At 43.8% G+C, this 65,070-nt stretch overlaps 9 non-coding genes across 9 annotated transcripts; all 9 read left to right on the forward strand.

Moving 5' to 3' along the window:
- Positions 1-7,385: 7,385 nt before the first annotated feature.
- TRNAI-AAU (transfer RNA isoleucine (anticodon AAU)) lies at positions 7,386-7,459 on the forward strand. Its single transcript has one exon. It is a non-coding gene; the product is annotated as a tRNA-Ile (tRNA).
- Positions 7,460-8,277: 818 nt separating this feature from the next.
- Positions 8,278-8,351, forward strand: TRNAT-AGU (transfer RNA threonine (anticodon AGU)). The gene has a single exon. It is a non-coding gene; the product is annotated as a tRNA-Thr (tRNA).
- A 1,221-nt stretch (positions 8,352-9,572) lies between these two features.
- TRNAT-AGU (transfer RNA threonine (anticodon AGU)) lies at positions 9,573-9,646 on the forward strand. Its single transcript has one exon. It is a non-coding gene; the product is annotated as a tRNA-Thr (tRNA).
- Positions 9,647-23,127: 13,481 nt separating this feature from the next.
- On the forward strand, positions 23,128-23,201 carry TRNAI-AAU (transfer RNA isoleucine (anticodon AAU)). The gene has a single exon. It is a non-coding gene; the product is annotated as a tRNA-Ile (tRNA).
- Positions 23,202-23,831: 630 nt separating this feature from the next.
- Positions 23,832-23,905, forward strand: TRNAT-AGU (transfer RNA threonine (anticodon AGU)). The gene has a single exon. It is a non-coding gene; the product is annotated as a tRNA-Thr (tRNA).
- A 15,170-nt stretch (positions 23,906-39,075) lies between these two features.
- TRNAI-AAU (transfer RNA isoleucine (anticodon AAU)) lies at positions 39,076-39,149 on the forward strand. Its single transcript has one exon. It is a non-coding gene; the product is annotated as a tRNA-Ile (tRNA).
- Positions 39,150-39,780: 631 nt separating this feature from the next.
- TRNAT-AGU (transfer RNA threonine (anticodon AGU)) lies at positions 39,781-39,854 on the forward strand. Its single transcript has one exon. It is a non-coding gene; the product is annotated as a tRNA-Thr (tRNA).
- A 13,842-nt stretch (positions 39,855-53,696) lies between these two features.
- Positions 53,697-53,770, forward strand: TRNAI-AAU (transfer RNA isoleucine (anticodon AAU)). Its single transcript has one exon. It is a non-coding gene; the product is annotated as a tRNA-Ile (tRNA).
- Positions 53,771-54,578: 808 nt separating this feature from the next.
- Positions 54,579-54,652, forward strand: TRNAT-AGU (transfer RNA threonine (anticodon AGU)). The gene has a single exon. It is a non-coding gene; the product is annotated as a tRNA-Thr (tRNA).
- Positions 54,653-65,070: the final 10,418 nt, after the last annotated feature.

Below are 65,070 nucleotides of genomic sequence, written 5' to 3' on the forward strand. Positions count from 1 at the left end.
AGCTGCAGCTTCGTGGGCCAGCTACAGTGTCGGTAAGATCCACAAACAGTACCTTTGGAATTGCAGGGCGTCGTGATCCTCGACATGAAATTCGGAGGGTGGCGTCGCTGGTGTTGTGTTGTTGGTTCCAGAGGTCGGGCGTGTCTTCAGGCCCTTGAAGTGGCATACGTTGTGGATGGAACTTTGGGCTGATGAAGTCAGGAGCGCTGGTGTGGATGGCTTCAGTGCTGTGGTGCAAAGCGGGACGATGTGAGGTGCGGTGCCCACAAGTCACGATGGTGGCAGCGACTCAGTGACGGCATCCAGCGGCGTCGGTGAGAACAGGGCTGCAGTGTGAAGTGGGGCGGGTCGACATACTTTTTCAACAGGTCATGGTGCAGGCATCACCTGCACCATGTTGCTGTAGCGCCGTCGTTGGTAGGCCCAAGTCGGCGGTGCAGCGCGGGATGGGCTCAGTGCGGCATCCACAGGTCATGGTGCTGAGAGGGATGCCTGGTGCTGGCGTTGGTGGACCGGGGCTGCGGTGTGGGTTGGGATGGTGCTTCATGTACCTCACAAGCAGTGTCTACAGGCCACGGTGCAGGCAGCAGTGCAGGTGTCAGCAGTAGCAGAGTAGTCGGGGATGCCCAGGCTGTGGTGTGAGGAAGGCGATGCCAGAGTGCAGGGCCTACAGGTCATGGTGAAAGCAGCGTCTCGGTGGCGGCGTCTGATGGTGGCATTGGTGAGGCCAGGGTTGCAGTGCGAAGTTGGGCACTGCTGCTCTTTGCAGCATCGGCAGGTCACGGTGCAGGCCAGCAGTGTAGTTGACAGCGGCGCAGTGTTTTTTCTTCTTGAACAGCACAAAACACTCAGTTTCCAGTGCTGTAGGCAGATGAAACTGAAGTCTTTAGTGTCCCTAAGACTTCCAATAGGAGGCAAGCTCTACTCCAAACCCTTGGAGAACTCCCTCAAGCAGGATACACAGCAAGGTTCACCCTTTGCTCTCTTTTAAGGCAGAAGCAGCCACTGCAGGCCAATCCAGCAAAGTAACACAGCAAAAAGGCAGTACTCTTCATCCAGCGTTTCTGCTCTTCTCCTTGACAGAGGTTCCTCTTCATCCAGAAAGAGTATAAAAGACTGGGGATTTGGGTCAACTACTCATACCCCGTTCTGCCTTTGAAGTAGACCTCAGGTCTTGGTAGACCACTCTGGTGAACCCATGTTCGACCCTTCCCTAATGGTTCATCCAATCTCTAAGTAATGGTATCCTGCTGACCATGTGGCAGATTATGTCTCTTTTTACTTACGTCACTCTCTAGACAAGGTTACCAGGAATAAACTCAAATCTGAATGTCCCCGTCCCTCTTTACTCGACAATGTCACTGCTACCCCTGTGATTGATCCAAATATGCTCATGTTTTTTACCAAATTTTGGAAAGACCCTAAGGAAGGTGTGGATAGAGCCTGGTCGGGTTGCCAAGGTTGCCAAGATAAGCTTTTGGATTTGGTGGGACCTCTCACCAGGATTTTTGATTTGGCTGAGGAGGCCAAAATAGAAAATTCTCCAATAGACCCTGTGGTTTTCTCTAACTGGGCGCAACGCGCTATTTGTATGCTTGGGAATGCGAAAACCCAATTGTCTATTGAAAGAAGGAAGAGTCTCCTTCTAAAGATCGATCCTAAACTGGCATCTTTGGCCATTAAGGATGAGGGCCCTTCGGCTAAAGGTCTGTTATTTGGAGACTCCTTCATAAAGGAACTGGGTAAGTACGTCTCCACCTTCGCCACCCTGGACATAGCTCGTCTTTCTATTAAAAAGATATTTTCGTCACAGGTTTTTGCCAGGGCCGGCAAAGGCAGGAGTCGCTTTGCCGGCTGCTCCCTCAGAAGTAAATATACCAATCGAGACTCCTACAACCAGCAGAATCAGCTTGACACCTACACAGGATACAAGCCACGCTTCTACCCCCACAGTTCAAGAGGTTATCGAAACAGGGGTTATGTCAGCAAGGAGAGCAGATTTCCGGTAAGTGTTTCCAATTCTGGTCTTCCTCAGGGAGGAGGCAGACTAGCTTTGTTTCTAGATTCATGGTTGTTTCTCACGTCAGATCCCAGGATTATTCAATCCATTCAAGGTTACCTCTCAGAGTTTTATCAACCCCCAAGTCAGTACCTTTTTCCTCTTCCCCTTGTTTTTTCTCAAGAAGAAAACCAACTTCTCCACAACGAAGTCCAGTCTCTCCACCCCAAACAGGCCATAGAACCATTTAAGTTCGACTCTTCGGGTTTTCTCATTACCATTTTCCTGGTCCAAAAGAAAAATCTGAAGTTTCGACTAGTTCTGAACCTCAAAAAATTCAACAATTTTGTTGTCTATCGAAATTTCAAGATGGAGACTATCCTTCAACTCAGGGATATTTTACTTCAAAATGACTGTTTGGTCAGATTAGACCTTCAGGATGCTTACCTCATGGTACCTATTCATCCCTCACACAGAAAATGTCTTCAATTTCAGCAAAACTCTTTCTACCAATTCAAAGTTCTTCCTTTCGGTCTCTCTTCGGCCCCTTGGTGTTTCACCAAGATTCTCAAGACTGTAGCGGCCTTTCTCAGCTCTCACTGTGTTCGTCTGATTCTTTACCTAGACAATTTTAACCTGATGGCACAAGACAAAGACCTTCTCCTTGTTCGTGTACATTTTTGTCAAGATCTTCTACTCAAATTGGGATTCCTCATCAACTTTCAGAAATCAGCTGTCGTTCCAACTCAAAAATTGGAATTTCTCTGCTTTCCCATAGACACTACTCTTTCAATTCTTCAACTTCCCCAGCACAAAGTCTCCTTCATCAAGAAAGAAATTTGTCAATCTCTGTCCCTTCCACACATCTCACTCAGAACTCTAGCTCATCTAGTGGGAATTCTCGCTTCCTCTACTCAAGCTATTTTCCCAGGTCCTCTGCACTACCGCGGCCTCCAACATCTGAAGATACGCCATCTTCACAGGGGCCTTGCCTATTCCGATCCACTTGTTCTAGACTCTGAGTCCAAAGAGGAGCTTCTATGGTGGCTGACTCACCTAGATGCCTGGAACAGAAGAACTATCTTCTCTGCCGTCCAGATCTTGTAATAGAATCCAATGCAATTCGGACCGGTTGGGGCGCAAGATGTGGTCAGATTTCGACTGGAGGCACATGGTCTCTGAAGGAGTCCTTGCACATAAACAGTTTAGAGATGCTTGCGGGTTCCTTTGTCATCCGCTCCTTTACAAAGGACCATGTAAGTTGCACCATTCTTCTCAGGATGGACAACCTAACAGCCGTCAGATATATCAACCATCTAGGATGCACCAGGTCCAAGATTTTGTCTACCCTGGCAAAGCATCTCTGGGAATATTGTCTTCCTCGACAAATCTCAGTCAGAGCAGTTTACCTACTGGGCAATCTGAATACAGTTGCAGACTGGTATTCCAGACATCTTCACGATTCCAGCAATTGGCAGCTGCACCCTTCAGTGTTCAATCATCTTATTTCCATCTTTGGCGACATGTTCATAGATCTTTTTGCTTCTCCCCTCAATTCCCACTTTCCTTCCTTTTTCAGTTGGAGGCCGGATCTGCAGGCTCTTTCCATGGATGATTTCCTTCAGATTTGGCCGTCATCTCTTCTTTACCTCCCTTCCTTCTCATTCCTTGAGTCCTTGCACAAGCACGCAGACAACAATCCACACTAGTTCTCATAACCCCATTTTGGCAAGCTCATCCTTGGTATCCAACTTTATTGGAACTAACAACCGACCGTCCGGTCTGGCTTCCTCATTTCCCCAACCTCCTCTTAGATCCCCAAGGTCGACAACACCACTTGATCCTCAACAACCCCTTGTTCCTCATTGCTTTGAGGATTTCGGGTCGACCTGGAGAACCCCAGGAATTTCAGAGGATGCTCTCAAACTCATCCAACAGTCCAGGGCCCCTGGTACCTCCAAGGCTTACAAATCCGCTAGGGCCATTTGGTGCAGCTGGTGTATGGACAGGAATTCAGATCACTACATACATGTAGGAAAACTTTGTATATATAGGCCAAAATCACACACTGACACTTTATTTGTGGGAACGAGTGAATGTAGGCATGTGTTTTTGTTTCAGAGTAAGTGAACTTTTATGCTGAATGGTCAGGACCCTGCGATTCCCAGGATTTATTATATTTCTGGACCCAATGCTTATTACCGTCTTCCCAGAGGATGGTATGGGACATGTTATTTGGGGATAGTTTTCCCAAAGATTTTAGATAGATGACTTAAAGAAGTTTCCGAAATTGACTGAATTACACCATAGGCGGCAGAGGAGGGAAACCTCTTCTACAGTGGTGGGAGATAACTTTGGTGCAGTGATTCCTTCCGTGGGAGTCATCCTAAATTCCATCAAGATACGAAAGTTGTCTACTATTGTGGATAACATGCTGACAAACTTTACAGGGGCAATACTCCTTATAGATACTGATTTAGCCGCGGATAGAGCTATGAAGCTTCAAAATAGGCTTGTTAAAGACGTTCTTTTAGCGAAAGACAGCAGAGTTTGTGAGATGATTAATTCTAGTCATTGTTGCTCATATATTCTGAATAATTATAGGGCGATAAGAGACTTACTCACTAACCTGACAAACTCAAGGAAGGACTTAAAAGAACTGAAATAACCAGGTGTTTGAGAAAAGGTTGGAAAAGGATTTGCTTCAGAGGGAAATTGGCTTAGTCAAATTTGGAATGGGGTACTATTAAAAATCATACAGAGAATATTAATTGTGATTGCTTGTATATTAGGAATATGGGGTTCATGTAAATTGTGTCAAAAGATAAAATTGAGAAAATCGCAAAATAATCAAAGGAGGGAAGAAAGAAATAGGGAAAGAATCCATAGAGAAGATTTGAGAAGAAGACAAAATACTGATGAGACAGAATTATTAAAGCAATGATGGTGAAGAAAGGTGTGACAACATATTTAGTCATCAGAGGAGGGACTGTTGAAGCAGATATGCTAATTAGAAATGATTAAGGAATGTGTATGCGTTTTGACTAACAGGAAATTGATAGAAAATTTAAATGTAGAGAAATGAATGTGCACGATTGAAAATGTGTCCACAGAGAGTGACAGCCAACTTATACGAACTTGTACTAAAATGATAAAAAATGTGAAAAAGAGTAATAATAACGTAGTAATATGTAATATTGAGATGTATAACCTATGTTTTGCATTATATTATAGAGTTAACTTAACCGAAGTTGAGGCCTAGTTACCAGGCCTCATGCAGAAGCTGAATTACTAGCACTACAAAGAAGCTGGTGCGTTGAACTGACCATGAACCGCGTATGTTAATAAAATCTGCTTAACTAGAATTTTCTGCAATGTACCGATAGGAGATGATGAAACTAGACATATAACAATACTGGTGTAAGACAGACTCAATGTACTTTCCCAGGACTTGAACAATAGAGGCACTGACTGGAGAAGAAGATGCAACATTTTCAATACCTGATGAACCCGATGATGAGGACACCGTACAGTGAACCAATCAACAAACTGAGAACGGCGTAATATTAGAGTTCATAGATTTGTGAAATTAAGGTTATTGGTTACGGTAATAACTGGTGATTGACTGACCAATTAGGAATTAGGAGGATGGACTGGAAAACCTTTAAAAAAGTCATGGCAAGAGGTAAACATTTCGGAGATACGAGGGGAGAACTGATGCAGATATTAGATGGCAGAAGATGCGATTTGAGATTCTGTCATTGGGCTCGTGCTCTTGAGAGCCTGATGCGTTGCTGATAGATTGATGACCTGAAGACGAAGACTGACTTTGTTGCTGATCTATTCTGTGGATAGGTAGCTTTGACAATGTGACTGTTAATTTTTTTTTTGCCTTTCTTTCCAAGTACCAATTGCGCTGTTTGAATACGTTTTTCTTTTAGCTATATGTTTTCTAAATTAGTGTTCTAAATTATTTTTGCATGAAGTCCCACATGAAAATGCTAATCTACGTTAGGTAAGGTTCCTTTAGGTGACGTGAACAGTGACTAATGATTGATTAAACTGATTACTGAACTCTGCCATTAACGCTGATATATTAATCTGTGTTAGCTTATGCTGAAGCATTACAGCATATGTTTTTCTCAAGTTCTGATTAGATTATGTTATTCGTGATCACTAATTAACTAATTCAGAGCTGATCAAATAAAGTTAGAATTAATCAATGGACTAGTATTGTAACTAATAGGGAAATAAAATTGATAAAATGTATAATTGAGTTATGGTTATTCATGAAATGTTGACATTATCGATTGATGATTAGTGTTTTGCTTATTGATTATTGATACGTACATTGATAATTGATGATCATCAATTACTACATATCTAGGATACTCCATGCGATCCAAAAAGTTCATCAGCCTGTACGCATCCCCTTGTAAGTTTACTTATTAAGGACCAGGCGCGCTAGCATAACCGGCAAAAGTGCAATTAACCATATAACAGGGTGATGTCATGCAAAGCGCTAGACTTCTGCCAAGCGAGATCGTGCTGTGAAAAAAGAGAAAAAGTAGTCCGCAAACCTGATGGAAAACAGCGAGCCTCGTATGTTTTCAGTACTTGGTCGCTGCACTCGAGGAGGGCTAACCACTGGAAAAGACATGACGTATGCATGCCTTCCACTAATGAAAGCAAGTAGACTTTAAAAAGCAAGCCCACGAACCAATGAAAGACTCTGATGTGACATGGACGGGGCTCCGATCCCTTTTCTAACTACTACAGCGTCTCACAAGCGATACGCATGCGCACGCGCATTTTAGCGAAGGCTCGACCCCAAAAAGGTGCTAAAAGTATTCAAAGTCAATGAAAATGTATTGGGCGGGAAAAGAGTTGTTGAAGGAGTGCCGAGAAAAGGGTACGGGAAGTGAAGGGCTAGGGACGGAGAGTACAATTTATGATAGTGTGTGCTATAGATTGAGCTCGAGAAGCATGAGGACAACCTGTAGAACAGGAAACAACAAAGTAGCATAAGATTGCATATGCACAGTACTTGGACGGGGTCTATGGAGCGATTCTACTTTTCAGTCCATTTTCCCTGGAGTTGGGGCTCTTGTGGTTCTTGATAGCCTGTCGCCTTCAGTACAATTATTGATATAATGTCGGTGTTATGTAGTTGTAGCTTCCTTCTGTTTGAAGTTGTGGATTTACTTAGCATTGCCAGAGCACGTAAATGTCTTGAGGGAAAGGATGATGGCATAAGCATTACTCATCGTAAATGTCTTGAGGGAAAGGATGATGGCATAAGCATTACTCATAAACAGAGTATCAGTATATCGGTGCTCTATCAGTATACAGCTATTTACCAATGCATGAGTCTCTGATGGGGTGTGGCCGGTTAGCTCAGTTGGTTAGAGCGTGGTGCTAATAACGCCAAGGTCGCGGGTTCGATCCCCGTACGGGCCAGTAATCTATTACTACCACTTTTCCTTTGCAGCTTAACGAACTAGAAAACCACGTAAACATCCTGCAGGACCTTTTAAGTAGCAGTTTACAGAATAGATTTTTCTTTATTCTACCAAATAAAAGTGTGAGCGATTACAGGATGCTGTAATAGTTATAGTTGACACTTGCTGAAGCGCCATCCTCAGTGTTATCTAGGTACACTCGACCCGCACTTCTTCACGCTTTCTTTATTTCGGGGACTGCATGGACAAAACAATCTCGCTTTCTTTCCGAGAGTGGCGGGTCCCTCGGCTATACCGGGAAAGTTAGCTTAACATCATCTTTGGAGATGGAAAGAATGTAGCGAGTAGAACGTCTAAACCACTTTCCTATCTCTGGGAGCTCTCTGGGGCTTTGCTTTACCCAGTGCGTGTCAGGGACCTCTGTGAAGCACTGGACAGGGCTGCTAGGGGTCACGTGAGGAGTAGGGAGGACACGTGGGCTACGCACAAATTCATTTACGTGTCTTGTACATATTGGTGATCTTTGTATCATTGCTCTTTCGGTTGCATGTTGAGCTTGCACGAATGTTAAACACTTCGTCCACCAGTGTATGGCGTTTATACTTTAAAACATTACGAAATCAATAGAAATATGTATGTGTGCCGATATAATCTTTTCATGACCTATTTTTTACAGGTCCATTCCTTAGTCTGCTTTTCTCTCGTCTTTTTGTTGGGATCAGATGAAAAGAAACGGAGGCTTTAAACAATTGAACACGCTGTAGCATCTGGCATTTTTAACACTGACTAAGACACAGTGACGTTAGCGATGAGGTTGGCGCTGTGGCTTAGTTGGTTAAAGCGCCTGTCTAGTAAACAGGAGATGCTGAGTTCGAATCTCAGCAGTGCCTTAGTTTTCAAGCATTTTTCAAACAGATTAAAGAAAATAAACTGACAAAAAACATATAGATAGTCTGAAAACCCACGCTCTTATAATTATGCATTATACCATGAGTCCCCTTCCAAGCTAATTAACTCTTTTTTTTTTTTTTTTTTTTTAATGATAAATTCTACCTGCCTATGGCAACAATTGAGTTTCAGTTGGCAGCAATGTAGTCTGGGTCCTATGTACTGATAGATGTAGGCTGTTCATTGGCTCTGAATCATGGATTGTTATTTATTGCATGTTATTTGTGAGACTATCTATATCCAAACGTCTGTTTCGGAGGCCCCGTCATGCTTGAACTAATGGGCCCTTTTACTGATAAATAAGCTAATAACGCCAAGGTCGAGGGTTCGATCCCCGTACGGGCCAGTAATCTATTACTACCACTTTTCCTTTGCAGCTTCACGAACTAGAAAACCACGTAAACAGCCTGCAGGACCTTTTAAGTAGCAGTTTACAGAGTAGATTTTTCTTTATTCTACTAAATAAAAGTGTGAGCGATTACAGGATGCTGTAATAGTTATAGCTGACACTTGCTGAAGCGCCATCCTCAGTGTTATCTAGGTACACTCGACCCGCACTTCTTCACGCTTTCTTTATTTCAGGGGACTGCATGGACAAAACAATCTCGCTTTCTTTCCGAGAGTGGCGGGTCCCTCGGCTATACCGGGAAAGTTAGCTTAACGTCATCTTTGGAGACGGAAAGAATGTAGCGAGTAGAACGTCTAAACCACTTTCCTATCTCTGGGAGCTCTCTGGGGCTTTGCTTTACCCAGTGCGTGTCAGGGACCTCTGTGAAGCACTGGACAGGGCTGCTAGGGGTCACGTGAGGAGTAGGGAGGACACGTGGGCTACGCACACATTCATTTACGTGTCTTGTACACATTGGTGATCTTTGTATCATTGCTTTTTCGGTTGCATGTTGAGCTTGCACGAATGTTAAACACTTCGTCCACCAGTGTATGGCGTTTATACTTTAAAACATTACGAAATCAATAGAAATATGTGTGTGCCGATATAATCTTTTCATGACCTATTTTTTACAGGTCCATTCCTTAGTCTGCTTTTCTCTCGTCTTTTTGTTGGGATCAGATGAAAAGAAACGGAGGCTTTAAACAATTGAACACGCTGTAGCATCTGGCATTTTTAACACTGACTGAGACACAGAGTCATCCGCCATGGGGTTGGCGCTGTGGCTTAGTTGGTTAAAGCGCCTGTCTAGTAAACAGGAGATCCTGAGTTCGAATCTCAGCAGTGCCTTAGTTTTCAAGCATTTTTCAATCAGATTAAAGAAAATAAACTGACAAAAAACATATAGTCTGCAAACCCACGCTCTTATAATTACGCATTATACCATGAGTCCTCCTCCAAGCTAATTAACTCTTTTTTTTTTTTTTTTTTTTTTTTTAATGTTCAATTCTACCTGCCTATGGCAACAATTGAGTTTCAGTTGGCAGCAATGTAGTCTGGGTCCTATGTACTGATAGATGTAGGCTGTTCATTGGCTCTGAATCATGGATTGTTATTTATTGCATGTTATTTGTGAGGCTATCTATATCCAAACGTCTGTTTCGGAGGCCCCGTCATGCTTGAACTAATGGGCCCTTTTACTGATAAATAAGTTCTTTGCTGCTCAACACCATATGCAGTTTAAGTGTTGGACGGCTCTACATCATTTAAAAGACAGAGGTGGACTGAGAAGCGATTTTGACCTGTGGCCAAATAAACAATAATAACACCTTATCTGCGCTGCCATTCGCACTAGAAGCGACCATTCTAGATGCATTGCTGAATTAATATGTATTTTGCAAGCGTGCACTTTAACTGCTCGATGATTGCACATGATCTAATCGAAACACAAGCGAGTTTTGGTAGGGACAGCTGGGCAATGGGCTTATGGGAAATACTTGTGCTACACTTTGTTACTCTAGAGATGCAAGAATTATACATGTGACTGATGAACTTTATGTTGTATTTTATTGCCAGCAGGGGTCTTTTAGAGAGCTGTTTCAGTCACCAAATGGTTTTCATTAACTATGCATGGTAAATAAACGATATGATTTTATTTCATGTTACAGTGAGAATGTATTGTACCAACAACTGGAATATTTTTGACTTTCAAAGACCCATTGACAAAGCCAATCAGTTTGACTTTGTTCAGTGAGAAGATTTCCCCAGCATTCACTCACATCAAAGCACAGTAAGGCAGCAGTGATGAAAGCTTCAATCAACAGGCACAACACAGGCAGCAGCAGGGTGACCTTTAGTTACTGAGACTGTTACAGAACAGGCAGAAGAGGTTCAAGTTGCTCATCGCAAGAACAGGCACAGTACAGTCAGCAGCAGGGTAACCTTCAGTTACCGACACTGTTACAGAACAGGCAGAAGAGGTTCAGGTTAATTATCTGAAGCACAGGAACAGGACAGGCAGCAGCTGGGAGCAGCAGGTGACACTTACAGAACAGGCAGAGGAGATTCAAGCTTCAGTGCCCCAAGAACAGGCACAGCACAGGCAGCACCAGGGCAATCTTCCATCTTGCATGATTCGAGTCCACCTGCACAATCTGTAATTAAAAATATCCTGTTTGGTGAAATGATCTGTATAACGTGAAAATATAGTGAACTTGATCATTTTAAGATAATTTCAAGATGAACATCAATGATGGAAAGAAATGTTTCCTGGACAAATTTTACGATCCTAAAATGCTTAGGGACTCATTTACATGCTCCTTCCGCTACCGTAGAGTTATTTTTTTGGTGCACAAAAGTCCCCCACCTCCTGCCATATTTATAAACTGCCCCAATGAAACCATTGCGCCAGTTTGTAAAACTTGTGCCACATTATACCTGTGCCAGGTATAATGTATACAAGGAAGGCGTTCCCCTCTAGGAGGCGTGCAGGAATGGCACAGTGACATTTACACAGTTTCACTGCATCATTCTAGTGTCATTTATTTAACACCTGCTCAAGGTCAGGCGTGAAAGTGACATTAGGCTGTTTTAAATGGGTCTCCCCAAACTTTGCTGGACTATCGCCAAAATGTTTGGTACTAGTCCAGCAAAGCGGCACAACTGGGTCAGAAATTTTGACGCAGTTGTGCTAACGAGTGCTATGGCGCGCTGTATTGTAAATACAGCGTTACCATGGTGTCATTAGGAGAGCGCAGGGCTGGGCAAGCACAATAGCGCATCGTGATTGATGCACCATTTTGTTGTAAATGTGGCCCTTAGTATAACAGAAAGGAGAGTACAGAATGTACCCAGAGAGAGAGGGGACTCTTATGGCTAAGGGCAGGGAGGCTAGATGGAAACAAGCTAAACTAGCACTTGTCACAAGATACACCTTATGTAGTCATAGGATTTTTAAGGTATTAAAGAAACATTGGCATCTCCTGCTGGAGATTCCCGGTGTGCTGGGCAAAATAAGCAAAAATCCAATGGTGGTGTATAAAAGAGGACACACGCTTAGGGATTTTTATGTCCCAGCTATGTAACGTCATTAGAACTTGAAGATACACGGCTACCGGATAAATCCCTGGAATTTTATACGTGCTGCAATTGCACAAATGGGTAGAATAAGATTAAAGAGTTTAAATACAATAGCTCTCGTGTGCATAAAGTTAAACACTTTATCAACTGCAACACTCAATTTGAGATCTTTATAACAGACTGTTGCTGAAATATGATTTATGTTAACAGCACGTACCGCAGTCTTAAGTTACGGATTCAGGAGCATTGGAGAGCACTGGATTCAAGTTACCCTGCCTAATGAAGGGTGATACTCTGAAAACCGGTCCGAGGATACTTGTTTCCAGTCCAAGGAGGACCTGGCTTGGCAGTTCGGGTTTGACTGTTCCCATAGGGAGCGGGGTCAAGCCTGATTTGCATACAGCTGGGTCCAAACTGGGATGGCGTGGTGAGCAAAAAAAAAAATGGATTAAACCCAGGTTTGTTTGACTGTGGGTGAATAATTGCATTTTTCAGCATTCAGTCCATCATTTGTTCTTTTTGCAGTAGATATCCCATGACAGATCATTATAGGATGGCACATCTGAATGATCTAAGATTCTAGTTCCACAGGATTGATCATATTACGCCAATTAATCAGTGGAGGGATAGAGAACTGACCCTCAAACAAATAGAGGTGAACCAGTCGTTATCACACCATGGAACGTGGAAGGCCGGAAGACAATCTTGACAAGCAAATCAGCAGTTGCACTGCTGAACAGAAGTGACATAATATGCCTACAAGAAACATTGGCACTTAGCCCTTCAGTCCTACAAGACTATTATGAGCTCTTCAAACCAGTGAAATGTGCAAACCTGTTTGGTTGTATTTTTAATTTTTATCAAGCAAACAATTAAGGCCACCATATGCCTTTGAACCAAGCCTCCCCGGCCTTATAAGTGGCACTGACAACCAGGCTAGCACTCTGCCGCAAAAATACACTTTTACTCCTGATAAACTGGTACCATAATTCACAAAAGCTCAGAGACTTAGCACAACTAACGATCTCTGCAGCTGCCTTGAAACTATACTGCTCAAATATGCCATACATTAGGTCGTGCTGACAGGCAATTTTAACATCAGGGGTCTGAGAAATCCCCATATTATCACAAGAACTGTTAAAGAACAAGGAATAATGAACGACCTCCTAAATATTTTCAAACTAATCTCAGCCGAGCAAGCTCTAAAAAGTCAAAGCTCCCCACCTTTAAAGGAATCAGAACTATTGAGTAAATTTTACTGTTGGAATCCCTAGCAAACCATTTTGGAAGGTTTGAGATGCCCAACAGGTGCGAGAGCGATAACAATCCTTTGATCCTAACTGTGAACGTAGGAGCCCCTCCGGCTACTAGGTACTAGGTCATGGGTTCCTCAACACAAGCCAAAGAAGCCAACTTATTTAAGAGGAACAAATGGAGGCCTATGGACACCTCAACAGTGAGGATTTGGCTCTGCAAAAAGATCTCAAACCCCAACACCACTCAGGGGGAGCTCTGCATCAGGTGGAGCAGACTGATCATGGAACTAATACATTGGCATAGGGTAGCGGCCGGCTATTTGGCGATATTTCACTATCAGTACATATAAAATAAATTAGTATATGTCCTACCTTAACCATACACTGCACCCTGCCCATGGGGCTACCTAGGGCATACCTTAGGGGTTTCTTATGTGTAGAAAAAGGGAAGGGTTAGGCCTGGCAAGCGGGTACACTTGCCAAGTTGAATTTACAGTTTAAAACTGGAAACACAGACACTGCAGTGGCAGGTCTGAGACATGATTACAGTGTTGGTGTCACAATCAGTGCTGCAGGCCCACTAATAGCATTTGATTTACAGGCCCTGGGCACCTCTAGTGCACTTTACTAGGGACTTACTAGTAAATCAAATATGCCAATCATGGATAAACCAAGTAACAGTACAATTTACACAGAGAGCATATGCACTTTAGCACTGGTTAGCAGTGGTAAAGTGCTCAGAGTTCAAAAGCCAACAAAAACTGGTCAGGAAAAATAGGAGGAAGGAGGCAAAAAGTTTGGGGATGACCCTGCAAAAAGGGCCAGGTCCAACATGCAGCAATAAACATGGAAAGGTATAATGGTTCCAGAATACAAGCTGGGAAGCGGGCTGGCAGGTTTGAAAGCAAAAGCTATGTGAAAGAGATCGCATGGTTAGAAGCCAGAAACAGCGCCACCTATAATTCAGTATTCCCGCGTCCATCAGTTATGGAGCAACTGGAGCAGACATCTGGCGGAGGAAGCCAGGTTGTAGAGGAAGCAGGAGCTGCAGCTAAGGCTAGGTCCATGACCGTGGTCTAAACAATTACAGGCCCGGGAAGGAGTGGAACTGAGCAAGGAGTGCAAGCAAGAAAGTTGGGAAGATAAAGACTTAAACTGTTGCACTGCCTTGTTTTTTTGTTTTTTGACACTGTGATAGGGGGTTGGATTTAGGGGTTACAATATTTGAGGCACATGCAATTCTAGTTTATTTTTGGTATGTGCAATGAAATGGAAGTGATAAATGTTTTGTGACTGGATAGACACAATTTGGTGGGAAACACTCTGCGGAGATGGCCAGGGGGAGCTCAACCATCTATAGCAGACCATGCAAGGTCTGATTGCCTCACATAGGGGGTGAGGGCAGGGAAGAGGGGAGAGCATTGGGAGATAGCTGTGGGAGGGGGATGAGAGTGATTGTGGGGTAGGGCTGGAGAGAGGAAGAGGGGGCAAGAGGGAGGGAAGGAAATAGAGCATAATGATGTAGAGAATCTGGGTGACTCAGTGGTGGAGTGCTGGTTTTATTGGTTGGTTTGCCAGGAGGAGTGGTACATGATTCATCTTTGATTAATAAGGATAAGTTATGTATTTTACAGTTAACGTATGCAGGCTCAATGATAGGAATAAGAGGGTAAAGGTGGCCGAGTTTCTCTGTGCTTTGGGGCTGGATTTAATATGCTAGCAGGCAACTCAAAATCCTTCGTTAAAAAGGGATCTGTTGCAAATTAGGGGGTATTCCTTGGCTGCCGGTACCTCACAAAGCATTACTGATAGGGGGTGGTGATATGAATGAAGAAAGCCCAGCTTACATCTAATCGAAGGCTGGTGGATAAGTATGGGTCATGGGAGATTCTCAGAAGTTGGGTAGCGGAAACAAGATTTACTCTATGCTTCAGCTTTGGTTCCAATTTTGATGAGATCAAGATAGGGGAGGAATCAACTGTGGGGCTATTGGAGTGGCCAATGCATTTAATAGTATGTGGTGACTTTAATATTAATCTAGAGGTAAGCATACTTGGTGGGGTTACAAAGTGGTATCTAGGGAGGAAGCCGCAGGTGCTAAAAGCTCTTACTCAGCTAATGAAAACGCATGGGCTGATTGATATTTGGGAAACAGTGAAACCCTCGGATCCTGGCTATACATACTTTTCATATCCCCACTTGAAGTATACCTGTCTAGATTTTTTTCTGGTTTCAGTAGAGTTAGCTACTGTTAGAAATGGGGTCTCTAGTTGGCAGTCGGTTTGCACCCTGTCCAAGTAGGGACCCTTAATCTAATCAGGATAAGGAGATACCCGCGTAGATAACCCCTGCTCATCCCCCTGGTAGCCTGGTACTAGCAGTTAGGCTTATCTCAGAAGCAATGTGTAAAGCATCTGCACATAGCACACAGTAACACAGTGAAAATACTAAAAAAGGACACCACACCAGTTTTAGAAAAATAGACAATATTTATCTGTGTAAAACATGACCAAAGTGAAACAAATGCAACATGCATTAATAAAGATATTATTTTCTCAAGAATTAACTTAAGAAACCAGTTCCTTGAAGTTGGTAGCTTCACCTAGAGCCATCATGGTGTCATGATCAACAAAACCAACAGTTCAGGCCAGCTGCAGCTTCGTGGGCCAGCTACAGTGTCGGTAAGATCCACAAACAGTACCTTTGGAATTGCAGGGCGTCGTGATCCTCGACTTGAAATTCGGAGGGTGGCGTCGCTGGTGTTGTGTTGTTGGTTCCAGAGGTCGGGCGTGTCTTCAGGCCCTTGAAGTGGAACACGTTGTGGATGGAACTTTGGGCTGATGAAGTCAGGAGCGCTGGTGTGGATGGCTTCAGTGCTGTGGTGCAAAGCAGGACGATGTGAGGTGCGGTGCCCACAAGTCACGATGGTGGCAGCGACTCAGTGACGGCATCCAGCGGCGTCGGTGAGAACAGAGCTGCAGTGTGAAGTGGGGCGGGTCGACATACTTTTTCACCAGGTCATGGTGCAGGCATCACCTGCACCATGTTGCTGTAGCGCTGTCGTTGGTAGGCCCAAGTCGGCGGTGCAGCGCGGGATGGGCTCAGAGCGGCATCCACAGGTAATGGTGCTGAGAGGGATGCCTGGTGCTGGCGTTGGTGGACCGGGGCTGCGGTGTGGGTTGGGATGGTGCTTCATGTACCTCACAAGCAGTGTCTACAGGCCACGGTGCAGGCAGCAGTGCAGGTGTCAGCAGTAGCAGAGTAGTCGGGGATGCCCAGGCTGTGGTGTGAGGAAGGCGATGCCAGAGTGCAGGGCCCACAGGTCATGGTGGAAGCAGCGTCTCGGTGGCGGCGTCTGATGGTGGCATTGGTGAGGCCAGGGTTGCAGTGCGAAGTTGGGCACTGCTGCTCTTTGCAGCATCGGCAGGTCACGGTGCAGGCCAGCAGTGTAGTTGACAGCGGCACAGTGTTTTTTCTTCTTGAACAGCACAAAACACTCAGTTTCCAGTGCTGTAGGCAGATGAAACTGAAGTCTTTAGTGTCCCTAAGACTTCCAATAGGAGGCAAGCTCTACTCCAAACCCTTGGAGAACTCCCTCAAGCAGGATGCACAGCAAGGTTCACCCTTTGCTCTCTTTTAAGGCAGAAGCAGCCACTGCAGGCCAATCCAGCAAAGTAACACAGCAAAAAGGCAGTACTCTTCATCCAGCGTTTCTGCTCTTCTCCTTGACAGAGGTTCCTCTTCATCCAGAAAGAGTATAAAAGACTGGGGATTTGGGTCAACTACTCATACCCCGTTCTGCCTTTGAAGTAGACCTCAGGTCTTGGTAGACCACTCTGGTGAACCCATGTTCGACCCTTCCCTAATGGTTCATCCAATCTCTAAGTAATGGTATCCTGCTGACCATGTGGCAGATTATGTCTCTTTTTACTTACGTCACTCTCTAGACAAGGTTACCAGGAATAAACTCAAATCTGAATGTCCCCGTCCCTCTTTACTCGACAATGTCACTGCTACCCCTGTGATTGATCCAAATATGCTCATGTTTTTTACCAAATTTTGGAAAGACCCTAAGGAAGGTGTGGATAGAGCCTGGTCGGGTTGCCAAGGTTGCCAAGATAAGCTTTTGGATTTGGTGGGACCTCTCACCACGATTTTGGATTTGGCTGAGGAGGCCAAAATAGAAAATTCTCCAATAGACCCTGTGGTTTTCTCTAACGGGGCGCAACGCGCTATTTGTATGCTTGGGAATGCGAAAACCCAATTGTCTATTGAAAGAAGGAAGAGTCTCCTTCTAAAGATCGATCCTAAACTGGCATCTTTGGCCATTAAGGATGAGGGCCCTTCGGCTAAAGGTCTGTTATTTGGAGACTCCTTCATAAAGGAACTGGGTAAGTACGTCTCCACCTTCGCCACCCTGGACATAGCTCGTCTTTCTATTAAAAAGATATTTTTGTCACAGGTTTTTGCCAGGGCCGGCAAAGGCAGGAGTCGCTTTGCCGGCTGCTCCCTCAGAAGTAAATATACCAATCGAGACTCCTACAACCAGCAGAATCAGCTTGACACCTACACAGGATACAAGCCACGCTTCTACCCCCACAGTTCAAGAGGTTATCGAAACAGGGGTTATGTCAGCAAGGAGAGCAGATTTCCGGTAAGTGTTTCCAATTCTGGTCTTCCTCAGGGAGGAGGCAGACTAGCTTTGTTTCTAGATTCATGGTTGTTTCTCAGGTCAGATCCCAGGATTATTCAATCCATTCAATGTTACCTCTCAGAGTTTTATCAACCCCCAAGTCAGTACCTTTTTCCTCTTCCCCTTGTTTTTTCTCAAGAAGAAAACCAACTTCTCCACAACGAAGTCCAGTCTCTCCACCCCAAACAGGCCATAGAACCATTTAAGTTCGACTCTTCGGGTTTTCTCATTACCATTTTCCTGGTCCAAAAGAAAAATCTGAAGTTTCGACTAGTTCTGAACCTCAAAAAATTCAACAATTTTGTTGTCTATCGACATTTCAAGATGGAGACTATCCTTCACCTCAGGGATATTTTACTTCAAAATGACTGGTTGGTCAGATTAGACCTTCAGGATGCTTACCTCATGGTACCTATTCATCCCTCACACAGAAAATGTCTTCAATTTCAGCAAAACTCTTTCTACCAATTCAAAGTTCTTCCTTTCGGTCTCTCTTCGGCCCCTTGGTGTTTCACCAAGATTCTCAAGCCTGTAGCGGCCTTTCTCAGCTCTCACTGTGTTCGTCTGATTCTTTACCTAGACGATTTTAACCTGATGGCACAAGACAAAGACCTTCTCCTTGTTCGTGTACATCTTTGTCAAGATCTTCTACTCAAATTGGGATTCCTCATCAACTTTCAGAAATCAGCTGTCGTTCCAACTCAAAAATTGGAATTTCTCTGCTTTCCCATAGACGCTACTCTTTCAATTCTTCAACTTCCCCAGCACAAAGTCTCCTTCATCAAGAAAGAAATTCGTCAATCTCTGTCCCTTCCACACATCTCACTCAGAACTCTAGCTCATCTAGTGGGAATTCTCGCTTCCTCTACTCAAGCTATTTTCCCAGGTCCTCTGCACTACCGCGGCCTCCAACATCTGAAGATACGCCATCTTCACAGGGGCCTTGCCTATTCCGATCCACTTGTTCTAGACTCTGAGTCCAAAGAGGAGCTTCTATGGTGGCTGACTCACCTAGATGCCTGGAACAGAAGAACTATCTTCTCTGCCGTCCAGATCTTGTATTAGAATCCAATGCAAGTCGGACCGGTTGGGGCGCAAGATGTGGTCAGATTTAGACTGGAGGCACATGGTCTCTGAAGGAGTCCTTGCACATAAACAGTTTAGAGATGCTTGCGGGTTCCTTTGTCATCCGCTCCTTTACAAAGGACCATGTAAATTGCACCATTCTTCTCAGGATGGACAACCTAACCGCCGTCAGATATATCAACCATATAGGAGGCACCAGGTCCAAGATTTTGTCTACCCTGGCAAAGCATCTCTGGGAATATTGTCTTCCTCGACAAATCTCAGTCAGAGCAGTTTACCTACTGGGCAATCTGAATACAGTTGCAGACTGGTATTCCAGGCATCTTCACGATTCCAGCAATTGGCAGCTGCACCCTTCAGTGTTCAATCATCTTATTTCCATCTTTGGCGACATGTTCATAGATCTTTTTGCTTCTCCCCTCAATTCCCACTTTCCTTCCTTTTTCAGTTGGAGGCCGGATCTGCAGGCTCTTTCCATGGATGATTTCCTTCAGATTTGGCCGTCATCTCTTCTTTACCTCCCTTCCTTCTCATTCCTTGAGTCCTTGCACAAGCACGCAGACAACAATCCACACTAGTTCTCATAACCCCATTTTGGCAAGCTCATCCTTGGTATCCAACTTTATTGGAACTAACAACCGACCGTCCGGTCTGGCTTCCTCATTTCCCCAACCTCCTCTTAGATCCCCAAGGTCGACAACACCACTTGATCCTCAACAACTCCTTGTTCCTCATTGCTTTGAGGATTTCGGATCGACCTGGAGAACCCCAGGAATTTCAGAGGATGCTCTCAAACTCATCCAACAGTCCAGGGCCCCTGGTACCTCCAAGGCTTACAAATCCGCTAGGGCCATTTGGTGCAGCTGGTGTATGGACAGGAATTCAGATCACTACATACATGTAGGAAAACTTTGTATATATAGGCCAAAATCACACACTGACATTTTATTTGTGGGAACGATTGAATGTAGGCATGTGTTTTTGTTTCAGAGTAAGTGAACTTTTATGCTGAATGGTCAGGACCCTGCGATTCCCAGGATTTATTATATTTCTTGACCAAATGCTTATTACCGTCTTTCCAGAGGATGGTATGGGACATGTTATTTGGGGATAGTTTTCCCAAAGATTTTAGATAGATGACTTAAAGAAGTTTCCGAAATTGACTGAATTACACCATAAGCGGCAGAGGAGGGAAACCTCTTCTACAGTGGTGGGAGATAACTTTGGTGCAGTGATTCCTTCCGTGGGAGTCATCCTAAATTCCATCAAGATACGAAAGTTGTCTACTATTGTGGATAACATGCTGACAAACTTTACAGGGGCAATACTCCTTATAGATACTGATTTAGCCGCGGATAGAGCTATGAAGCTTCAAAATAGGCTTGCTTTAGACGTTCTTTTAGCGAAAGACAGCAGAGTTTGTGAGATGATTAATTCTAGGCATTGTTGCTCATATATTCTGAATAATTATAGGACGATAAGAGACTTACTCACTAACCTGACAAACTCAAGGAAGGACTTAAAAGAACTGAAATAACCAGGTGTTTGAGAAAAGGTTGGAAAAGGATTTGCTTCAGAGGGAAATTGGCTTAGTCAAATTTGGAATGGGGTACTATTAAAAATCATACAGAGAATATTAATTGTGATTGCTTGTATATTAGGAATATGGGGTTCATGTAAATTGTGTCAAAAGATAAAATTGAGAAAATCGCAAAATAATCAAAGGAGGGAAGAAAGAAATAGGGAAAGAATCCATAGAGAAGATTTGAGAAGAAGACAAAATACTGATGAGACAGAATTATTAAAGCAATGATGGTGAAGAAAGGTGTGACAACATATTTAGTCATCAGAGGAGGGACTGTTGAAGCAGATATGCTAATTAGAAATGATTAAGGAATGTGTATGCGTTTTGACTAACAGGAAATTGATAGAAAATTTAAATGTAGAGAAATGAATGTGCACGATTGAAAATGTGTCCACAGAGAGTGACAGCCAACTTATACGAACTTGTACTAAAATGATAAAAAATGTGAAAAAGAGTAATAATAACGTAGTAATATGTCATATTGAGATGTATAACCTATGTTTTGCATTATATTATAGAGTTAACTTAACCGAAGTTGAGGTGCGTTGAACTGACCATGAACCGCGTATGTTAATAAAATCTGCTTAACTAGAATTTTCTGCAATGTACCGATAGGAGATGATGAAACTAGACATATAACAATACTGGTGTAAGACAGACTCAATGTACTTTCCCAGGACTTGAACAATAGAGGCACTGACTGGAGAAGAAGATGCAACATTTTCAATACCTAATGAACCCGATGATGAGGACACCGTACAGTGAACCAATCAACAAACTGAGAACGGCGTAATATTAGAGTTCATAGATTTGTGAAATTAAGGTTATTGGTTACGGTAATAACTGGTGATTGACTGACCAATTAGGAATTAGGAGGATGGACTGGAAAACCTTTAAAAAAGTCATGGCAAGAGGTAAACATTTCGGAGATACGAGGGGAGAACTGATGCAGATATTAGATGGCAGAAGATGCGATTTGAGATTCTGTCATTGGGCTCGTGCTCTTGAGAGCCTGATGCGTTTCTGATAGATTGATGACCTGAAGACGAAGACTGACTTTGTTGCTGATCTATTCTGTGGATAGGTAGCTATGACAATGTGACTGTTAATTTTTTTTTTTGCCTTTCTTTCTAGGTACCAATTGCGCTGTTTGAATACGTTTTTCTTTTAGCTATATGTTTTCTAAATTAGTGTTCTAAATTATTTTTGCATGAAGTCCCACATGAAAATGCTAATCTACGTTAGGTAAGGTTCCTTTAGGTGACGTGAACAGTGACAAATGATTGATTAAACTGATTACTGAACTCTGCCCTTAACGCTGATATATTAATCTGTGTTAGCTTATGCTGAAGCATTACAGCATATGTTTTTCTCAAGTTCTGATTAGATTATGTTATTCGTGATCACTAATTAACTAATTCTGAGCTGATCAAATAAAGTTTGAATTAATCAATGGACTAGTATTGTAACTAATAGGGAAATAAAATTGATAAAATGTATAATTGAGTTATGGTTATTCATGAAATGTTGACATTATCGATTGATGATTAGTGTTTTGCTTATTGATTATTGATACGTACATTGATAATTGATGATCATCAATTACTACATATCTAGGATACTCCATGCGATCCAAAAAGTTCATCAGCCTGTACGCATCCCCTTGTAAGTTTACTTATTAAGGACCAGGCGCGCTAGCATAACCGGCAAAAGTGCAATTAACCATATAACAGGGTGATGTCATGCAAAGCGCTAGACTTCTGCCAAGCGAGATCGTGCTGTGAAAAAAGAGAAAAAGTAGTCCGCAAACCTGATGGAAAACAGCGAGCCTCGTATGTTTTCAGTACTTGGTCGCTGCACTCGAGGAGGGCTAACCACTGGAAAAGACATGACGTATGCATGCCTTCCACTAATGAAAGCAAGTAGACTTTAAAAAGCAAGCCCACGAACCAATGAAAGACTCTGATGTGACATGGACGGGGTTCCGATCCCTTTTCTAACTACTACAGCGTCTCACAAGTGATACGCATGCGCACGCGCATTTTAGCGAAGGCTCAACCCCAAAAAGGTGCTAAAAGTATTCAAAGTCAATGAAAATGTATTGGGCGGGAAAAGAGTTGTTGAAGGAGTGCCGAGAAAAGGGTACGGGAAGTGAAGGGCTAGGGACGGAGAGTACAATTTATGATAGTGTGTGCTATAGATTGAGCTCGAGAAGCATGAGGACAACCTGTAGAACAGGAAACAACAAAGTAGCATAAGATTGCATATGCACAGTACTTGGACGGGGTCTATGGAGCGATTCTACTTTTCAGTCCATTTTCCCTGGAGTTGGGGCTCTTGTGGTTCTTGATAGCCTGTCGCCTTCAGTACAATTATTGATATAATGTTGGTGTTATGTAGTTGTAGCTTCCTTCTGTTTGAAGTTGTGGATTTACTTAGCATTGCCAGAGCACGTAAATGTCTTGAGAGAAAGGATGATGGCATAAGCATTACTCATCGTAAATGTCTTGAGGGAAAGGATGATGGCATAAGCATTACTCATCCCACTTCTGTTGAAGGAATAGTAAACAGAGCCTCCTGTGCTCTGTCAGTATACAGCTATTTACCAATGCATGAGTCTCTGATGGGGTGTGGCCGGTTAGCTCAGTTGGTTAGAGCGTGGTGCTAATAACGCCAAGGTCGCGGGTTCGATCCCCGTACGGGCCAGTAATCTATTACTACCACTTTTCCTTTTCAGCTTAACGAACTAGGAAACCACGTAAACATCCTGCAGGACCTTTTAAGTAGCAGTTTACAGAACAGATTTTTCTTTATTCTACCAAATAAAAGTGTGAGCGATTACAGGATGCTGTAATAGTTATAGTTGACACTTGCTGAAGCGCCATCCTCAGTGTTGTCTAGGTACACTCCACACGCACTTCTTCACGCTTTCTTTATTTCGGGGACTGCATGGACAAAACAATCTCGCTTTCTTTCCGAGAGTGGCGGGTCCCTCGGCTATACCGGGAAAGTTAGCTTAACGTCATCTTTGGAGACGGAGAGAATGTAGCGAGTAGAACGTCTAAACCACTTTCCTATCTCTGGGAGCTCTCTGGGGCTTTGCTTTACCCAGTGCGTGTCAGGGACCTCTGTGAAGCACTGGACAGGGCTGCTAGGGGTCACGTGAGGAGTAGGGAGGACACGCGGGCTACGCACACATTCATTCCTTAGTCTGCTTTTCTCTCGTCTTTTTGTTGGGATCAGATGAAAAGAAACGGAGGCTTTAAACAATTGAACACGCTGTAGCATCTGGCATTTTTAACACTGACTAAGACACAGTGACGTCAGCGATTGGGTGGCGCTGTGGCTTAGTTGGTTAAAGCGCCTGTCTAGTAAACAGGAGATCCTGAGTTCGAATCTCAGCAGTGCCTCAGTTTTCAAGCATTTTTCAAACAGATTAAAGAAAATAAACTGACAAAAAACATATAGATAGTCTGCAAACCCACGCTCTTATAATTACGCATTATACCATGAGTCCTCCAAGCTAATTAACTCTTTTTTTTTTTTTTTTTTAATGTTAAATTCTACCTGCCTATGGCAACAATTGAGTTTCAGTTGGCAGCAATGTAGTCTGGGTCCTATGTACTGATAGATGTAGGCTGTTCATTGGCTCTGAATCATGGATTGTTATTTATTGCATGTTATTTGTGAGGCTATCTATATCCAAACGTCTGTTTCGGAGGCCCCGTCATGCTTGAACTAATGGGCCCTTTTACTGATAAATAAGTTCTTTGCTGCTCAACACCATATGCAGTTTAAGTGTTGGACGGCTCTACATCATTTAAAAGACAGAGGTGGACTGAGAAGCGATTTTGACCTGTGGCCAAATAAACAATAATAACACCTTATCTGCGCTGCCATTCGCACTAGAAGCGACCATTCTAGATGCATTGCTGAATTAATATGTATTTTGCAAGCGTGCACTTTAACTGCTCGATGATTGCACATGATCTAATCGAAACACAAGCGAGTTTGGGTAGGGACAGCTGGGCAATGGGCTTATGGGAAATACTTGTGCTACACTTTGTTACTCTAGAGATGCAAGAATTATACATGTGACTGATGAACTTCATGTTGTATTTTATTGCCAGCAGGGGTCTTTTAGAGAGCTGTTTCAGTCACCAAATGGTTTTCATTAACTAAGCATGGTAAATAAACGATATGATTTTATTTCATGTTACAGTGAGAATGTATTGTACCAACAACTGGAATATTTTTGACTTTCAAAGACCCATTGACAAAGCCAATCAGTTTGACTTTGTTCAGTGAGAAGATTTCCCCAGCATTCACTCACATCAAAGCACAGTAAGGCAGCAGTGATGAAAGCTTCAATCAACAGGCACAACACAGGCAGCAGCAGGGTGACCTTTAGTTACTGAGCTGTTACAGAACAGGCAGAAGAGGTTCAAGTTGCTCATCGCAAGAACAGGCACAGTACAGGCAGCAGCAGGGTAACCTTCAGTTACCGACACTGTTACAGAACAGGCAGAAGAGGTTCAGGTTAATTATCTGAAGAACAGGAACAGGACAGGCAGCAGCTGGGAGCAGCAGGTGACACTTACAGAACAGGCAGAGGAGATTCAACCTTCAGTGCCCCAAGAACAGGCACAGCACAGGCAGCACCAGGGCAACCTTCCATATTGCATGGTTCGAGTCCACCTGCACAATCTGTAAATAAAAATATCCTGTTTGGTGAAATGATCTGTATAACGTGAAAATATAGTGAACTTGATCATTTTAAGATAATTTCAAGATGAACATCAATGATGGAAAGAAATGTTTCCTGGACAAATTTTACGATCCTAAAATGCTTAGGGACTCATTTACATGCTCCTTCCGCTACCGTAGAGTTATTATTTTGGTGCACAAAAGTCCCCCACCTCCTGCCATATTTATAACCTGCCCCAATGAAACCATTGCGCCAGTTTGTAAAACTTGTGCCACATTATACCTGTGCCAGGTATAATGTATACAAGGGAGGCGTTCCCCTCTAGGAGGCGTGCAGGAATGGCACAGTGACATTTACACAGTTTCACTGCATCATTCTAGTGTCATTTATTTAACACCTGCTCAAGGTCAGGCGTGAAAGTGACATTAGGCTGTTTTAAATGGGTCTCCCCAAACTTTGCTGGACTATCGCCAAAATGTTTGGTACTAGTCCAGCAAAGCGGCACAACTGGGTCAGAAATTTTGACGCAGTTGTGCTAACGAGTGCTATGGCGCGCTGTGTTGTAAATACAGCGTTACCATGGTGTCATTAGGAGAGCGCAGGGCTTGGCAAGCACAATAGCGCATCGTGATTGATGCACCATTTTGTTGTAAATGTGGCCCTTAGTATAACAGAAAGGAGAGTACAGAATGTACCCAGAGAGAGAGGGGACTCTTATGGCTAAGGGCAGGGAGGCTAGATGGAAACAAGCTAAACTAGCACTTGTCACAAGATACACCTTATGTAGTCATAGGATTTTTAAGGTATTAAAGAAACATTGGCATCTCCTGCTGGAGATTCCCAGTGTGCTGGGCAAAATAAGCAAAAATCCAATGGTGGTGTATAAAAGAGGACACACGCTTAGGGATTTTTATGTCCTAGCTATGTAACGTCATTAGAACTTGAAGATACACGGCTACCGGATAAATCCCTGGAATTTTATATGTGCAGCAATTACACACACGGGTAGGATAAGATTAAAGAGTTTAAATACAATAGCTCTCGTGTGCATAAAGTTAAACGCTTTATCAACTGCAACACTCAATTTGACATCTTTATAACAGACTGTTGCTGAAATATGATTTATGTTAACAGCACGTACCGAAGTCTTAAGTTACGGATTCAGGAGCATTGGAGAGCACTGGATTCAAGTTACCCTGCCTAATGAAGGGTGATACTCTGAAAACCGGTCCGAGGATACTTGTTTCCAGTCCAAGGAGGACCTGGCTGGGCAGTTCGGGTTTGACTGTTCCCATAGGGAGCAGGGTCAAGCCTGATTTGCATACAGCTGGGTCCAAACTGGGGTGGCGTGGTGAGCAAAAAAAAAAATGGATTAAACCCAGGTTTGTTTGACTGTGGGTGAATAATTGCATTTTTCAGCATTCAGTCCATCATTTGTTCTTTTTGCAGTAGATATCCCATGACAGATCATTATAGGATGGCACATCTGAATGATCTAAGATTCTAGTTCCACAGGATTGATCATATTACGCCAATTAATCGGTGGAGGGATAGAGAACTGACCCTCAAACAAATAGAGGTGAACCAGTCGTTATCACACCATGGAACGTGGAAGGCCGGAAGACAATCTTGACAAGCAAATCAGCAGTTGCACTGCTGAACAGAAGTGACATAATATGCCTACAAGAAACATTGGCACTTAGCCCTTCAGTCCTACAAGACTATTATGAGCTCTTCAAACCAGTGAAATGTGCAAACCTGTTTGGTTGTATTTTAAATTTTTATCAAGCAAACAATTAAGGCCACCAAAAGCCTTTGAACCAAGCCTCCCCGGCCTTATAAGTGGCACTGACAACCAGGCTAGCACTCTGCCGCAAAAATACACTTTTACTCCTGATAAACTGGTACCATAATTCACAAAAGCTCAGAGACTTAGCACAACTAACGATCTCTGCAGCTGCCTTGAAACTATACTGCTCAAATATGCCATACATTAGGTCGTGCTGACAGGCAATTTTAACATCAGGGGTCTGAGAAATCCCCATATTATCACAAGAACTGTTAAAGAACAAGGAATAATGAACGACCTCCTAAATATTTTCAAACTAATCTCAGCCGAGCAAGCTCTAAAAAGTCAAAGCTCCCCACCTTTAAAGGAATCAGAACTATTGAGTACATTTTACTGTTGGAATCCCTAGCAAACCATTTTGGAAGGTTTGAGATCCCCAACAGGTGCGAGAGCGATAACAATCCTTTGATCCTAACTGTGAACGTAGGAGCCCCTCCGGCTACTAGGTACTAGGTCATGGGTTCCTCAACACAAGCCAAAGAAGCCAACTTATTTAAGAGGAACAAATGGAGGCCTATGGACACCTCAACAGTGAGGATTTGGCTCTGCAAAAAGATCTCAAACCACTCAGGGGGAGCTCTGCATCAGGTGGAGCAGACTGATGATGGAACTAATACATTGGCATAGGGTAGCGGCCGGCTGAAACAGCTGAATAGAGCTCCTCCTGACTAGCCTTCACAGAGCTGGCTGTGTGGGATTCATGGTGCCTCAGGCTGTAGTACGAGAAGCCCACAGGAGGCTGGGGCAGTGTGTGAGCTGAAGCATTATTGCTGAATATTTACTCGTGGCCCGGCTCTCGGCAGCATTACAGATAGGGCCCAAAGTTGATGGTGCAAGCGGTTAGGGCAGTGCGAGCGGTGGCAGGAACAAGCGCCTGCCTTGCATCCTGGCCCCCAGGACAGCAGGCAGGTGTGCTTGTTGTATTTATCTAATAAGATGCAGGTCAAAATGATTAACATACAATAGGTAGATGTTAGGATATCACTGTAAAAGTGATATAAAGTGTCTTAAGTCTTTTAAAAACAAGTAAAGTTCTCTTAAAAACAATAAAGGTCTCTTGCAAGCACAAAGTACCTGGTTCTCGTTCAAAATCTCCGCAAGGGACCGCAGAGGAGGGGCGATGTGTGGAAAACGGGGAGGTGTGCGTCGGTTTCACCCTTTCGCACACCGACTTGCGTTGTTATTTTCCACGCAGGGGAAGGTTTTGTGTTGATTTCCGGCATGCAGACTTGGTTCCTCTTCGGTTTGCGGGGATTTCTGGTGCCCCGGCGATTGAGCGTGGAATTCCGGGCTTGCGGAGTGAAGTCACAAACGCTGCGTCAATTTCTCTCTGGAACTCGGGCCGGTCGTCCCGGGTCAGCTATACGTCGATCCGGTGGGCGTGCGTCGAAGTTCTGGTCGCAACGCAGGCGCTGCGTCAATCTTCTCCTTGCGAAGTCACGCTTCATCATCCCAGTTCAGCGTGCAGTGAATTTCTGACCGTGTGGCAGGCTGTGCGCCATTTTTAGCTGGCTGTGCGTTGAAGTTTTGCCGCACAAGGAGCCCAGTTGTTGGAGTGAAGTCATTTTGGTCCTGAGACTTCAGGGAACAGGAGGCAAGCTCTATCCAAACCCTTGGAGAGCACTTCTCAGCATAGCCAGGGAGCAGCAAGGCAGCAGGGCAACAGCAAGGCATCAGTCCTTGCCAGAAAAGCAGTCCCAGTGAGTCCTTTGGGCAGCCAGGCAGTTCCTCTTGGCAGGTCTGTTTCAGGGATTCTTCACCAGCAGGTTTCTTGTCCAGAAGTGTCTTTGAGGTAGAGTGTCTACCCTAAGAAGTGTCCAAAGTCTGTTGTTTTGGGTCCTCTTCTTATACCCATTTTGGCCTTTGAAGTAGGCTTACTTCAAAGAAAAGTCTCACTTGTTTGTGAAATCCTGCCTTGCCCAGGTAAGGCCTCAGACACACACCAGGGGGTTGGAATCTGCATTGTGTGAGAACATGCACAGCCCTTTCAGGTGCGAGTGACCACTCCTCCCCTCCCTCCTAGAACAGATGGCTCATCAGAATATGAAGGCTACACCCCAGCCCCCTTTGTGTCACTGTCTGGAGAGAGGTGCAAACAACCTAACTGTCAAACTAACCCTGACAGGGAATCCACAAGCAGGCAGAGTCACAAAAATGGTTCAAGAAAGAAAATGCCTACTTTCTAAAAGTGGCATTTTCAAAACAAAGTGAATCTACGCTTTAATAATGTTTAAAGGCAGCCCCCAGGTTAACCTATGAGGGAGATGGGCCTTGCAACAGTGAAAACTGAATTTGGCGATATTTCACTATCAGTACATATAAAATAAATTAGTATATGTCCTACCCTAACCATACACTGCACCCTGCCCATGGGGCTACCTAGGGCATACCTTAGGGGTTTCTTATGTGTAGAAAAAGGGAAGGGTTAGGCCTGGCAAGCGGGTACACTTGCCAAGTTGAATTTACAGTTTAAAACTGGAAACACAGACACTGCAGTGGCAGGTCTGAGACATGATTACAGTGTTGGTGTCACAATCAGTGCTGCAGGCCCACTAATAGCATTTGATTTACAGGCCCTGGGCACCTCTCGTGCACTTTACTAGGGACTTACTAGTAAATCAAATATGCCAATCATGGATAAACCAAGTAACAGTACAATTTACACAGAGAGCATATGCACTTTAGCACTGGTTAGCAGTGGTAAAGTGCTCAGAGTTCAAAAGCCAACAAAAACTGGTCAGGAAAAATAGGAGGAAGGAGGCAAAAAGTTTGGGGATGACCCTGCAAAAAGGGCCAGGTCCAACATGCAGCAATAAACATGGAAAGGTATAATGGTTCCAGAATACAAGCTGGGAAGCGGGCTGGCAGGTTTGAAAGCAAAAGCTGTGTGAAAGAGATCGCATGGTTAGAAGCCAGAAACAGCGCCACCTATAATTCAGTATTCCCGCGTCCATCAGTTATGGAGCAACTGGAGCAGACATCTGGCGGAGGAAGCCAGGTTGTAGAGGAAGCAGGAGCTGCAGCTAAGGCTAGGTCCATGACCGTGGTCTAAACAATTACAGGCCCGGGAAGGAGTTGAACTGAGCAAGGAGTGCAAGCAAGAAAGCTGGGAAGATAAAGACTTAAACTGTTGCACTGCCTTGTTTTTTTGTTTTTTGACACTGTGATAGGGGGTTGGATTTAGGGGTTACAATATTTGAGGCACATGCAATTCTAGTTTATTTTTGGTATGTGCAATGAAATGGAAGTGATAAATGTTTTGTGACTGGATAGACACAATTTGGTGGGAAACACTCTGCGGAGATGGCCAGGGGGAGCTCAACCATCTATAGCAGACCATGCAAGGTCTGATTGCCTTACATAGGGGGTGAGGGCAGGGAAGAGGGGAGAGCATTGGGAGATAGCTGTGGGAGGGGGATGAGAGTGATTGTGGGGTAGGGCTGGAGAGAGGAAGAGGGGGCAAGAGGGAGGGAAGGAAATAGAGCATAATGATGTAGAGAATCTGGGTGACTCAGTCGTGGAGTGCTGGTTTTATTGGTTGGTTTGCCAGGAGGAGTGGTACATGATTCATCTTTGATTAATAAGGATAAGTTATGTATTTTACAGTTAACGTATGCAGGCTCAATGATAGGAATAAGAGGGTAAAGGTGGCCGAGTTTCTCTGTGCTTTGGGGCTGGATTTAATATGCTAGCAGGCAACTCAAAATCCTTCGGTAAAAAGGGATCTGTTGCAAATTAGGGGGTATTCCTTGGCTGCCGGTACCTCACAAAGCATTACTGATAGGGGGTGGTGATATGAATGAAGAAAGCCCAGCTTACATCTAATCGAAGGCTGGTGGATAAGTATGGGTCATGGGAGATTCTCAGAAGTTGGGTAGCGGAAACAAGATTTACTCTATGCTTCAGCTTTGGTTCCAATTTTGATGAGATCAAGATAGGGGAGGAATCGACTGTGGGGCTATTGGAGTGGCCAATGCATTTAATAGTATGTGGTGACTTTAATATTAATCTAGAGGTAAGCATACTTGGTGGGGTTACAAAGTGGTATCTAGGGAGGAAGCCCCAGGTGCTAAAAGCTCTTACTCAGCTAATGAAAACGCATTGGCTGATTGATATTTTGGAAACAGTGAAACCCTCGGATCCTGGCTATACATACTTTTCATATCCCCACTTGAAGTATACCTGTCTAGATTTTTTTCTGGTTTCAGTAGAGTTAGCTACTGTTAGAAATGGGGTCTCTAGTTGGCAGTCGGTTTGCACCCTGTCCAAGTAGGGACCCTTAATCTAATCAGGATAAGGAGATACCCGCGTAGATAACCCCTGCTCATCCCCCTGGTAGCCTGGTACTAGCAGTTAGGCTTATCTCAGAAGCAATGTGTAAAGCATCTGCACATAGCACACAGTAACACAGTGCAAATACTAAAAAAGGACACCACACCAGTTTTAGAAAAATAGACAATATTTATCTGTGTAAAACATGACCAAAGTGAAACAAATGCAACATGCATTAATAAAGATATTATTTTCTCAAGAATTAACTTAAAAAAACAGTTCCTTGAAGTTGGTAGCTTCACCTAGAGCCATCATGGTGTTGTGATCAACAAAACCAACAGTTCAGGCCAGCTGCAGCTTCGTGGGCCAGCTACAGTGTCGGTAAGATCCACAAACAGTACCTTTGGAATTGCAGGGCGTCGTGATCCTCGACTTGAAATTCGGAGGGTGGCGTCGCTGGTGTTGTGTTGTTGGTTCCAGAGGTCGGGCGTGTCTTCAGGCCCTTGAAGTGGAACACGTTGTGGATGGAACTTTGGGCTGATGAAGTCAGGAGCGCTGGTGTGGATGGCTTCAGTGCTGTGGTGCAAAGCAGGACGATGTGAGGTGCGGTGCCCACAAGTCACGATGGTGGCAGCGACTCAGTGACGGCATCCAGCGGCGTCGGTGAGAACAGGGCTGCAGTGTGAAGTGGGGCGGGTCGACATACTTTTTCACCAGGTCATGGTGCAGGCATCACCTGCACCATGTTGCTGTAGCGCTGTCGTTGGTAGGCCCAAGTCGGCGGTGCAGCGCGGGATGGGCTCAGTGCGGCATCCACAGGTCATGGTGCTGAGAGGGATGCCTGGTGCTGGCGTTGGTTTACCGGGGCTGCGGTGTGGGTTGGGATGGTGCTTCATGTACCTCACAAGCAGTGTCTACAGGCCACGGTGCAGGCAGCAGTGCAGGTGTCAGCAGTAGCAGAGTAGTCGGGGATGCCCAGGCTGTGGTGTGAGGAAGGCGATGCCAGAGTGCAGGGCCCACAGGCCATGGTGGAAGCAGCGTCTCGGTGGCGGCGTCTGATGGTGGCATTGGTGAGGCCAGGGTTGCAGTGCGAAGTTGGGCACTGCTGCTCTTTGCAGCATCGGCAGGTCACGGTGCAGGCCAGCAGTGTAGTTGACAGCGGCGCAGTGTTTTTTCTTCTTGAACAGCACAAAACACTCAGTTTCCAGTGCTGTAGGCAGATGAAACTGAAGTCTTTAGTGTCCCTAAGACTTCCAATAGGAGGCAAGCTCTACTCCAAACCCTTGGAGAACTCCCTCAAGAAGGATGCACAGCAAGGTTCACCCTTTGCTCTCTTTTAAGGCAGAAGCAGCCACTGCAGGCCAATCCAGCAAAGTAACACAGCAAAAAGGCAGTACTCTTCATCCAGCGTTTCTGCTCTTCTCCTTGACAGAGGTTCCTCTTCATCCAGAAAGAGTATAAAAGACTGGGGATTTGGGTCAACTACTCATACCCCGTTCTGCCTTTGAAGTAGACCTCAGGTCTTGGTAGACCACTCTGGTGAACCCATGTTCGACCCTTCCCTAATGGTTCATCCAATCTCTAAGTAATGGTATCCTGCTGACCATGTGGCAGATTATGTCTCTTTTTACTTACGTCACTCTCTAGACAAGGTTACCAGGAATAAACTCAAATCTGAATGTCCCCGTCCCTCTTTACTCGACAATGTCACTGCTACCCCTGTGATTGATCCAAATATGCTCATGTTTTTTACCAAATTTTGGAAAGACCCTAAGGAAGGTGTGGATAGAGCCTGGTCGGGTTGCCAAGGTTGCCAAGATAAGCTTTTGGATTTGGTGGGACCTCTCACCAGGATTTTGGATTTGGCTGAGGAGGCCAAAATAGAAAATTCTCCAATCGACCCTGTGGTTTTCTCTAACGGGGCGCAACGTGCTATTTGTATGCTTGGGAATGCGAAAACCCAATTGTCTATTGAAAGAAGGAAGAGTCTCCTTCTAAAGATCGATCCTAAACTGGCATCTTTGGCCATTAAGGATGAGGGCCCTTCGGCTAAAGGTCTGTTATTTGGAGACTCCTTCATAAAGGAACTGGGTAAGTACGTCTCCACCTTCGCCACCCTGGACATAGCTCGTCTTTCTATTAAAAAGATATTTTCGTCACAGGTTTTTGCCAGGGCCGGCAAAGGCAGGAGTCGCTTTGCCGGCTGCTCCCTCAGAAGTAAATATACCAATCGAGACTCCTACAACCAGCAGAATCAGCTTGACACCTACACAGGATACAAGCCACGCTTTTACCCCCACAGTTCAAGAGGTTATCGAAACAGGGGTTATGTCAGCAAGGAGAGCAGATTTCCGGTAAGTGTTTCCAATTCTGGTCTTCCTCAGGGAGGAGGCAGACTAGCTTTGTTTCTAGATTCATGGTTGTTTCTCAGGTCAGATCCCAGGATTATTCAATCCATTCAATGTTACCTCTCAGAGTTTTATCAACCCCCAAGTCAGTACCTTTTTCCTCTTCCCCTTGTTTTTTCTCAAGAAGAAAACCAACTTCTCCACAACGAAGTCCAGTCTCCCCACCCCAAACAGGCCATAGAACCATTTAAGTTCGACTCTTCGGGTTTTCTCATTACCATTTTCCTGGTCCAAAAGAAAAATCTGAAGTTTCGACTAGTTCTGAACCTCAAAAAATTCAACAATTTTGTTGTCTATCGACATTTCAAGATGGAGACTATCCTTCACCTCAGGGATATTTTACTTCAAAATGACTGGTTGGTCAGATTAGACCTTCAGGATGCTTACCTCATGGTACCTATTCATCCCTCACACAGAAAATGTCTTCAATTTCAGCAAAACTCTTTCTACCAATTCAAAGTTCTTCCTTTCGGTCTCTCTTCGGCCCCTTGGTGTTTCACCAAGATTCTCAAGCCTGTAGCGGCCTTTCTCAGCTCTCACTGTGTTCGTCTGATTCTTTACCTAGACGATTTTAACCTGATGGCACAAGACAAAGACCTTCTCCTTGTTCGTGTACATCTTTGTCAAGATCTTCTACTCAAATTGGGATTCCTCATCAACTTTCAGAAATCAGCTGTCGTTCCAACTCAAAAATGGGAATTTCTCTGCTTTCCCATAGACGCTACTCTTTCAATTCTTCAACTTCCCCAGCACAAAGTCTCCTTCATCAAGAAAGAAATTCGTCAATCTCTGTCCCTTCCACACATCTCACTCAGAACTCTAGCTCATCTAGTGGGAATTCTCGCTTCCTCTACTCAAGCTATTTTCCCAGGTCCTCTGCACTACCGCGGCCTCCAACATCTGAAGATACGCCATCTTCACAGGGGCCTTGCCTATTCCGATCCACTTGTTCTAGACTCTGAGTCCAAAGAGGAGCTTCTATGGTGGCTGACTCACCTAGATGCCTGGAACAGAAGAACTATCTTCTCTGCCGTCCAGATCTTGTATTAGAATCCAATGCAAGTCGGACCGGTTGGGGCGCAAGATGTGGTCAGATTTAGACTGGAGGCACATGGTCTCTGAAGGAGTCCTTGCACATAAACAGTTTAGAGATGCTTGCGGGTTCCTTTGTCATCCGCTCCTTTACAAAGGACCATGTAAATTGCACCATTCTTCTCAGGATGGACAACCTAACCGCCGTCAGATATATCAACCATATAGGAGGCACCAGGTCCAAGATTTTGTCTACCCTGGCAAAGCATCTCTGGGAATATTGTCTTCCTCGACAAATCTCAGTCAGAGCAGTTTACCTACTGGGCAATCTGAATACAGTTGCAGACTGGTATTCCAGGCATCTTCACGATTCCAGCAATTGGCAGCTGCACCCTTCAGTGTTCAATCATCTTATTTCCATCTTTGGCGACATGTTCATAGATCTTTTTGCTTCTCCCCTCAATTCCCACTTTCCTTCCTTTTTCAGTTGGAGGCCGGATCTGCAGGCTCTTTCCATGGATGATTTCCTTCAGATTTGGCCGTCATCTCTTCTTTACCTCCCTTCCTTCTCATTCCTTGAGTCCTTGCACAAGCGCGCAGACAACAATCCACACTAGTTCTCATAACCCCATTTTGGCAAGCTCATCCTTGGTATCCAACTTTATTGGAACTAACAACCGACCGTCCGGTCTGGCTTCCTCATTTCCCCAACCTCCTCTTAGATCCCCAAGGTCGACAACACCACTTGATCCTCAACAACTCCTTGTTCCTCATTGCTTTGAGGATTTCGGGTCGACCTGGAGAACCCCAGGAATTTCAGAGGATGCTCTCAAACTCATCCAACAGTCCAGGGCCCCTGGTACCTCCAAGGCTTACAAATCCGCTAGGGCCATTTGGTGCAGCTGGTGTATGGACAGGAATTCAGATCACTACATACATGTAGGAAAACTTTGTACATATAGGCCAAAATCACACACTGACACTTTATTTGTGGGAACGAGTGAATGTAGGCATGTGTTTTTGTTTCAGAGTATGTGAACTTTTATGCTGAATGGTCAGGACCCTGCGATTCCCAGGATTTATTATATTTCTTGACCAAATGCTTATTACCGTCTTTCCAGAGGATGGTATGGGACATGTTATTTGGGGATAGTTTTCCCAAAGATTTTAGATAGATGACTTAAAAAAGTTTCCGAAATTGACTGAATTACACCATAAGCGGCAGAGGAGGGTAACCTCTTCTACAGTGGTTGGAGATAACTTTGGTGCAGTGATTCCTTCCGTGGGAGTCATCCTAAATTCCATCAAGATACGAAAGTTGTCTACTATTGTGGATAACATGCTGACAAACTTTACAGGGGCAATACTCCTTATAGATACTGATTTAGCCGCGGATAGAGCTATGAAGCTTCAAAATAGGCTTGCTTTAGACGTTCTTTTAGCGAAAGACAGCAGAGTTTGTGAGATGATTAATTCTAGGCATTGTTGCTCATATATTCTGAATAATTATAGGGCGATAAGAGACTTACTCACTAACCTGACAAACTCAAGGAAGGACTTAAAAGAACTGAAATAACCAGGTGTTTGAGAAAAGGTTGGAAAAGGATTTGCTTCAGAGGGAAATTGGCTTAGTCAAATTTGGAATGGGGTACTATTAAAAATCATACAGAGAATATTAATTGTGATTGCTTGTATATTAGGAATATGGGGTTCATGTAAATTGTGTCAAAAGATAAAATTGAGAAAATCGCAAAATAATCAAAGGAGGGAAGAAAGAAATAGGGAAAGAATCCATAGAGAAGATTTGAGAAGAAGACAAAATACTGATGAGACAGAATTATTAAAGCAATGATGGTGAAGAAAGGTGTGACAACATATTTAGTCATCAGAGGAGGGACTGTTGAAGCAGATATGCTAATTAGAAATGATTAAGGAATGTGTATGCGTTTTGACTAACAGGAAATTGATAGAAAATTTAAATGTAGAGAAATGAATGTGCACGATTGAAAATGTGTCCACAGAGAGTGACAGCCAACTTATACGAACTTGTACTAAAATGATAAAAAATGTGAAAAAGAGTAATAATAACGTAGTAATATGTCATATTGAGATGTATAACCTATGTTTTGCATTATATTATAGAGTTAACTTAACCGAAGTTGAGGCCTAGTTACCAGGCCTCATGCAGAAGCTGAATTACTAGCACTACAAAGAAGGTGGTGCGTTGAACTGACCATGAACCGCGTATGTTAATAAAATCTGCTTAACTAGAATTTTCTGCAATGTACCGATAGGAGATGATGAAACTAGACATATAACAATACTGGTGTAAGACAGACTCAATGTACTTTCCCAGGACTTGAACAATAGAGGCACTGACTGGAGAAGAAGATGCAACATTTTCAATACCTAATGAACCCGATGATGAGGACACCGTACAGTGAACCAATCAACAAACTGAGAACGGCGTAATATTAGAGTTCATAGATTTGTGAAATTAAGGTTATTGGTAACGGTAATAACTGGTGATTGACTGACCAATTAGGAATTAGGAGGATGGACTGGAAAACCTTTAAAAAAGTCATGGCAAGAGATAAACATTTCGGAGATACGAGGGGAGAACTGATGCAGATATTAGATGGCAGAAGATGCGATTTGAGATTCTGTCATTGGGCTCGTGCTCTTGAGAGCCTGATGCGTTGCTGATAGATTGATGACCTGAAGACGAAGACTGACTTTGTTGCTGATCTATTCTGTGGATAGGTAGCTATGACAATGTGACTGTTAATTTTTTTTTTGCCTTTCTTTCTAGGTACCAATTGCGCTGTTTAAATACGTTTTTCTTTTAGCTATATGTTTTCTAAATTGGTGTTCTAAATTATTTTTGCATGAAGTCCCACATGAAAATGCTAATCTACGTTAGGTAAGGTTCCTTTAGGTGACGTGAACAGTGACAAATGATTGATTAAACTGATTACTGAACTCTGCCATTAACGCTGATATATTAATCTGTGTTAGCTTATGCTGAAGCATTACAGCATATGTTTTTCTCAAGTTGTGATTAGATTATTTTATTTGTGATCACTAATTAACTAATTCTGAGCTGATCAAATAAAGTTTGAATTAATCAATGGACTAGTATTGTAACTAATAGGGAAATAAAATTGATAAAATGTATAATTGAGTTATGGTTATTCATGAAATGTTGACATTATCGATTGATGATTAGTGTTTTGCTTATTGATTATTGATACGTACATTGATAATTGATGATCATCAATTACTACATATCTAGGATACTCCATGCGATCCAAAAAGTTCATCAGCCTGTACGCATCCCCTTGTAAGTTTACTTATTAAGGACCAGGCGCGCTAGCATAACCGGCAAAAGTGCAATTAACCATATAACAGGGTGATGTCATGCAAAGCGCTAGACTTCTGCCAAGCGAGATCATGCTGTGAAAAAAGAGAAAAAGTAGTCCGCAAACCTGATGGAAAACAGCGAGCCTCGTATGTTTTCAGTACTTGGTCGCTGCACTCGAGGAGGGCTAACCACTGGAAAAGACATGACGTATGCATGCCTTCCACTAATGAAAGCAAGTAGACTTTAAAAAGCAAGCCCACGAACCAATGAAAGACTCTGATGTGACATGGACGGGGCTCCGATCCCTTTTCTAACTACTACAGCGTCTCACAAGCGATACGCATGCGCACGCGCATTTTAGCGAAGGCTCGACCCCAAAAAGGTGCTAAAAGTATTCAAAGTCAATGAAAATGTATTGGGCGCGAAAAGAGTTGTTGAAGGAGTGCCGAGAAAAGGGTACGGGAAGTGAAGGGCTAGGGACGGAGAGTACAATTTATGATAGTGTGTGCTAGAGATTGAGCTCGAGAAGCATGAGGACAACCTGTAGAACAGGAAACAACAAAGTAGCATAAGATTGCATATGCACAGTACTTGGACGGGGTCTATGGAGCGATTCTACTTTTCAGTCCATTTTCCCTGGAGTTGGGGCTCTTGTGGTTCTTGATAGCCTGTCGCCTTCAGTACAATTATTGATATAATGTCGGTGTTATGTAGTTGTAGCTTCCTTCTGTTTGAAGTTGTGGATTTACTTAGCATTGCCAGAGCACATAAATGTCTTGAGGGAAAGGATGATGGCATAAGCATTACTCATCGTAAATGTCTTGAGGGAAAGGATGATGGCATAAGCATTACTCATCCCACGTCTGTTGAAGGAATCCGTAAACAGAGCCTCCTGTGCTCTGTCAGTATACAGCTATTTACCAATGCATGTGCCTCTGTTGCGGTATGGCCGGTTAGCTCAGTTGGTTAGAGCGTGGTGCTAATAACGCCAAGGTCGCGGGTTCGATCCCCGTACGGGCCAGTAATCTATTACTACCACTTTTCCTTTGCAGTTTAACGAACTAGAAAACCACGTAAACATCCTGCAGGACCTTTTAAGTAGCAGTTTACAGAATAGATTTTTCTTTATTCTACCAAATAAAAGTGTGAGCGATTACAGGATGCTGTAATAGTTATAGCTGACACTTGCTGAAGCGCCATCCTCAGTGTTGTCTAGGTACACTCGACCCGCACTTCTTCACGCTTTCTTTATTTCGGGGACTGCATGGACAAAACAATCTCGCTTTCTTTCCGAGAGTGGCGGGTCCCTCGGCTATACCGGGAAAGTTAGCTTAACGTCATCTTTGGAGATGGAAAGAATGTAGCGAGTAGAACGTCTAAACCACTTTCCTATCTCTGGGAGCTCTCTGGGGCTTTGCTTTACCCAGTGCGTGTCAGGGACCTCTGTGAAGCACTGGACAGGGCTGCTAGGGGTCACGTGAGGAGTAGGGAGGACACGCGGGCTACGCACACATTCATTCCTTAGTCTGCTTTTCTCTCGTCTTTTTGTTGGGATCAGATGAAAAGAAACGGAGGCTTTAAACAATTGAACACGCTGTAGCATCTGGCATTTTTAACACTGACTAAGACACAGTGACGTCAGCGATGGGGTTGGCGCTGTAGCTTAGTTGGTCAAAGCGCCTGTCTAGTAAACAGGAGATCCTGAGTTCGAATCTCAGCAGTGCCTTAGTTTTCAAGCATTTTTCAAACAGATTAAAGAAAATAAACTGACAAAAAACATATAGATAGTCTGCAAACCCACGCTCTTATAATTACGCATTATACCATGAGTCCTCTTCCAAGCTAATTAACTCTTTTTTTTTTTTTTTTTTTTTTAAATGTTAAATTCTACCTGCCTATGGCAACAATTGAGTTTCAGTTGGCAGCAATGTAGTCTGGGTCCTATGTACTGATAGATGTAGGCTGTTCATTGGCTCTGAGTCATGGATTGTTATTTATTGCATGTTATTTGTGAGGCTATCTATATCCAAACGTCTGTTTCGGAGGCCCCGTCATGCTTGAACTAATGGGCCCTTTTACTGATAAATAAGTTCTTTGCTGCTCAACACCATATGCAGTTTAAGTGTTGGACGGCTCTACATCATTTAAAAGACAGAGGTGGACTGAGAAGCGATTTTGACCTGTGGCCAAATAAACAATAATAACACCTTATCTGCGCTGCCATTCGCACTAGAAGCGACCATTCTAGATGCATTGCTGAATTAATATGTATTTTGCAAGCGTGCACTTCAACTGCTCGATGATTGCACATGATCTAATCGAAACACAAGCGAGTTTGGGTAGGGACAGCTGGGCAATGGGCTTATGGGAAATACTTGTGCTACACTTTGTTACTCTAGAGATGCAAGAATTATACATGTGACTGATGAACTTTATGTTGTATTTTATTGCCAGCAGGGGTCTTTTAGAGAGCTGTTTCAGTCACCAAATGGTTTTCATTAACTATGCATGGTAAATAAACGATATGATTTTATTTCATGTTACAGTGAGAATGTATTGTACCAACAACTGGAATATTTTTGACTTTCAAAGACCCATTGACAAAGCCAATCAGTTTGACTTTTTTCAGTGAGGAGATTTCCCCAGCATTCACTCACATCAAAGCACAGTAAGGCAGCAGTGATGAAAGCTTCAATCAACAGGCACAACACAGGCAGCAGCAGGGTGACCTTTAGTTACTGAGACTGTTACAGAACAGGCAGAAGAGGTTCAAGTTGCTCATCGCAAGAACAGGCACAGTACAGGCAGCAGCAGGGTAACCTTCAGTTACCGACACTGTTACAGAACAGGCAGAGGGGATTCAAGCTTCAGTGCCCCAAGAACAGGCACAGCACAGGCAGCACCAGGGCAACCTTCCATATTGCATGGTTCGAGTCCACCTGCACAATCTGTAATTAAAAATATCCTGTTTGGTGAAATGATCTGTATAACGTGAAAATATAGTGAACTTGATCATTTTAAGATAATTTCAAGATGAACATCAATGATGGAAAGAAATGTTTCCTGGACAAATTTTACGATCCTAAAATGCTTAGGGACTCATTTACATGCTCCTTCCGCTACAGTAGAGTTATTTTTTTGGTGCACAAAAGTCCCCCACCTCCTGCCATATTTATAAACTGCCCCAATGAAACCATTGCGCCAGTTTGTAAAACTTGTGCCAAGGGAGGCGTTCCCCTCTAGGAGGCGTGCAGGAATGGCACAGTGACATTTACACAGTTTCACTGCATCATTCTAGTGTCATTTATTTAACACCTGCTCAAGGTCAGGCGTGAAAGTGACATTAGGCTGTTTTAAATGGGTCTCCCCAAACTTTGCTGGACTATCGCCAAAATGTTTGGTACTAGTCCAGCAAAGCGGCACAACTGGGTCAGAAATTTTGACGCAGTTGTGCTAACGAGTGCTATGGCGCGCTGTATTGTAAATACAGCGTTACCATGGTGTCATTAGGAGAGCGCAGGGCTGGGCAAGCACAATAGCGCATCGTGATTGATGCACCATTTTGTTGTAAATGTGGCCCTTAGTATAACAGAAAGGAGAGTACAGAATGTACCCAGAGAGAGAGGGGACTCTTATGGCTAAGGGCAGGGAGGCTAGATGGAAACAAGCTAAACTAGCACTTGTCACAAGATACACCTTATGTAGTCATAGGATTTTTAAGGTATTAAAGAAACATTGGCATCTCCTGCTGGAGATTCCCGGTGTGCTGGGCAAAATAAGCAAAAATCCAATGGTGGTGTATAAAAGAGGACACACGCTTAGGGATTTTTATGTCCCAGCTATGTAACGTCATTAGAACTTGAAGATACACGGCTACCGGATAAATCCCTGGAATTTTATACGTGCTGCAATTGCACAAATGGGTAGAATAAGATTAAAGAGTTTAAATACAATAGCTCTCGTGTGCATAAAGTTAAACACTTTATCAACTGCAACACTCAATTTGAGATCTTTATAACAGACTGTTGCTGAAATATGATTTATGTTAACAGCACGTACCGCAGTCTTAAGTTACGGATTCAGGAGCATTGGAGAGCACTGGATTCAAGTTACCCTGCCTAATGAAGGGTGATACTCTGAAAACCGGTCCGAGGATACTTGTTTCCAGTCCAAGGAGGACCTGGCTTGGCAGTTCGGGTTTGACTGTTCCCATAGGGAGCAGGGTCAAGCCTGATTTGCATACAGCTGGGTCCAAACTGGGGTGGCGTGGTGAGCAAAAAAAAAAATGGATTAAACCCAGGTTTGTTTGACTGTGGGTGAATAATTGCATTGTTCAGCATTCAGTCCATCATTTGTTCTTTTTGCAGTAGATATCCCATGACAGATCATTATAGGATGGCACATCTGAATGATCTAAGATTCTAGTTCCACAGGATTGATCATATTACGCCAATTAATCAGTGGAGGGATAGAGAACTGACCCTCAAACAAATAGAGGTGAACCAGTCGTTATCACACCATGGAACGTGGAAGGCCGGAAGACAATCTTGACAAGCAAATCAGCAGTTGCACTGCTGAACAGAAGTGACATAATATGCCTACAAGAAACATTGGCACTTAGCCCTTCAGTCCTACAAGACTATTATGAGCTCTTCAAACCAGTGAAATGTGCAAACCTGTTTGGTTGTATTTTTAATTTTTATCAAGCAAACAATTAAGGCCATCATATGCCTTTGAACCAAGCCTCCCCGGCCTTATAAGTGGCACTGACAACCAGGCTAGCACTCTGCCGCAAAAATACACTTTTACTCCTGATAAACTGGTATCATAATTCACAAAAGCTCAGAGACTTAGCACAACTAACGATCTCTGCAGCTGCCTTGAAACTATACTGCTCAAATATGCCATACATTAGGTCGTGCTGACAGGCAATTTTAACATCAGGGGTCTGAGAAATCCCCATATTATCACAAGAACTGTTAAAGAACAAGGAATAATGAACGACCTCCTAAATATTTTCAAACTAATCTCAGCCGAGCAAGCTCTAAAAAGTCAAAGCTCCCCACCTTTAAAGGAATCAGAACTATTGAGTACATTTTACTGTTGGAATCCCTAGCAAACCATTTTGGAAGGTTTGAGATCCCCAACAGGTGCGAGAGCGATAACAATCCTTTGATCCAAACTGTGAACGTAGGAGCCCCTCCGGCTACTAGGTACTAGGTCATGGGGTCCTCAACACAGGCCAAAGAAGCCAACTTATTTAAGAGGAACAAATGGAGGCCTATGGACACCTCAACAGTGAGGATTTGGCTCTGCAAAAAGATCTCAAACCCCAACACCACTCAGGGGGAGCTCTGCATCAGGTGGAGCAGACTGATCATGGAACTAATACATTGGCATAGGGTAGCGGCCGGCTGAAACAGCTGAATAGAGCTCCTCCTGACTAGCCTTCACAGAGCTGGCTGTGTGGGATTCATGGTGCCTCAGGCTGTAGTACGAGAAGCCCACAGGAGGCTGGGGCAGTGTGTGAGCTGAAGCATTATTGCTGAATATTTACTCGTGGCCCGGCTCTCGGCAGCATTACAGATAGGGCCCAAAGTTGCTGGTGCAAGCGGTTAGGGCAGTGCGAGCGGTGGCAGGAACAAGCGGCTGCCTTGCATCCTGGCCCCCAGGACAGCAGGCAGGTGTGCTTGTTGTATTTATCTAATAAGATGCAGGTCAAAACGATTAACATACAATAGGTAGATGTTAGGATATCACTGTAAAAGTGATATAAAGTGTCTTAAGTCTTTTAAAAACAAGTAAAGTTCTCTTAAAAACAATAAAGCTCTCTTGCAAGCACAAAGTACCTGGTTCGCGTTCAAAATCTCCGCAAGGGACCGCAGAGGAGGGGCGATGTGTGGAAAACGGGGAGGTGTGCGTCGGTTTCACCCTTTCGCACACCGACTTGCGTTGTTATTTTCCACGCAGGGGAAGGTTTTGTGTTGATTTACGGCATGCAGACTTGGTTCCTCTTCGGTTTGCGGGGATTTCTGGTGCCCCGGCGATTGAGCGTGGAATTCCGGGCTTGCGGAGTGAAGTCACAAACGCTGCGTCAATTTCTCTCTGGAACTCGGGCCGGTCGTCCCGGGTCAGCTATACGTCGATCCGGTGGGCGTGCGTCGAAGTTCTGGTCGCAACGCAGTCGCTGCGTCAATCTTCTCCTTGCGAAGTCACGCTTCATCATCCCAGTTCAGCGTGCGGTGAATTTCTGACCGTGTGGCAGGCTGTGCGCCATGTTTAGCAGGCTGTGCGTTGAATTTTTGCCGCACAAGGAGCCCAGTTGTTGGAGTGAAGTCATTTTGGTCCTGAGACTTCAGGGAACAGGAGGCAACCTCTATCCAAACCCTTGGAGAGCACTTCTCAGCATAGACAGGGAGCAGCAAGGCAGCAGGGCAACAGCAAGGCACCAGTCCTTGCCAGAAAAGCAGTCCCAGTGAGTCCTTTGGGCAGCCAGGCAGTTCCTCTTGGCAGGTCTGTTTCAGGGATTCTTCACCAGCAGGTTTCTTGTCCAGAAGTGTCTTTGAGGTAGAGTGTCTACCCTAAGAAGTGCCAAAGTCTGTTGTTTTGGGTCCTCTTCTTATACCCATTTTGGCCTTTGAAGTAGGCTTACTTCAAAGAAAAGTCTCACTTGTTTGTGAAATCCTGCCTTGCCCAGGTAAGGCCTCAGACACACACCAGGGGGTTGGAATCTGCATTGTGTGAGAACATGCACAGCCCTTTCAGGTGCGAGTGACCACTCCTCCCCTCCCTCCTAGAACAGATGGCTCATCAGAATATGAAGGCTACACCCCAGCCCCCTTTGTGTCACTGTCTGGAGAGAGGTGCAAACAACCTAACTGTCAAACTAACCCTGACAGGGAATCCACAAGCAGGCAGAGTCACAAAAATGGTTCAAGAAAGAAAATGCCTACTTTCTAAAAGTGGCATTTTCAAAACAAAGTGAATCTACGCTTTAATAATGTTTAAAGGCAGCCCCCAGGTTAACCTATGAGGGAGATGGGCCTTGCAACAGTGAAAACTGAATTTGGCGATATTTCACTATCAGTACATATAAAATAAATTAGTATATGTCCTACCTTAACCATACACTGCACCCTGCCCATGGGGCTACCTAGGGCATACCTTAGGGGTTTCTTATGTGTAGAAAAAGGGAAGGGTTAGGCCTGGCAAGCGGGTACACTTGCCAAGTTGAATTTACAGTTTAAAACTGGAAACACAGACACTGCAGTGGCAGGTCTGAGACATGATTACAGTGTTGGTGTCACTATCAGTGCTGCAGGCCCACTAATAGCATTTGATTTACAGGCCCTGGGCACCTCTAGTGCACTTTACTAGGGACTTACTAGTAAATCAAATATGCCAATCATGGATAAACCAAGTAACAGTACAATTTACACAGAGAGCATATGCACTTTAGCACTGGTTAGCAGTGGTAAAGTGCTCAGAGTTCAAAAGCCAACAAAAACTGGTCAGGAAAAATAGGAGGAAGGAGGCAAAAAGTTTGGGGATGACCCTGCAAAAAGGGCCAGGTCCAACACGCAGCAATAAACATGGAAAGGTATAATGGTTCCAGAATACAAGCTGGGAAGCGGGCTGGCAGGTTTGAAAGCAAAAGCTGTGTGAAAGAGATCGCATGGTTAGAAGCCAGAAACAGCGCCACCTATAATTCAGTATTCCAGCGTCCATCAGTTATGGAGCAACTGGAGCAGACATCTGGTGGAGGAAGCCAGGTTGTAGAGGAAGCAGGAGCTGCAACTAAGGCTAGGTCCATGACCGTGGTCTAAACAATTACAGGCCCGGGAAGGAGTTGAACTGAGCAAGGAGTGCAAGCAAGAAATCTGGGAAGATAAAGACTTAAACTGTTGCACTGCCTTGTTTTTTTGTTTTTTGACACTGTGATAGGGTGTTGGATTTAGGGGTTACAATATTTGATGCACATGCAATTCTAGTTTATTTTTGGTATGTGCAATGAAATGGAAGTGATAAATGTTTTGTGACTGGATAGACACAATTTGGTGGGAAACACTCTGCGGAGATGGCCAGGGGGAGCTCAACCATCTATAGCAGACCATGCAAGGTCTGATTGCCTCACATAGGGGGTGAGGGCAGGGAAGAGGGGAGAGCATTGGGAGATAGCTGTGGGAGGGGGATGAGAGTGATTGTGGGGTAGGGCTGGAGAGAGGAAGAGGGGGCAAGAGGGAGGGAAGGAAATAGAGCATAATGATGTAGAGAATCTGGGTGACTCAGTGGTGGAGTGCTGGTTTTATTGGTTGGTTTGCCAGGAGGAGTGGTACATGATTCATCTTTGATTAATAAGGATAAGTTATGTATTTTACAGTTAACGTATGCAGGCTCAATGATAGGAATAAGAGGGTAAAGGTGGCCGAGTTTCTCTGTGCTTTGGGGCTGGATTTAATATGCTAGCAGGCAACTCAAAAATCTTCGGTAAAAAGGGATCTGTTGCAAATTAGGGGGTATTCCTTGGCTGCCGGTACCTCACAAAGCATTACTGATAGGGGGTGGTGATATGAATGAAGAAAGCCCAGCTTACATCTAATCGAAGGCTGGTGGATAAGTATGGGTCATGGGAGATTCTCAGAAGTTGGGTAGCGGAAACAAGATTTACTCTATGCTTCAGCTTTGGTTCCAATTTTGATGAGATCAAGATAGGGGAGGAATCGACTGTGGGGCTATTGGAGTGGCCAATGCATTTAAGAGTATGTGGTGACTTTAATATTAATCTAGAGGTAAGCATACTTGGTGGGGTTACAAAGTGGTATCTAGGGAGGAAGCCCCAGGTGCTAAAAGCTCTTACTCAGCTAATGAAAACGCATGGGCTGATTGATATTTGGGAAACAGTGAAACCCTCGGATCCTGGCTATACATACTTTTCATATCCCCACTTGAAGTATACCTGTCTAGATTTTTTTCTGGTTTCAGAAGAGTTAGCTACTGTTAGACATGGGGTCTCTAGTTGGCAGTCGGTTTGCACCCTGTCCAAGTAGGGACCCTTAATCTAATCAGGATAAGGAGATACCCGCGTAGATAACCCCTGCTCATCCCCCTGGTAGCCTGGTACTAGCAGTTAGGCTTATCTCAGAAGCAATGTGTAAAGCATCTGCACATAGCACACAGTAACACAATGAAAATACTAAAAAAGGACACCACACCAGTTTTAGAAAAATAGACAATATTTATCTGTGTTAATCAAGACCAAAGTGAAACAAATGCAACATGCATTAATAAAGATATTATTTTCTCAAGAATTAACTTAAAAAAACAGTTCCTTGAAGTTGGTAGCTTCACCTACCCATCATGGTGTGGTGATCAACAAAACCAACAGTTCAGGCCCTAATGGTTCATCCAATCTCTACGTAATGGTATCCTGCTGACCATGTGGCAGATTATGTCTCTTTTTACTTACGTCACTCTCTAGACAAGGTTACCAGGAATAAACTCAAATCTGAATGTCCCCGTCCCTCTTTACTCGACAATGTCACTGCTACCCCTGTGATTGATCCAAATATGCTCATGTTTTTTACCAAATTTTGGAAAGACCCTAAGGAAGGTGTGGATAGAGTCTGGTCGGGTTGCCAAGGTTGCCAAGATAAGCTTTTGGATGTGGTGGGACCTCTCACCAGGATTTTTGATTTGGCTGAGGAGGCCAAAATAGAAAATTCTCCAATAGACCCTGTGGTTTTCTCTAACGGGGCGCAACGCACTATTTGTATGCTTGGGAATGCGAAAACCCAATTGTCTATTGAAAGAAGGAAGAGTCTCCTTCTAAAGATCGATCCTAAACTGGCATCTTTGGCCATTAAGGATGAGGGCCCTTCGGCTAAAGGTCTGTTATTTGGAGACTCCTTCATAAAGGAACTGGGTAAGTACGTCTCCACCTTCGCCACCCTGGACATAGCTCGTCTTTCTATTAAAAAGATATTTTCGTCACAGGTTTTTGCCAGGGCCGGCAAAGGCAGGAGTCGCTTTGCCGGCTGCTCCCTCAGAAGTAAATATACCAATCGAGACTCCTACAACCAGCAGAATCAGCTTGACACCTACACAGGATACAAGCCACGCTTCTACCCCCACAGTTCAAGAGGTTATCGAAACAGGGGTTATGTCAGCAAGGAGAGCAGATTTCCGGTAAGTGTTTCCAATTCTGGTCTTCCTCAGGGAGGAGGCAGACTAGCTTTGTTTCTAGATTCATGGTTGTTTCTCACGTCAGATCCCACGATTATTCAATCCATTCAAGGTTACCTCTCAGAGTTTTATCAACCCCCAAGTCAGTACCTTTTTCCTCTTCCCCTTGTTTTTTCTCAAGAAGAAAACCAACTTCTCCACAACAAAGTCCAGTCTCTCCACCCCAAACAGGCCATAGAACCATTTAAGTTCGACTCTTCGGGTTTTCTCATTACCATTTTCCTGGTCCAAAAGAAAAATCTGAAGTTTCGACTAGTTCTGAACCTCAAAAAATTCAACAATTTTGTTGTCTATCGACATTTCAAGATGGAGACTATCCTTCACCTCAGGGATATTTTACTTCAAAATGACTGGTTGGTCAGATTAGACCTTCAGGATGCTTACCTCATGGTACCTATTCATCCCTCACACAGAAAATGTCTTCAATTTCAGCAAAACTCTTTCTACCAATTCAAAGTTCTTCCTTTCGGTCTCTCTTCGGCCCCTTGGTGTTTCACCAAGATTCTCAAGCCTGTAGCGGCCTTTCTCAGCTCTCACTGTGTTCGTCTGATTCTTTACCTAGACGATTTTAACCTGATGGCACAAGACAAAGACCTTCTCCTTGTTCGTGTACATCTTTGTCAAGATCTTCTACTCAAATTGGGATTCCTCATCAACTTTCAGAAATCAGCTGTCGTTCCAACTCAAAAATTGGAATTTCTCTGCTTTCCCATAGACACTACTCTTTCAATTCTTCAACTTCCCCAGCACAAAGTCTCCTTCATCAAGAAAGAAATTCGTCAATCTCTGTCCCTTCCACACATCTCACTCAGAACTCTAGCTCATCTAGTGGGAATTCTCGCTTCCTCTACTCAAGCTATTTTCCCAGGTCCTCTGCACTACCGCGGCCTCCAACATCTGAAGATACGCCATCTTCACAGGGGCCTTGCCTATTCCGATCCACTTGTTCTAGACTCTGAGTCCAAAGAGGAGCTTCTATGGTGGCTGACTCACCTAGATGCTTGGAACAGAAGAACTATCTTCTCTGCCGTCCAGATCTTGTATTAGAATCCAAGTTGGGGCGCAAGATGTGGTCAGATTTCGACTGGAGGCACATGGTCTCTGAAGGAGTCCTTGCACATAAACAGTTTAGAGATGCTTGCGGGTTCCTTTGTCATCCGCTCCTTTACAAAGGACCATGTAAGTTGCACCATTCTTCTCAGGATGGACAACCTAACCGCCGTCAGATATATCAACCATCTAGGAGGCACCAGGTCCAAGATTTTGTCTACCCTGGCAAAGCATCTCTGGGAATATTGTCTTCCTCGACAAATCTCAGTCAGAGCAGTTTACCTACTGGGCAATCTGAATACAGTTGCAGACTGGTATTCCAGACATCTTCACGATTCCAGCAATTGGCAGCTGCACCCTTCAGTGTTCAATCATCTTATTTCCATCTTTGGCGACATGTTCATAGATCTTTTTGCTTCTCCCCTCAATTCCCACTTTCCTTCCTTTTTCAGTTGGAGGCCGGATCTGCAGGCTCTTTCCATGGATGATTTCCTTCAGATTTGGCCGTCATCTCTTCTTTACCTCCCTTCCTTCTCATTCCTTGAGTCCTTGCACAAGCACGGAGACAACAATCCACACTAGTTCTCATAACCCCATTTTGGCAAGCTCATCCTTGGTATCCAACTTTATTGGAACTAACAACCGACCGTCCGGTCTGGCTTCCTCATTTCCCCAACCTCCTCTTAGATCCCCAAGGTCGACAACACCACTTGATCCTCAACAACTCCTTGTTCCTCATTGCTTTGAGGATTTCGGGTCAACCTGGAGAACCCCAGGAATTTCAGAGGATGCTCTCAAACTCATCCAACAGTCCAGGGCCCCTGGTACCTCCAAGGCTTACAAATCCGCTAGGGCCATTTGGTGCAGCTGGTGTATGGACAGGAATTCAGATCACTACATACATGTAGGAAAACTTTGTATATATAGGCCAAAATCACACACTGACACTTTATTTGTGGGAACGAGTGAATGTAGGCATGTATTTTTGTTTCAGAGTAAGTGAACTTTTATGCTGAATGGTCAGGACCCTGCGATTCCCAGGATTTATTATATTTCTGTACCAAATGCTTATTACCGTCTTCCCAGAGGATGGTATGGGACATGTTATTTGGGGATAGTTTTCCCAAAGATTTTAGATAGATGACTTAAAGAAGTTTCCGAAATTGACTGAATTACACCATAAGCGGCAGAGGAGGGAAACCTCTTCTACAGTGGTGGGAGATAACTTTGGTGCAGTGATTCCTTCCGTGGGAGTCATCCTAAATTCCATCAAGATACGAAAGTTGTCTACTATTGTGGATAACATGCTGACAAACTTTACAGGGGCAATACTCCTTATAGATACTGATTTAGCCGCGGATAGAGCTATGAAGCTTCAAAATAGGCTTGCTTTAGACGTTCTTTTAGCGAAAGACAGCAGAGTTTGTGAGATGATTAATTCTAGTCATTGTTGCTCATATATTCTGAATAATTATAGGGCGATAAGAGACTTACTCACTAACCTGACAAACTCAAGGAAGGACTTAAAAGAACTGAAATAACCAGGTGTTTGAGAAAAGGTTGGAAAAGGATTTGCTTCAGAGGGAAATTGGCTTAGTCAAATTTGGAATGGGGTACTATTAAAAATCATACAGAGAATATTAATTGTGATTGCTTGTATATTAGGAATATGGGGTTCATGTAAATTGTGTCAAAAGATAAAATTGAGAAAATCGCAAAATAATCAAAGGAGGGAAGAAAGAAATAGGGAAAGAATCCATAGAGAAGATTTGAGAAGAAGACAAAATACTGATGAGACAGAATTATTAAAGCAATGATGGTGAAGAAAGGTGTGACAACATATTTAGTCATCAGAGGAGGGACTGTTGAAGCAGATATGCTAATTAGAAATGATTAAGGAATGTGTATGCGTTTTGACTAACAGGAAATTGATAGAAAATTTAAATGTAGAGAAATGAATGTGCACGATTGAAAATGTGTCCACAGAGAGTGACAGCCAACTTATACGAACTTGTACTAAAATGATAAAAAATGTGAAAAAGAGTAATAATAACGTAGTAATATGTCATATTGAGATGTATAACCTATGTTTTGCATTATATTATAGAGTTAACTTAACCGAAGTTGAGGCCTAGTTACCAGGCCTCATGCAGAAGCTGAATTACTAGCACTACAAAGAAGCTGGTGCGTTGAACTGACCATGAACCGCGTATGTTAATAAAATCTGCTTAACTAGAATTTTCTGCAATGTACCGATAGGAGATGATGAAACTAGAGATATAACAATACTGGTGTAAGACAGACTCAATGTACTTTCCCAGGACTTGAACAATAGAGGCACTGACTGGAGAAGAAGATGCAACATTTTCAATACCTGATGAACCCGATGATGAGGACACCGTACAGTGAACCTATCAACAAACTGAGAACGGCGTAATATTAGAGTTCATAGATTTGTGAAATTAAGGTTATTGGTTACGGTAATAACTGGTGATTGACTGACCAATTAGGAATTAGGAGGATGGACTGGAAAACCTTTAATAAAGTCATGGCAAGAGGTAAACATTTCGGAGATACGAGGGGAGAACTGATGCAGATATTAGATGGCAGAAGATGCGATTTGAGATTATGTCATTGGGCTCGTGCTCTTGAGAGCCTGATGCGTTGCTGATAGATTGATGACCTGAAGACGAAGACTGACTTTGTTGCTGATCTATTCTGTGGATAGGTAGCTTTGACAATGTGACTGTTAATTTTTTTTTTGCCTTTCTTTCCAAGTACCAATTGCGCTGTTTGAATACGTTTTTCTTTTAGCTATATGTTTTCTAAATTAGTGTTCTAAATTATTTTTGCATGAAGTCCCACATGAAAATGCTAATCTACGTTAGGTAAGGTTCCTTTAGGTGACGTGAACAGTGACAAATGATTGATTAAACTGATTACTGAACTCTGCCATTAACGCTGATATATTAATCTGTGTTAGCTTATGCTGAAGCATTACAGCATATGTTTTTCTCAAGTTCTGATTAGATTATGTTATTCGTGATCACTAATTAACTAATTCAGAGCTGATCAAATAAAGTTAGAATTAATCGATGGACTAGTATTGTAACTAATAGGGAAATAAAATTGATAAAATGTATAATTGAGTTATGGTTATTCATGAAATGTTGACATTATCGATTGATGATTAGTGTTTTGCTTATTGATTATTGATACGTACATTGATAATTGATGATCATCAATTACTACATATCTAGGATACTCCATGCGATCCAAAAAGTTCATCAGCCTGTACGCTTCCCCTTGTAAGTTTACTTATTAAGGACCAGGCGCGCTAGCATAACCGGCAAAAGTGCAATTAACCATATAACAGGGTGATGTCATGCAAAGCGCTAGACTTCTGCCAAGCGAGATCGTGCTGTGAAAAAAGAGAAAAAGTAGTCCGCAAACCTGATGGAAAACAGCGAGCCTCGTATGTTTTCAGTACTTGGTCGCTGCACTCGAGGAGGGCTAACCACTGGAAAAGACATGACGTATGCATGCCTTCCACTAATGAAAGCAAGTAGACTTTAAAAAGCAAGCCCACGAACCAATGAAAGACTCTGATGTGACATGGACGGGGCTCCGATCCCTTTTCTAACTACTACAGCGTCTCACAAGCGATACGCATGCGCACGCGCATTTTAGCGAAGGCTCGACCCCAAAAAGGTGCTAAAAGTATTCAAAGTCAATGAAAATGTATTGGGCGGGAAAAGAGTTGTTGAAGGAGTGCCGAGAAAAGGGTACGGGAAGTGACGGGCTAGGGACGGAGAGTACAATTTATGATAGTGTGTGCTATAGATTGAGCTCGAGAAGCATGAGGACAACCTGTAGAACAGGAAACAACAAAGTAGCATAAGATTGCATATGCACAGTACTTGGACGGGGTCTATGGAGCGATTCTACTTTTCAGTCCATTTTCCCTGGAGTTGGGGCTCTTGTGGTTCTTGATAGCTTGTCGCCTTCAGTACAATTATTGATATAATGTCGGTGTTATGTAGTTGTAGCTTCCTTCTGTTTGAAGTTGTGGATTTACTTAGCATTGCCAGAGCACGTAAATGTCTTGAGGGAAAGGATGATGGCATAAGCATTACTCATCGTAAATGTCTTGAGGGAAAGGATGATGGCATAAGCATTACTCATCCCACGTCTGTTGAAGGAATCCGTAAACAGAGCCTCCTCTGCTCTATCAGTATACAGCTATTTACCAATGCATGAGTCTCTGATGGGGTATGGCCGGTTAGCTCAGTTGGTTAGAGCGTGGTGCTAATAACGCCAAGGTCGCGGGTTCGATCCCCGTACGGGCCAGTAATCTATTACTACCACTTTTCCTTTGCAGCTTCACGAACTAGAAAACCACGTAAACATCCTGCAGGACCTTTTAAGTAGCAGTTTACAGAATAGATTTTTCTTTATTCTACCAAATAAAAGTGTGAGCGATTACAGGATGCTGTAATAGTTATAGTTGACACTTGCTGAAGCGCCATCCTCAGTGTTATCTAGGTACACTCGACCCGCACTTCTTCACGCTTTCTTTATTTCGGGGACTGCATGGACAAAACAATCTCGCTTTCTTTCCGAGAGTGGCGGGTCCCTCGGCTATACCGGGAAAGTTAGCTTAACGTCATCTTTGGAGATGGAAAGAATGTAGCGAGTAGAACGTCTAAACCACTTTCCTATCTCTGGGAGCTCTCTGGGGCTTTGCTTTACCCAGTGCGTGTCAGGGACCTCTGTGAAGCACTGGACAGGGCTGCTAGGGGTCACGTGAGGAGTAGGGAGGACACGTGGGCTACGCACAAATTCATTTACGTGTCTTGTACATATTGGTGATCTTTGTATCATTGCTCTTTCGGTTGCATGTTGAGCTTGCACGAATGTTAAACACTTCGTCCACCAGTGTATGGCGTTTATACTTTAAAACATTACGAAATCAATAGAAATATTTATGTGTGCCGATATAATCTTTTCATGACCTATTTTTTACAGGTCCATTCCTTAGTCTGCTTTTCTCTCGTCTTTTTGTTGGGATCAGATGAAAAGAAACGGAGGCTTTAAACAGTTGAACACGCTGGCATTTTTAACACTGACTAAGACACAGTGACGTCAGCGATGGGGTGGCGCTGTGGCTTAGTTGGTTAAAGCGCCTGTCTAGTAAACAGGAGATCCTGAGTTCGAATCTCAGCAGTGCCTTACTTTTCAAGCATTTTTCAAACAGATTAAAGAAAATAAACTGACAAAAAACATATAGATAGTCTGCAAACCCACGCTCTTATAATTATGCATTATACCATGAGTCCCCTTCCAAGCTAATTAACTCTTTTTTTTTTTTTTTTTTTAATGTTAAATTCTACCTGCCTATGGCAACAATTGAGTTTCAGTTGGCAGCAATGTAGTCTGGGTCCTATGTACTGATAGATGTAGGCTGTTCATTGGCTCTGAATCATGGATTGTTATTTATTGCATGTTATTTGTGAGGCTATCTATATCCAAACGTCTGTTTCGGAGGCCCCGTCATGCTTGAACTAATGGGCCCTTTTACTGATAAATAAGTTCTTTGCTGCTCAACACCATATGCAGTGTAAGTGTTGGACGGCTCTACATCATTTAAAAGACAGAGGTGGACTGAGAAGCGATTTTGACCTGTGGCCAAATAAACAATAATAACACCTTATCTGCGCTGCCATTCGCACTAGAAGCGACCATTCTAGATGCATTGCTGAATTAATATGTATTTTGCAAGCGTGCACTTTAACTGCTCGATGATTGCACATGATCTAATCGAAACACAAGCGAGTTTGGGTAGGGACAGCTGGGCAATGGGCTTATGGGAAATACTTGTGCTACACTTTGTTACTCTAGAGATGCAAGAATTATACATGTGACTGATGAACTTTATGTTGTATTTTATTGCCAGCAGGGGTCTTTTAGAGAGCTGTTTCAGTCACCAAATGGTTTTCATTAACTATGCATGGTAAATAAACGATATGATTTTATTTCATGTTACAGTGAGAATGTATTGTACCAACAACTGGAATATTTTTGACTTTCAAAGACCCATTGACAAAGCCAATCAGTTTGACTTTTTTCAGTGAGGAGATTTCCCCAGCATTCACTCACATCAAAGCACAGTAAGGCAGCAGTGATGAAAGCTTCAATCAACAGGCACAACACAGGCAGCAGCAGGGTGACCTTTAGTTACTGAGACTGTTACAGAACAGGCAGAAGAGGTTCAAGTTGCTCATCGCAAGAACAGACACAGTACAGGCAGCAGCAGGGTAACCTTCAGTTACCGACACTGTTACAGAACAGGCAGAGGGGATTCAAGCTTCAGTGCCCCAAGAACAGGCACAGCACAGGCAGCACCAGGGCAACCTTCCATATTGCATGGTTCGAGTCCACCTGCACAATCTGTAATTAAAAATATCCTGTTTGGTGAAATGATCTGTATAACGTGAAAATATAGTGAACTTGATCATTTTAAGATAATTTCAAGATGAACATCAATGATGGAAAGAAATGTTTCCTGGACAAATTTTACGATCCTAAAATGCTTAGGGACTCATTTACATGCTCCTTCCGCTACCGTAGAGTTATTTTTTTGGTGCACAAAAGTCCCCCACCTCCTGCCATATTTATAAACTGCCCCAATGAAACCATTGCGCCAGTTTGTAAAACTTGTGCCAAGGGAGGCGTTCCCCTCTAGGAGGCGTGCAGGAATGGCACAGTGACATTTACACAGTTTCACTGCATCATTCTAGTGTCATTTATTTAACACCTGCTCAAGGTCAGGCGTGAAAGTGACATTAGGCTGTTTTAAATGGGTCTCCCCAAACTTTGCTGGACTATCGCCAAAATGTTTGGTACTAGTCCAGCAAAGCGGCACAACTGGGTCAGAAATTTTGACGCAGTTGTGCTAACGAGTGCTATGGCGCGCTGTATTGTAAATACAGCGTTACCATGGTGTCATTAGGAGAGCGCAGGGCTGGGCAAGCACAATAGCGCATCGTGATTGATGCACCATTTTGTTGTAAATGTGGCCCTTAGTATAACAGAAAGGAGAGTACAGAATGTACCCAGAGAGAGAGGGGACTCTTATGGCTAAGGGCAGGGAGGCTAGATGGAAACAAGCTAAACTAGCACTTGTCACAAGATACACCTTATGTAGTCATAGGATTTTTAAGGTATTAAAGAAACATTGGCATCTCCTGCTGGAGATTCCCGGTGTGCTGGGCAAAATAAGCAAAAATCCAATGGTGGTGTATAAAAGAGGACACACGCTTAGGGATTTTTATGTCCCAGCTATGTAACGTCATTAGAACTTGAAGATACACGGCTACCGGATAAATCCCTGGAATTTTATACGTGCTGCAATTGCACAAATGGGTAGAATAAGATTAAAGAGTTTAAATACAATAGCTCTCGTGTGCATAAAGTTAAACACTTTATCAACTGCAACACTCAATTTGAGATCTTTATAACAGACTGTTGCTGAAATATGATTTATGTTAACAGCACGTACCGCAGTCTTAAGTTACGGATTCAGGAGCATTGGAGAGCACTGGATTCAAGTTACCCTGCCTAATGAAGGGTGATACTCTGAAAACCGGTCCGAGGATACTTGTTTCCAGTCCAAGGAGGACCTGGCTTGGCAGTTCGGGTTTGACTGTTCCCATAGGGAGCAGGGTCAAGCCTGATTTGCATACAGCTGGGTCCAAACTGGGGTGGCGTGGTGAGCAAAAAAAAAAATGGATTAAACCCAGGTTTGTTTGACTGTGGGTGAATAATTGCATTGTTCAGCATTCAGTCCATCATTTGTTCTTTTTGCAGTAGATATCCCATGACAGATCATTATAGGATGGCACATCTGAATGATCTAAGATTCTAGTTCCACAGGATTGATCATATTACGCCAATTAATCAGTGGAGGGATAGAGAACTGACCCTCAAACAAATAGAGTTGAACCAGTCGTTATCACACCATGGAACGTGGAAGGCCGGAAGACAATCTTGACAAGCAAATCAGCAGTTGCACTGCTGAACAGAAGTGACATAATATGCCTACAAGAAACATTGGCACTTAGCCCTTCAGTCCTACAAGACTATTATGAGCTCTTCAAACCAGTGAAATGTGCAAACCTGTTTGGTTGTATTTTTAATTTTTATCAAGCAAACAATTAAGGCCATCATATGCCTTTGAACCAAGCCTCCCCGGCCTTATAAGTGGCACTGACAACCAGGCTAGCACTCTGCCGCAAAAATACACTTTTACTCCTGATAAACTGGTACCATAATTCACAAAAGCTCAGAGACTTAGCACAACTAACGATCTCTGCAGCTGCCTTGAAACTATACTGCTCAAATATGCCATACATTAGGTCGTGCTGACAGGCAATTTTAACATCAGGGGTCTGAGAAATCCCCATATTATCACAAGAACTGTTAAAGAACAAGGAATAATGAACGACCTCCTAAATATTTTCAAACTAATCTCAGCCGAGCAAGCTCTAAAAAGTCAAAGCTCCCCACCTTTAAAGGAATCAGAACTATTGAGTACATTTTACTGTTGGAATCCCTAGCAAACCATTTTGGAAGGTTTGAGATCCCCAACAGGTGCGAGAGCGATAACAATCCTTTGATCCAAACTGTGAACGTAGGAGCCCCTCCGGCTACTAGGTACTAGGTCATGGGGTCCTCAACACAGGCCAAAGAAGCCAACTTATTTAAGAGGAACAAATGGAGGCCTATGGACACCTCAACAGTGAGGATTTGGCTCTGCAAAAAGATCTCAAACCCCAACACCACTCAGGGGGAGCTCTGCATCAGGTGGAGCAGACTGATCATGGAACTAATACATTGGCATAGGGTAGCGGCCGGCTGAAACAGCTGAATAGAGCTCCTCCTGACTAGCCTTCACAGAGCTGGCTGTGTGGGATTCATGGTGCCTCAGGCTGTAGTACGAGAAGCCCACAGGAGGCTGGAGCAGTGTGTGAGCTGAAGCATTATTGCTGAATATTTACTCGTGGCCCGGCTCTCGGCAGCATTACAGATAGGGCCCAAAGTTGCTGGTGCAAGCGGTTAGGGCAGTGCGAGCGGTGGCAGGAACAAGCGGCTGCCTTGCATCCTGGCCCCCAGGACAGCAGGCAGGTGTGCTTGTTGTATTTATCTAATAAGATGCAGGTCAAAACGATTAACATACAATAGGTAGATGTTAGGATATCACTGTAAAAGTGATATAAAGTGTCTTAAGTCTTTTAAAAACAAGTAAAGTTCTCTTAAAAACAATAAAGCTCTCTTGCAAGCACAAAGTACCTGGTTCGCGTTCAAAATCTCCGCAAGGGACCGCAGAGGAGGGGCGATGTGTGGAAAACGGGGAGGTGTGCGTCGGTTTCACCCTTTCGCACACCGACTTGCGTTGTTATTTTCCACGCAGGGGAAGGTTTTGTATTGATTTACGGCATGCAGACTTGGTTCCTCTTCGGTTTGCGGGGATTTCTGGTGCCCCGGCGATTGAGCGTGGAATTCCGGGCTTGCGGAGTGAAGTCACAAACGCTGCGTCAATTTCTCTCTGGAACTCGGGCCGGTCGTCCCGGGTCAGCTATACGTCGATCCGGTGGGCGTGCGTCGAAGTTCTGGTCGCAACGCAGTCGCTGCGTCAATCTTCTCCTTGCGAAGTCACGCTTCATCATCCCAGTTCAGCGTGCGGTGAATTTCTGACCGTGTGGCAGGCTGTGCGCCATGTTTAGCAGGCTGTGCGTTGAATTTTTGCCGCACAAGGAGCCCAGTTGTTGGAGTGAAGTCATTTTGGTCCTGAGACTTCAGGGAACAGGAGGCAACCTCTATCCAAACCCTTGGAGAGCACTTCTCAGCATAGACAGGGAGCAGCAAGGCAGCAGGGCAACAGCAAGGCACCAGTCCTTGCCAGAAAAGCAGTCCCAGTGAGTCCTTTGGGCAGCCAGGCAGTTCCTCTTGGCAGGTCTGTTTCAGGGATTCTTCACCAGCAGGTTTCTTGTCCAGAAGTGTCTTTGAGGTAGAGTGTCTACCCTAAGAAGTGCCAAAGTCTGTTGTTTTGGGTCCTCTTCTTATACCCATTTTGGCCTTTGAAGTAGGCTTACTTCAAAGAAAAGTCTCACTTGTTTGTGAAATCCTGCCTTGCCCAGGTAAGGCCTCAGACACACACCAGGGGGTTGGAATCTGCATTGTGTGAGAACATGCACAGCCCTTTCAGGTGCGAGTGACCACTCCTCCCCTCCCTCCTAGAACAGATGGCTCATCAGAATATGAAGGCTACACCCCAGCCCCCTTTGTGTCACTGTCTGGAGAGAGGTGCAAACAACCTAACTGTCAAACTAACCCTGACAGGGAATCCACAAGCAGGCAGAGTCACAAAAATGGTTCAAGAAAGAAAATGCCTACTTTCTAAAAGTGGCATTTTCAAAACAAAGTGAATCTACGCTTTAATAATGTTTAAAGGCAGCCCCCAGGTTAACCTATGAGGGAGATGGGCCTTGCAACAGTGAAAACTGAATTTGGCGATATTTCACTATCAGTACATATAAAATAAATTAGTATATGTCCTACCTTAACCATACACTGCACCCTGCCCATGGGGCTACCTAGGGCATACCTTAGGGGTTTCTTATGTGTAGAAAAAGGGAAGGGTTAGGCCTGGCAAGCGGGTACACTTGCCAAGTTGAATTTACAGTTTAAAACTGGAAACACAGACACTGCAGTGGCAGGTCTGAGACATGATTACAGTGTTGGTGTCACTATCAGTGCTGCAGGCCCACTAATAGCATTTGATTTACAGGCCCTGGGCACCTCTAGTGCACTTTACTAGGGACTTACTAGTAAATCAAATATGCCAATCATGGATAAACCAAGTAACAGTACAATTTACACAGAGAGCATATGCACTTTAGCACTGGTTAGCAGTGGTAAAGTGCTCAGAGTTCAAAAGCCAACAAAAACTGGTCAGGAAAAATAGGAGGAAGGAGGCAAAAAGTTTGGGGATGACCCTGCAAAAAGGGCCAGGTCCAACACGCAGCAATAAACATGGAAAGGTATAATGGTTCCAGAATACAAGCTGGGAAGCGGGCTGGCAGGTTTGAAAGCAAAAGCTGTGTGAAAGAGATCGCATGGTTAGAAGCCAGAAACAGCGCCACCTATAATTCAGTATTCCAGCGTCCATCAGTTATGGAGCAACTGGAGCAGACATCTGGTGGAGGAAGCCAGGTTGTAGAGGAAGCAGGAGCTGCAACTAAGGCTAGGTCCATGACCGTGGTCTAAACAATTACAGGCCCGGGAAGGAGTTGAACTGAGCAAGGAGTGCAAGCAAGAAATCTGGGAAGATAAAGACTTAAACTGTTGCACTGCCTTGTTTTTTTGTTTTTTGACACTGTGATAGGGTGTTGGATTTAGGGGTTACAATATTTGATGCACATGCAATTCTAGTTTATTTTTGGTATGTGCAATGAAATGGAAGTGATAAATGTTTTGTGACTGGATAGACACAATTTGGTGGGAAACACTCTGCGGAGATGGCCAGGGGGAGCTCAACCATCTATAGCAGACCATGCAAGGTCTGATTGCCTCACATAGGGGGTGAGGGCAGGGAAGAGGGGAGAGCATTGGGAGATAGCTGTGGGAGGGGGATGAGAGTGATTGTGGGGTAGGGCTGGAGAGAGGAAGAGGGGGCAAGAGGGAGGGAAGGAAATAGAGCATAATGATGTAGAGAATCTGGGTGACTCAGTGGTGGAGTGCTGGTTTTATTGGTTGGTTTGCCAGGAGGAGTGGTACATGATTCATCTTTGATTAATAAGGATAAGTTATGTATTTTACAGTTAACGTATGCAGGCTCAATGATAGGAATAAGAGGGTAAAGGTGGCCGAGTTTCTCTGTGCTTTGGGGCTGGATTTAATATGCTAGCAGGCAACTCAAAAATCTTCGGTAAAAAGGGATCTGTTGCAAATTAGGGGGTATTCCTTGGCTGCCGGTACCTCACAAAGCATTACTGATAGGGGGTGGTGATATGAATGAAGAAAGCCCAGCTTACATCTAATCGAAGGCTGGTGGATAAGTATGGGTCATGGGAGATTCTCAGAAGTTGGGTAGCGGAAACAAGATTTACTCTATGCTTCAGCTTTGGTTCCAATTTTGATGAGATCAAGATAGGGGAGGAATCGACTGTGGGGCTATTGGAGTGGCCAATGCATTTAAGAGTATGTGGTGACTTTAATATTAATCTAGAAGTAAGCATACTTGGTGGGGTTACAAAGTGGTATCTAGGGAGGAAGCCCCAGGTGGTAAAAGCTCTTACTCAGCTAATGAAAACGCATGGGCTGATTGATATTTGGGAAACAGTGAAACCCTCGGATCCTGGCTATACATACTTTTCATATCCCCACTTGAAGTATACCTGTCTAGATTTTTTTCTGGTTTCAGAAGAGTTAGCTACTGTTAGAAATGGGGTCTCTAGTTGGCAGTCGGTTTGCACCCTGTCCAAGTAGGGACCCTTAATCTAATCAGGATAAGGAGATACCCGCGTAGATAACCCCTGCTCATCCCCCTGGTAGCCTGGTACTAGCAGTTAGGCTTATCTCAGAAGCAATGTGTAAAGCATCTGCACATAGCACACAGTAACACAATGAAAATACTAAAAAAGGACACCACACCAGTTTTAGAAAAATAGACAATATTTATCTGTGTTAATCAAGACCAAAGTGAAACAAATGCAACATGCATTAATAAAGATATTATTTTCTCAAGAATTAACTTAAAAAAACAGTTCCTTGAAGTTGGTAGCTTCACCTACCCATCATGGTGTGGTGATCAACAAAACCAACAGTTCAGGCCCTAATGGTTCATCCAATCTCTACGTAATGGTATCCTGCTGACCATGTGGCAGATTATGTCTCTTTTTACTTACGTCACTCTCTAGACAAGGTTACCAGGAATAAACTCAAATCTGAATGTCCCCGTCCCTCTTTACTCGACAATGTCACTGCTACCCCTGTGATTGATCCAAATATGCTCATGTTTTTTACCAAATTTTGGAAAGACCCTAAGGAAGGTGTGGATAGAGTCTGGTCGGGTTGCCAAGGTTGCCAAGATAAGCTTTTGGATGTGGTGGGACCTCTCACCAGGATTTTTGATTTGGCTGAGGAGGCCAAAATAGAAAATTCTCCAATAGACCCTGTGGTTTTCTCTAACGGGGCGCAACGCGCTATTTGTATGCTTGGGAATGCGAAAACCCAATTGTCTATTGAAAGAAGGAAGAGTCTCCTTCTAAAGATCGATCCTAAACTGGCATCTTTGGCCATTAAGGATGAGGGCCCTTCGGCTAAAGGTCTGTTATTTGGAGACTCCTTCATAAAGGAACTGGGTAAGTACGTCTCCACCTTCGCCACCCTGGACATAGCTCGTCTTTCTATTAAAAAGATATTTTCGTCACAGGTTTTTGCCAGGGCCGGCAAAGGCAGGAGTCGCTTTGCCGGCTGCTCCCTCAGAAGTAAATATACCAATCGAGACTCCTACAACCAGCAGAATCAGCTTGACACCTACACAGGATACAAGCCACTCTTCTACCCCCACAGTTCAAGAGGTTATCGAAACAGGGGTTATGTCAGCAAGGAGAGCAGATTTCCGGTAAGTGTTTCCAATTCTGGTCTTCCTCAGGGAGGAGGCAGACTAGCTTTGTTTCTAGATTCATGGTTGTTTCTCACGTCAGATCCCACGATTATTCAATCCATTCAAGGTTACCTCTCAGAGTTTTATCAACCCCCAAGTCAGTACCTTTTTCCTCTTCCCCTTGTTTTTTCTCAAGAAGAAAACCAACTTCTCCACAACAAAGTCCAGTCTCTCCACCCCAAACAGGCCATAGAACCATTTAAGTTCGACTCTTCGGGTTTTCTCATTACCATTTTCCTGGTCCAAAAGAAAAATCTGAAGTTTCGACTAGTTCTGAACCTCAAAAAATTCAACAATTTTGTTGTCTATCGACATTTCAAGATGGAGACTATCCTTCACCTCAGGGATATTTTACTTCAAAATGACTGGTTGGTCAGATTAGACCTTCAGGATGCTTACCTCATGGTACCTATTCATCCCTCACACAGAAAATGTCTTCAATTTCAGCAAAACTCTTTCTACCAATTCAAAGTTCTTCCTTTCGGTCTCTCTTCGGCCCCTTGGTGTTTCACCAAGATTCTCAAGCCTGTAGCGGCCTTTCTCAGCTCTCACTGTGTTCGTCTGATTCTTTACCTAGACGATTTTAACCTGATGGCACAAGACAAAGACCTTCTCCTTGTTCGTGTACATCTTTGTCAAGATCTTCTACTCAAATTGGGATTCCTCATCAACTTTCAGAAATCAGCTGTCGTTCCAACTCAAAAATTGGAATTTCTCTGCTTTCCCATAGACACTACTCTTTCAATTCTTCAACTTCCCCAGCACAAAGTCTCCTTCATCAAGAAAGAAATTCGTCAATCTCTGTCCCTTCCACACATCTCACTCAGAACTCTAGCTCATCTAGTGGGAATTCTCGCTTCCTCTACTCAAGCTATTTTCTCAGGTCCTCTGCACTACCGCGGCCTCCAACATCTGAAGATACGCCATCTTCACAGGGGCCTTGCCTATTCCGATCCACTTGTTCTAGACTCTGAGTCCAAAGAGGAGCTTCTATGGTGGCTGACTCACCTAGATGCTTGGAACAGAAGAACTATCTTCTCTGCCGTCCAGATCTTGTATTAGAATCCAAGTTGGGGCGCAAGATGTGGTCAGATTTCGACTGGAGGCACATGGTCTCTGAAGGAGTCCTTGCACATAAACAGTTTAGAGATGCTTGCGGGTTCCTTTGTCATCCGCTCCTTTACAAAGGACCATGTAAGCTGCACCATTCTTCTCAGGATGGACAACCTAACCGCCGTCAGATATATCAACCATCTAGGAGGCACCAGGTCCAAGATTTTGTCTACCCTGGCAAAGCATCTCTGGGAATATTGTCTTCCTCGACAAATCTCAGTCAGAGCAGTTTACCTACTGGGCAATCTGAATACAGTTGCAGACTGGTATTCCAGACATCTTCACGATTCCAGCAATTGGCAGCTGCACCCTTCAGTGTTCAATCATCTTATTTCCATCTTTGGCGACATGTTCATAGATCTTTTTGCTTCTCCCCTCAATTCCCACTTTCCTTCCTTTTTCAGTTGGAGGCCGGATCTGCAGGCTCTTTCCATGGATGATTTCCTTCAGATTTGGCCGTCATCTCTTCTTTACCTCCCTTCCTTCTCATTCCTTGAGTCCTTGCACAAGCACGGAGACAACAATCCACACTAGTTCTCATAACCCCATTTTGGCAAGCTCATCCTTGGTATCCAACTTTATTGGAACTAACAACCGACCGTCCGGTCTGGCTTCCTCATTTCCCCAACCTCCTCTTAGATCCCCAAGGTCGACAACACCACTTGATCCTCAACAACTCCTTGTTCCTCATTGCTTTGAGGATTTCGGGTCAACCTGGAGAACCCCAGGAATTTCAGAGGATGCTCTCAAACTCATCCAACAGTCCAGGGCCCCTGGTACCTCCAAGGCTTACAAATCCGCTAGGGCC

The sequence above is a fragment of the Pleurodeles waltl genome, chromosome 12, assembly GCF_031143425.1.
Source record: "Pleurodeles waltl isolate 20211129_DDA chromosome 12, aPleWal1.hap1.20221129, whole genome shotgun sequence".
NCBI lineage: Eukaryota > Metazoa > Chordata > Amphibia > Caudata > Salamandridae > Pleurodeles > Pleurodeles waltl.